The 72089-nt window shown below is 39.6% G+C and overlaps 2 protein-coding genes and 2 long non-coding RNA genes across 6 annotated transcripts; all 4 read left to right on the plus strand.

Moving 5' to 3' along the window:
* Positions 1-2192: 2192 nt before the first annotated feature.
* On the plus strand, positions 2193-4177 carry LOC139189539 (uncharacterized mitochondrial protein AtMg00810-like). The gene is made up of 3 exons (XM_070808508.1): positions 2193-2999; positions 3893-4015; positions 4091-4177. Exons 1-3 carry the CDS (start codon positions 2193-2195, stop codon positions 4175-4177), a joined length of 1017 nt encoding a protein of 338 aa, XP_070664609.1.
* Positions 4178-15446: 11269 nt separating this feature from the next.
* Positions 15447-17940, plus strand: LOC139189588 (uncharacterized). The gene is made up of 3 exons (XR_011573362.1): positions 15447-15550; positions 15636-15729; positions 17721-17940. It is a non-coding gene; the product is annotated as an uncharacterized lncRNA (long non-coding RNA).
* A 17499-nt stretch (positions 17941-35439) lies between these two features.
* LOC139189198 (uncharacterized) lies at positions 35440-37015 on the plus strand. The gene is made up of 3 exons (XR_011572849.1): positions 35440-35649; positions 35824-35907; positions 36770-37015. It is a non-coding gene; the product is annotated as an uncharacterized lncRNA (long non-coding RNA).
* A 12482-nt stretch (positions 37016-49497) lies between these two features.
* LOC103448646 (beta-glucosidase 18-like) lies at positions 49498-53427 on the plus strand. 3 transcript variants are annotated; one of them, XM_029089004.2, is made up of 13 exons: positions 49498-49607; positions 49952-50219; positions 50316-50382; positions 50467-50534; positions 50621-50696; positions 50827-50901; positions 50991-51078; positions 51261-51513; positions 51605-51720; positions 52035-52287; positions 52411-52513; positions 52596-52689; positions 52984-53427. In XM_029089004.2, the coding sequence occupies exons 2-13, from the start codon at positions 50058-50060 to the stop codon at positions 53246-53248; spliced, it is 1620 nt and encodes a 539-aa protein (XP_028944837.1). In that variant the 5' UTR covers positions 49498-49607; positions 49952-50057; the 3' UTR covers positions 53249-53427. The 3 variants fall into 3 exon arrangements, with proteins under 3 accessions (XP_028944837.1, XP_008386133.2, XP_070663752.1); XM_008387911.4 differs by having other exon boundaries at positions 50476-50534; XM_070807651.1 differs by lacking the exon at positions 50467-50534 and having other exon boundaries at positions 49504-49607.
* The last annotated feature ends 18662 nt before the right edge of the window (positions 53428-72089 follow it).

The following is a 72089-nucleotide window of genomic DNA, read 5'->3' on the forward strand; positions in this document are numbered from 1 at the left end:
GAAGAAAGCTTCGACAACGAGAGAAGCCAGTACGGAAGAAGTCATGGTCGAGGTCGCGGACGTGGACATGAACGTGGATGTGGTTGGAACTTCAACAACCATAGTAACTACGCAAGAGGAGAAAGCTCAACAAAAGGTCGTGGAAGAGGATGCTCAACTTGAGGTATGAAAAATCTCAAGTTCAATGTTACAATTGTCAAAAATTTAGGCATTATGGTTGGTAATGTAGAGCTCCAAGCAACAGGCCTGATGAGAAAGTCAATTATGTGAAAGAAAAGAAAGAAGATAATGGTGTTGTGTTACTAGCATGCAAGAACAATGATGGAAACCAAGACTATACATGGTACCTTGACACCGGCGCCAGCATCCACAAGTGCAGAAGAAGAAGAAGCATGTTTATAGAGCTCTATGAATCGGTGAGTGGCAACGTTTCTTTTGGAGATGAGTCCAAAATACCCGTCAAAGAAAAAGGTAATATCCTAATTCCCCTGAAAAATGGCGGTCACCAATTAATTTCAAATGTCTACTACGTGCCCAATATGAAAAGTAACATTTTGAGTTTGGGTCAACTCTTAGAAAAAGGTTATGATATTCACATGAAAAATTATAGTCTTTTTCTTAGAGATGACAAAGGAAGATTAATTGCCAAGGTAAAAATGTCAAATAATAGGATGTTTCCTATGAATATTCAAAATGATGTTGCAAAGTGCCTCAAAACATGTTACAAAGACAATCCTGACTTTGACATCTTCGTTTTGGGCATCTTAACATTGGGGGACTAGAGTTATTATCCAAGAAGAAGATGGTGAGAGGCTTACCGTGCATCAGCCACCCTGATCAAGTTTGCGAAAGATGTTTACTTGGGAAACAGTTCAGGAAAAGCTTTCCAAAAGAGTCGACCACAAGAGCCCAGAAGCCACTCGAGCTTATTCACACCGATGTGTACGGTCTAATAAAACCAAGCTCTTTGGGTAAAAATAATTATTTCCTTCTCTTCATTGATGATTTTTCAAGGAAAACCTGGGTATATTTCTTGAAGTAGAAATCAGAGGCCTTTGGAGCATTAAAGAAGTTCAAAGCCGCTGTAGAAAAAGAAAGTGGTTGCAAGATCAAAGCCTTGAGATCTGATCGAGGAGGAGAATTCACTTCGAAGAAATTTCAAGAATTCTGTGAAGCCAATGGAATTCGTCGACCTTTGACAGTTCTAAGATCCCCTCAACAAAATGGTTTGGCGGAAAGAAAAAATCGAACTATCCTCGACATGGCTCGAAGCATGCTCAAAAGCAAGAGGTTGCCTAAGGAGTTGTGGGCAGAAGCAGTAACATGTGCTGTCTACCTATCAAATCGGTCTCCAACAAGAAGTGTGTGGGGAAAGACTCCGCAAAAAGCATGGAGTGGAAGAAAACCAGGTATTTCCCATCTAAGAGTTTTTGGAAGCATAGCCCATGTACATGTACCAGATGAGAGGAGAACCAAACTCGATGACAAAAGTGAGAAGTTCATCTTCATCGGCTATGACTCAAATTCAAAAGGCTATAAGTTGTATAATCCAAACAATGAGAAGACGGTGATCAATCGAGACGTGACGTTCGATGAAGAAGGAGAATGAGATTTTGGCTCTCATGCAAGTGATCTTCACTTATTTCCTCAGTTTGAAGAAGAGAATGGACAAGGGATGATGGAGCAAGCAAGAGAGGTTCAACAAGAATCCACTATTCCACATGCTTCACCAACATCAACCAATCATGGTAATTCAACAACATTAACATCGTCAAGTGGGAGTTTAAATGAAAGAGAAATACCACGCACAAGAAGTCTATGAGATCTCTATGAGGTAGCTGAAAGACTTGATAATCCTACACTTTTCTGTCTCTTTGCTGATTGTGAACCAGTTGACTTTCAAGAAGTAGTGCAAGGTACTAAGTGGAGGAAAGTAATGATGAAGAAATTGAAGCAATCCTGAAGAATAATACATGGGAACTCGCTATTCTTCCAAAAGGACACAAAGCCATCGGAGTCAAGTGGGTGTACAAGACAAAGAAAAATGCCAATGGAGAGATCGAAAGATACAAGGTGAGACTAGTGGCGAAGGGCTATAGTCAAAGAGCCAGAATCGACTATGATGAGGTATTTGCACCCGTTGCTCGATTGGAAACTATATGATTACTAATTTCTTTGGTAGCTCAAAACAAATGGATGTGATGTCCGCTTTCCTAAATAGAGTCCTTGAAGAAGAAGTTTACATTCAGCAACCGTCAAGCTATGAAATCAAAGGGAATGAAGACAAAGTTCTGAAGCTAAAGAAAGCCCTCTATGGGTTAAAACAAGCGCCACGAGCATGGAATAATCGCATTGACAAGTACTTCCAAGAAAACAACTTCACCAAGTGCCCTCATGAACATGCTCTCCACATCAAAGTCAAAGATGGAGATATTCTAATTGTGTGCTTATATGTGGATGATTTAATCTTCACTGGAAGTAATCCAAGAATGTTTGAAGAGTTCATGAGAGTGATGACTAAAGAATTCGAGATGACCGACATTGGGTTGATGGCATACTACATAGGCATTGAAGTTAAGTATAACGAAGAAGGCATTTTCATCTCCCAAGAAAGCTACACAAAGGAGATACTGAAAAAGTTCAAAATGGAAAACTGTAAGCCCATAAGCACGCCAATGGAGTGCGGAGTCAAACTAACCAAGCATGACGAAGGAGAAAGTGTAGATCCAACATTTTTCAAGAGTTTAGGTGGAAGCTTGCGCTACTTGACATGCACAAAACCAGACATTCTGTATGCCGTCGGATTAGTCAGTCGCTACATGGAGAATCCCACAACTACACACTTGAAGACCGCCAAAAGAATTCTTCGATATCTTAAAGGAGATTCCGACGATAGAAAAAGCACTACTAGATTTGTGTTCTTCATGGGAGACACTGCATTCATATGGATGTCAAAGAAGCAACCGATTGTCACTCTCTCTACCTGCGAACCTGAATACGTAGCTGCTACCTCATGTGTCTGTCATGCAATCTAGCTGAGAAACTTGATAAAAGAATTAAGTATGCCATAAGAAAAGCCAACAGAGATCTATGTCGACAATAAGTCTGCAATAGCTCTAGCAAAGAATCCAGTATTCCATGACAGGAGCAAACACATAAATACCCGCTATCATTACATAAAAGAGTGTATTGCAAGAAAGGATGTGCAAGTGGAATACGTGAAGTCTCAAGACCAAATTGCAAACATATTCACTAAGCCACTCAAACAAGAAGACTTTATTAGACTGAGGAACTCAATCGGCGTCACAAGACAAGATTATGGGGGGGGGGATGTTGAATTGTAATCTTGTCTTGGCCCAAGACAATTGATCCGGCCCATACACAAAAAAAGATCCATGCACATGCTAGAGAATTCTAGCAAAGTTCAAGTTGGTGAAAGAGTCTAGAAGAATGGTGAGGATTCCACCAACATACAAGATTAATGTAGATAATTCTAGTTTAGGAAGGTAGTGGAATTATTTAGATATCTCTAGCATGATGCTTCCATGCTTCTCCAAGGTTCCATCCATGCTTATAAAAGGAAGGCATCCACACCATTTGTAACAACCAAGAGAGCAAGTAGTGAGAAGTGAGAGTGCCAAGTGAAAAGTGAGAAGAACACTACTACAAAATAGGGCTTTCATGACACTTGGTAAAATTTTTAATGACGTTTTTTTATTAAAAATGTTATTAAAGTAATATTATGACGCAACTAAAAAAAATGGGAGGAAGAATTTTTTTTTTGTTCAATAAAATATGCGGAAGATTTTAAAGGGAAAAGTGGAAGATTTATCCCTTAAATCTCTCACGTAGCTATAGATTATTTCTTTTTAATGCTACTACGCTTGAGAAGCGCGTTGTTTATCAACTGCACAAGGTTGGGAAGTTCGATGAGATCCTTACCAAGATTGACAGGAGGTCTGGCAAGGAGATTGAGAAGGAGACAAAGTTCTTGAAGAACGGAGATGCAGTTATGGTGAAGATGTACCAAGCCCATGGTTGTGGAGACCTTTTCTGATTAGGTCGCTTTGCTGTTCGTGGCATGCGCCAGATTGTTGCAATTGGTGTTATCAAGAGTGTTAAGAAGAAGGATCCCAGTGGTGCCGAGGTCACCAAGTCTGCTGCCAAGAAGAAGTGAACCATTGTCAGTACTCAAATTTTCACTCACACAAACTTATGCTTTTATGATACAAACTCTTATCTTAGTTGTGTGGTTTTAAGTGGTTTAGTCAGTTTAGTTTGTAGTTGTTTCAATTCTGGTCTGATGTCTTCATTCTCGAGTGTCCGCTCCCAGAATTGGGTTCTGGACAGAAGGTGGTGACGCATCTGGTTTATGCTTAAGAGAGTAGGTTTATCTTCATGATTCATATTTAATAGACTGATATTTGTAGGATTCGTAAAGCAAGCAGAGGCAATCTTATGGATTAGTATTTAAGAGAGTAGGTTTGTTTAGAGGATTTCTATATGCTTTTGAAAATTGTTCCTGGATTTTTTTTATATGAATCATGACATGTTGTTTAGAATCAAAATTTTGTTCAGTGATGATGACAAACATCACTCCAAGGGTACAATCTCCCTCCCTCTCTCTGCATACGTGTTGCTTTTTTCTGTCACTTATCTTCATTTTGGTCATAGGAATAATTTTGTATCTTGCTCATTCAGTCTATAATCTTACAAATTTTATGTTAATTTTTTTTAGTTCAATTATTGAGATGATAAGTTGTAGCACCACAAGTTTGATCTCAGCTAGTATGTTAGAGACTTGCCCTCCACCCAGACCTCATAAAAATTGCATTAGGTTTAGGCTTTGCTTTCAAGTCTTGGATAAATATGTTTTTATTCTATTTTTATTTAACCACTAGTTTAAACTGCAAATTGAACCACTAATTTACGGTTTCTATTTAGTTGTGCACAAATCAAGAAGAACGAGGACAAGGGAGACGGGAAGATCCACAATGATCAACAAAGAGTTTTCCTTTTTGTTTTTCTGTTGTCTTATGGTAAGGATCCTCTCAATCAATTTATTTATTTTTTGCAGGAGCAGTTTGAAGGATAAAAGCTACATACACTCAACAGGAAATTGATGCATTAAGAATACAGTGGGCTGAGTATGTTGATGAATTCATCCCAATAGATGAAACACTAGATTAGCTAGTTTGTGAAATTTTAAATTAAGTGAACTTATAGTTTTATTTTAGTAGGAAAGCTCTACACATTATATTGTCTTTTGTAATACTTTGGTGGTGGGTGAATTACAAATTTATGAAGCAATATTATTTTATTTGAGGTAAATATCTTACTTCTTGGATGAATTATGTAAGTCTTGTTTTCAAATTAAAAATACATTACATATGTCATTAAACATATTTCAGGACATGCATTGAATGGTTTATGACAAGCTTTGTGTGTCGTTGCTAATATTCAATGATGCTGTTGTGCTATAGACATGACGCTATACAGATGTCATGTTTAGTATATCATGATGCTCATTCCTCTGTTTATGACACATATTCTGTGTCTCAAATTGAAATAGATGACATGCTTTTTTAATTCAATGACACTTGTTAGGTGTCTCTAAAAGCTATACATGACACTGTGCGTATGTCATAATTAGTATACCATGACACTCAATCATCTGTTTATGACACTTATTCTGCATCTTAAATGGTAATAGATAACAGAAGTTCTTAATTCAATGACACTTGTTAGGTGTCCTTAAAAGTAATACATGACACTCTTTCAACGTCATAAAAAATATCTTTAATGACACCCACAAAGATGACGCTAAACCCTTGCGTCATTAAACTTTTAACATGACCCATAAACTGCATCATGTATGTAAAAATTTGTAGTAGTGGAAGCAACAAAGCTTCTAAGAGTGTTTGAGTGTTTCCTCTTGTACTAAGTTTGTGAGTGAATAAAAATCTGTGTAATACTTTGAGTATTCTTTCTTTCTCTTGCCTATCAATTCCACTGCATTGCATTCTTCTTTGTGAGATAAACATCTCCAAAGTAGTGAAGTCTTTTTAAGCCCCAACAATATGCTGGTTGATTTTACTTACATACAAGGAGTATACCCACCTGCTCGTTGCACGCCCCCTTTTGGGAATTGTTCAAGTGGCAATTCTGATGTAGAGCTTCTCATTGCAATGCACAACATTTTAATAGCTCATGCCATGGCGGTTGACAATATCAGAGGCTTTTTCAGGTATGTAAGTATTGCATACAACATGTTCATACTCTTGGCCTTAATTAGCTAGCTGTGGAGCCAAAAATGTTCACTAGGCGACACGTGGACTTTTGGACAAAAGAGGACAAAAATACCCTCGAGGCATACCGGGATTCCTACGCGCAATCAGTAGGAAATTATCTTTCAACCAAGTTAAAAGTGCTCAAAATAGGTAACGATTTAAAGCCTATTTCATCAAATCCTTTCTATAAGGTAATTCCCAAAACTTAATTTATTTTATATGTTTTATATTCCATTATTTAGCTAATCAATTAGCTAAATAATATAATCCTTTCATGTTTCCTAAAAAATTGATTAATTAAGGGATTAATTACCCAATCAATCCCTTAATTATCAATTTGAAACATCCACTCAAACCTAAAAAATACTATAGGGCCGGCTATCCCATTCAAAACCTAATCCATTACCTTTTTTCTACTTTTTCCCATCATTTCTTCCCTTTTATTAGCCAATCAATACCATAAATACTAAAATATTTCCTTTCATATTTAATTAGCCAATTAATTGGCTAATTAAACCTAAAATTCCCACCTAGTAGCCGGCCACATTTCCTCCCTTTTGCTCCTTACCTTTTTGACTTTCTCCATCTTATTACCCAAATAAAGCTAATCATTCAATTTGATAACCCCCCATTTATTTCTATCATATTTTATTAGCCAATAAAGTGGCTAATTAAACCACAAATTCACTAAAAGCATGGACAAAGTGGCCGGCCATTTCTTTGGAAAAATGGACCAACTTAGTCTTATAAATATTCACCCATTTCTACCAAACACTAATTCCAACACTTTGGCAAAAATCCCAAAATTCTCTAAACACTCTTTCTCTCTAAATTCTAACTTTGGCATCGGAGGTTCTTCGGCCAAAGCCCCCCCCCCATTCATCGTGGGCGCGTGAGGCTATTGGCCTTAACCTAAGGTGTTAATTGTTTTGTAGGTGCAAAATTGTCCAAGATCAAGGAGGAAGAAATTTGCATCCACAAATTGGTGCTTTCATTGAGAGTTGAAATCCATACTCGTAGAAGACTCTCGCACAAAAAGGTTTTTTCTTTATTTTCTAGTCCATTTGAATATTTTTCATACGTTCTTATTATTAGAATTTTTTTACTTGCAAAGGTTATTTGATAAAACGTATAAGCAAAATATAATGGCTAGAAATTTAGAAAATTTCATAAGTGAAAATTCTAATATACAAGAAATGGGATTGCGGAGATCCGTGAGGCAAAATACGACAATAATGGGAGCGGCATCACCACCATGAGTTTCCACCATGGGAACCACCGTGGTGGCTACCTCGGTAGCCACCCGCGGCGAGGTCCATGGTGCCTTCACCACGGCCACCATGGGAACCACCGCGGTGGCTACTTCGGTAGCCACTCGTGGCGAGGTCCATGGAGCCTTCACCACGGCCACCATGGGAACCACCGCGGTGGCTACTTCGGTAGCCACTCGTGGCGAGGTCCATGGAGCCTTCACCACGGCTCGGAGATCCATGAGGCAAAATGCGACAATAAGGGGAGCGGCATCATCACCACAAGCTTCTACCATGGGAACCACCGTGGTGGCTACCTCGGTAGCCACCCGCAGCGAGGTCCATGGTCCATTCACCACGGCCACCATGGGAACCACCGCGGTGGCTACTTCGGTAGCCACTCGTGGCGAGGTCCATGGAGCCTTCACCACGGCCCGAGCCGTGCCATCCAAGGCTCACGGTACCAAGACCACGATCCAAGCCGTGCCATCCAAGTTTACGTGGACCCAAGCCCAAGCCTCGCATTCACATGCACCGCGCATCGAGCAGCCCACTCCCGTGGCCCAGCCTGCTTTCGTCGAGCAGCCCACTCCGGTGGCCCAGCCTGCTCCTGCCAAGCAGCCTGCTCTCGTGACCCAACCTGCTCCTGACGAGCAACCCACTCCCGTAGCCCAGCCTGCTCCTGCCAAGCAGCCTGCTCTCGTGACCCAGCCTGCTCCCAACGAGCAGCCCACTCCCGTGGTCCAGCCTGCTTCCGTCAAGCAGCCCACTCCCGTGGCCCAACCTGCTCCTGCCAAGCAGCCTGCTCTCGTGACCCAGCCTGCTCCCGACGAGCAGTCCACTCCCGTGGTCCAGCCTGCTTCCGTCGAGCAGCCCAATCCTGCCAAGCAGCCTGCTCTCGTGACCCAGCCTGCTCCCGACGAGCAGCTCACTCCCGTGGTCCAGCCTGCTTCCGTCGAGCAACCCACTCTCACGGCCCAACCTGCTCCTGCCGAGCAGCCTGCTCTCGTGACCCAGCCTGCTCCCGACGAGCAGCCCACTCTCACGGCCCATCCTGCTCCAGTGGTTTTCCAAGCAGCCCAAGTCGACCCAAGACTATCTCAACCATCCGGACCTACCATCGAGCTAGGGGCATTCTCACCACATTTTTTCGCGGATTTGACATTTCCCAATTCAAATCTCGCGCCCGAAGTCTACCACATTTCCACTGCCCAAGGAGGCGCATTCCTTCCAATCCAAATGGCGAACAACACTTGTCTCGACAAGTCATAGAGTTGACGAACGCCCTTGCACAACAGACAACTTTGGTGAATCAACTTTTGCAACGCATCGGGATCCAACGTGCCTCGGACGAGGTATCCCGAAGTAGGACAAGGGCAGACGAACCTTTCCAGCAGCGTCCCGGTAAGCAGCCATTCGACCAGCCACGAGCCGAACGTTCAGGCAGTGTACATTCCCAATTGGGCCCCCGAGATAGTGTATACTCCCGTCTTAGCGCGCGGAGGAGCGTGTACTCTCGACTAGGCCCACGGATGAGCATACATTCACGGTTGGGGTCACACTCTGATAGTCAACATGAACAACCTTCCGGACAAAGTGTTCATTCGCGGCTAAGCCCATAAGGAGCATCATCCACCTCACATCAGAGTAGGCAGCACGACGGACGGAGAGAAGTAGTCACTCAATCCAGCTCAAGTTCAACCAACAGCCTGCGAAGAACTCGCTCGCCTGCTAGGAACGCACCACATGCACTGCATCTGCGGCATAGACGAGCCAAACACATGGAAGAGCAGCCTAGACCAGCAAGTCATAGCTGGGGGCAGCCGAGAGCTTCGCTACCCCAACAAAGGCAAATTCAGGAAGAAGTAGAGAGACTCTTGACCAAGCGATTGCGTGATTTCCAACGCAACGAGGTCACCGACGAGGCACTACGACGGAACATGACCAACATAAGCAGGTCACCCTTCACGGATGAGATCGAGCAGGTAGAGCCTCCACGAGAGTTCAGCATGCCACATTTCACATCTTTCAAAGGGGATGAAGACCTGGAGAGACACTTAAAGTACTACCGAAGCGCAATGATCCTTTATCGAAACAACGATGAGCTCATGTGCAAGATATTCGCCACCACTCTACAAGGCGAGGCGCAAGATTGGTTCTACACCCTGCCGCCACAATCCATCCGGAATTTCTACGAACTTTCTTTGGTTTTCACCAAAGAATATTCATCCTATCGCTCGATAAAAAAGAAGTCTGATCATTTGTTCAACGTCAAGAAGAACCCAAAGGAGTCACTTCGCGACTATGTGAGGAGGTTCAAAGTAGAGAAGGCAAAAATAGTCGGATGCAACTACTCGATAGCTAGAGCAGCCTTCCAAAAAGGACTTCCAGCAGACCACCCGCTATTCGGAAAATTGATCATGAAAGAAGATCTAACTCTGGCAGACTCTTTTTCTTTGGCAGAGAAGTATGCACTTTGGGATGAGGCTCGCCAATGCACATTCAAGGACTTGAAGAAGTACCCGACATCACCTCCCTAGAAGCAGGGAGGACTTATTCACATGTTTGACGGTATCTAAAGTAGCAATAAGCTCTACCATCATGCGAGAAGAGGGGGGCCCGACTACCTGTATTCTACAGTTCAAAAGCTCTCCTCGATGTTATTAAAAATTCAAAAGCTAACTTTGGCGATAGTTATTGCAACCTAGAAGCACAAGTTTTACTTTCAAACGCATGCAGTCATCCTAATGACGTACTATTCTACCCAATCCAGACGCGCGACGATAAAGGCGTAGACCCTGGCGGATGTAAAGTTTTCTGACGAACGCAACACTGGAAGGACACACTCGAAAGCAAGTTTTATCCTCGTCACCCTGAAAGATTCTACATAGGAGCAACATGTACCGGTAGTTGAGTACCATTTCTTGCTGCGCATCACACGGCCCTAGCCGACCCTTGCTCAATGATTCAACTCTAGAGTGGCCCAATACCGGTAGTTGAGCATCTCATGTTGCGTATGACTTGGCCCCATCTCGACAGCTCCCTACTGCGCCTTCACGCCGAACCTAGGTGACGCAACAGAGTGGCCCAACGATGCCTCAGAAGTAGCCGAGCACACTCTAGCTGCGCCTACTCCACCCGATGGAGACTTCTGGCATTTGCATGTCGACGGCGCAGAAAAGCCTTCATCATTGCCGGCAGAGAAGGCTCCAAAAAGATGGATCCCATCTGGGAAGGTCCGTACAAGATCAGCAGAGTAGGGGGCAAGAGCAATTACACCCTCACCACCATGAAGCGGCAAAAAGATTGAAAAGAAATGGATGGCCTACAATCTGAAGAAGTACCATGTGTGACCTCCCGCTACATCAAAACCCGAAGACTCAATAAGCTTGACGGGCACCACCTCACAAGCTGAGGACTATCCAGTTGTTATGCAGTTCCTACCTTACAGCTAAAGTTCTCGTTCGTTTCACTCGTTTTTCAATGAGGAATTTAGAAGTAATCACAACTTGGCTTGGCTGCATGCTTACAACAACTAATCACTTCTGCACTTCAAAAGAAGACTGCGCCCTTCTTAGGGACTCATCGCAGGAATTGCGCCCCCCGAGGGACCAACCATGCTCTCCAGTGCGAGAGGGTAAACCAATTCTCCGACACCCATATGGGTCAGCTCTCCAAGACGGAAGGATAAACTTTACACTCCAAATATCCAGACGTGGATGAGCCTGGCTGCCCTAGTATAACTAGATGCACGATGGCTTGCGCCGGGATTCCTAGAAGTAGCCGCAATGGTCTTTTTCAAGGCTTAGCTAATTGAAGGATTTTGGGTCTCTTGGCCTAATCCGTGGGGAACCGGGCCCTAGAGACGGAGAGGGCACATTACGCAGTACATCCGATGGACGGCTGCCCTGGAATCCTAAAGCTGCTACCGAGTGCACTAAGGTAGCCTACGGATTCCGGAAGACTGCCTACGGCTTGCCCTTCGAGCAGTGAAGCCGCACTAGACTTATACAACCGCACATTCTTGTGAAAGGTTAAACAAGCTAGCGCGCATATACGAAGTTTTATCCACTGCCGACATGCTACGTAGTCGATAAGCTTCACCTCTGCCAAGCGCAGAACAACCTACACCAAGTCCTAAAGTGTTGTGATACTTGCTACGCAACCTACGGAATTGAAGAAAGTCAAGGTTAACAGCCTAGTGGTTACGCGGACTTGTCTGCTTCTGTAAGTAAGGCATCCGGCTGCCAACCCTATGGCTAACAACTTTGCAAAGTTCTACACCAACACCTACGGCTGCATAGGCTACGCGAGTTTGTCTGCTTATAAAAAAGTAGCATGCCTGCCACTGGTCTATCAAGTCTAAAGGTTAGGGCATGAACAAAAGAAGTGAAGATGAAGAAAAACGAAGGAAAACATGTTTATAAACAACTAGCAAAGGCCGAATGAGTTCAAGTAAAACAAGAGCTACAAGGAAAAACAAAGAAAATCCTAAAGGCTACCTAAAATACTACACTACAGCAGCTTGGACATCCCACGACTACTCGGTCGCCACACCTTCAACAGCCGTAACGCTCTTAGCAGCGGCATCATCCGGCGCTTCACCCCCGGCTGCCCTAGTCTGGGCACTAACTTCTCCAACTACTTCACCAATGGAAGCCTTAAAAGTAAAAGCAAACAAGTCTTCCGGAGAAATAGAGAAGGTCTTAAAACCTCAAGCCCATCCTTCTCACCCTTCAGCTGCTTATTCTTCTTAAGCAGACTAACATGGACGCGCTACAGCTCATCCACTCTCTTCTTAGCATAAGTAGCGAAACGAAGCTCAGAAATTGCAAGCTTAAGATCTTGAATCTGAGGCGAATCAATCTCAGCAGCAAAGGGAGCAGGCTTTGGCGCCACTTTAGCAGCAGAGTCCACCTTACCACTCTTCATAATAGCAAGTCTCTACAAAGGTGAACCGGACTTGGCTCCCAAAGAACGTCCTGGTACAGACTTCGGCACTGGGGGCATGATAAAACCTTTACGCTGAGTAATCTTATCCACAATTGTACTAGCCATTCTCAACATGGAAGACGCCACATGCTCAGATCTAGCAGCCTTACATTTCTTCCCATTGGAAGAAGTCATGTCAATCACATACCTCTCGGTAGCAAGCGGACCCTCATGAGCAGCAGAAGAAGTCTTCAGTTTTTTCTTAACTGGCATCTCATGAGCAGGCAGGGAAGATCTCTTCTTTCCATCTTCATTCATAGTAAGCTCCACGACAGCGATCAGACGAGCCAATGCATCCGCCTTGATCCTCTTTACCTCCTCTTTCCGGAGCAGCCCACATTTCTTTCAGCAAAGATGACTAAGCAGCCAACGACATTCATGGTACTCAGCAGGGGAGCTTAACCCAGTATTCCAGCAGGCAGGAGGCCTGCATGCCCAACATTCCAGCAGCCCGTGAGACCCGCAATCTCCTTATTTCTCTCAATCGCCAGCCTGGCCCGAGTCAGGTCCAAAAGCCCAAAGGACATGAGCCATGCGGCTCGCCTAGCACTACGCCCCAGCGCCACAATCCGCGACCCTAGTTGCACAAGCTGCCTTTTGGCTCAAGCCAAGCCAAGCTGCCCAAGCAGTAGTCCCTGCCACGACATCTCCTCGGCCCATGCCGAGCCAACTCCTGGCCCCTGCCAGCCGATGTGCCGCACCACCTCGACGGCTGCCCCGCAATAGCACTATCCAAGAATAAGGCAAGAAAAATTAAATTTTTCTTACATCGGTGCGGCACAAAGAAGACGAAGAAAGCAACGAAAGACGGTCCTTTGCACGGGCAAGATGTAGAAGATTGCTAGAGAAGGGGGAACAAATATCCTCTAAGCTATCTCTCTCTTGTAGGGTAGAATAAATCACTCTCCAAAGTTGATTTAATAACCCACTTAAGATGGACTTAAATAGGTTTTGAGAGAAATTTATTTCCCTTTCCTAGAAGGATCTAATTTCCTATTAAAGAGAGAATCAACATCAAAATAGGAAGCAGTCTTAAGTTTCCTAAAGCAAGAAGATCTCTACACCTGCTGCTCTTTTCTGCGAGCAACCCAACAGGTGTGGGGGCATTTGTGGAGCCAAAAATGTTCACTAGGCGACACGTGGACTTTTGGACAAAAGAGGACAAAAATACCCTCGAGGCATACCGGGATTCCTACGCGCAAGCAGTAGGAAATTATCTTTCAACCAAGTTAAAAGTGCTCAAAATAGGTAACGATTTAAAGCCTATTTCATCAAATCCTTTCTATAAGGTAATTCCCAAAACTTAATTTATTTTATATGTTTTATATTCCATTATTTAGCTAATCAATTAGCTAAATAATATAATCCTTTCATGTTTCCTAAAAAATTGATTAATTAAGGGATTAATTACCCAATCAATCCCTTAATTATCAATTTGAAACATCCACTCAAACCTAAAAAATACTATAGGGCCGGCTATCCCATTCAAAACCTAATCCATTACCTTTTTTCTACTTTTTCCCATCATTTCTTCCCTTTTATTAGCCAATCAATACCATAAATACTAAAATATTTCCTTTCATATTTAATTAGCCAATTAATTGGCTAATTAAACCTAAAATTCCCACCTAGTAGCCGGCCACATTTCCTCCCTTTTGCTCCTTACCTTTTTGACTTTCTCCATCTTATTACCCAAATAAAGCTAATCATTCAATTTGATAACCCCCCATTTATTTCTATCATATTTTATTAGCCAATAAAGTGGCTAATTAAACCACAAATTCACTAAAAACATGGACAAAGTGGCCGGCCATTTCTTTGGAAAAATGGACCAACTTAGTCTTATAAATATTCACCCATTTCTACCAAACACTAATTCCAACACTTTGGCAAAAATCCCAAAATTCTCTAAACACTCTTTCTCTCTAAATTCTAACTTTGGCATCGGAGGTTCTTCGGCCAAAGCCCCCCCCCCATTCATCGTGGGCGCGTGAGGCTCTTGGCCTTAACCTAAGGTGTTAATTGTTTTGTAGGGGCAAAATTGTCCAAGATCAAGGAGGAAGAAATTTGCATCCACACTAGCCAAAGTTGAAAAAAAAACATTACTACAAATTGAAACAGCCAAAACAACATGGGTTTGTCGGAATTATTGCACATTGTCACTGGTATGAACCTCTTCGAGACGATGAAAGGGACCTGCATGCTGTTGATAGAGTCTTAGCTTTCAATGCGGCCCGGTAAGTGATTCTTTTTTCGTTTACCAATTTGCTTAATTATCTGATGCAAGAAAATGTACGATATAGTCAGTATCCAATTCTAATTTATGTGCAAGGACTTTCGCCACATTAACATCTGCTGAATCCCCAATTGGTCAGCTTCTTATTTTTGCTCGCATATATAACCGGAAATCTTTCGGCGGTTGACAATTTGACTTTTTCTGTTAATATATTGCATATTAACCATAGTATAATAGTAATGTGTAATAATTAAGAGTATAAAAATAGCATAAATATACTAGAATGGATGACTAAATTCTTCCCAAAAGGGTGTTGGATTCTTTAGTGTATGGAGAATACCCCGCTGAAATGCGCCAATGCCCTCGCTTGGAAATGCCAAGGTTCTTCCCCAAAGAAAAAGAGCTGTTAAGAGGCAGCATAGATTTCATCGGACTCAACCACTATACAACACTATATGCCAAGGACTGTTTCCACTCCCCTTGCCCCTCAGGCGGGGACCATGCCATTAGAGGCTACGTCAACACAACTGGGTATTGGGATGGCGCTGCGATTGGAGAACTGGTATATAAAACATTTACTATTAGTCTAACATGTTATGCTATTAGACCGTCAATTTTCATTCGATTATTGGTCCAAATAGGCACGTTAACATATTCATCTTGTTTTGTCTTTTCTAGACTGGAATCGCTAGGTTTTTTTGTTGCTCCAAGAGGCATGGAGAAGATTATAGACTATATTAAGCAAAGATACAATAACCTGCCCATGTTTGTTACTGAAAATGGTAAGTGAATGGCCACACCTTGGTTGCTTTAATTGATGGAAAGCAGGTCGCGTAAAATCATTTTTTTTTTCTCCAAATATGGCAGGATACTCCTCACCGACACCACAGAATGAACTACAAGACTGGAATCGGATCAAGTTTCACAAAGGCTACCTTGCTTTTTTAGCCAAAGCAATAAGGTGAGCCAACGAGTTACCCGTTGAGTTATCTCCAATGCATGGGAAAATTTGGAGTCAAATGAATTTAACGATCTAAATTTGACTCAATTCCTCTCCAATGTGCAAAAATATTTAATAGTTCAAAAAAAAAAAAATCTAACACACACACACACACACACATATATATATATATCAAACCCACTTAATTTCATTTTTAAATTTCTAACTAAATATTTGTACAATTTTTCTGATATTTTTTTGTTTCTTTTTACTGAAAATATGACTTTAGCCCCTAAAATTTAATTTTCTTCACATAAAACCCGTCATAAGTTTTTTACTCAAATAAAACCCATTAACTAGATTCCATATCCGCAAATTCATGAATTATTTTTTACTTTACACATTTAAAAATTTTCGATGCCCAAAACACCCCTATTTGAATGTTTAATGTACACAATTAGTTCCATATAGATTGTAAGAGAGAATTAATGATTTTACGAAAATAATAAATAATAAATAATAAATTTATTGCCTAAGATATAATAACAATAAAACATGCCTAATATATGTAATAATATTAATACATACTTAGTTATGTCAACAAATTATATTTTACATATAAATGTAGGTAAATTATTTCACACACGTATATATAACCCAAAAAAAAAAAAAACATGCAAAATAATTTACCTACAAAAAATGTTATTTGACTCAGTGCACCTATTATTCGAATTTTAAAATGTTAGATTGCTTAAAAAAAAAGCAAAATAATTTCCCCATTATATGTAAAATACATATAGAACATAATAAAGCAAACCCAATGTATGCAAAATATGTACCTACATAAAAAATTATGTTATTATTTTATTCAATACTATTTTACCTATTCTTTTGTACACATAATAATAAAATGTGCCCAATATATATGATGATACCTACAAAATATATGTTATTTGCTCATCACAAACTTACATATAGGTACATTAATTAGTATAATATGTTTGATCATATATGTAGTACTGTGCATATACATATACATATATAAATATATATATATATATATATATATATATATATATTTGAACGTATAGTAGTACTATATATATATATATATATATTGAGCTTATGGTAGTACTATATATGTAAGATCCCACATCGACCAACGGAGAGGGGGTGATGTGCCTTATATGTGCATGCTCCCTTCCTTATAGCATGAGGCATTTTGGGAACTCATTGGCTTCGGATTCCATTAGAACTCCAAAGTTAAGCGAGTTTGGGCGAGAGCATTCCTGGGATGGGTGATCCACTAGGAAGTTCTCATGTGAGTTCCCAGAAACAAAACCGTAAGGGTGTGGTAGGGGCCTAAAGCAGACAATATCGTGCTACAATGGAGCCGGTCTGGGATGTGACAGAATGGTATCAGAGCCACTCTGCCGTGTGGTGCGAGTGCACCGACAAAGACGTCGGGCCCCTAAGGGGGTGGATTGTAAGATCCCACATCGACCAACGGAGAGGGGATGATGTGTTTTACATGTACATGCTCCCCTTTCTATAGCACGAGACTTTTTGGGAACTCACTTTCATCGAAACTCCGAAGTTAAGCGAGTTCGGGCGAGAGCATCCCTAGGATAGATGATTCATTGGGAAGTTCTCGTGTAAGTTCCCATAAACAAAGGGGCCCAAAGCGGACAATATCGTGCTACGGCGGAGTCGGTCTGGGATGTGACAATATACATTTGAACGTATATATGTATATATATGTGTGTGTGTGTGTGTTAGGGGTAATAATATGCAATAAATTATTTATTCATTGAGTAATAATATATATTGATTTATTTTGAATATTGTGGACAAGTTGTAAATATTTTGTATTAATAGGTCAATTACTTTCCTACATGGCAATCACTTTTAAATTTAGGTTTTATTGGATGTTTATAATTAGGTGAGTTTTTATATAGGAAATAAGAGCTGCAAGAGTCTATATCTAAAGAATCCTTGTTTTTATTTCACAGGAATGGTGCTGATGTACGTGGCTATTTCATTTGGAGCTTGATGGATAATTTTGAATGGCTTAGTGGGTTTGAAACAAAATTTGGTATAGTTTATGTTGATCGTAATAAACGTTGGAGCGAACTCCAAAGCTTTCTGCAAGGCGGTTTAGTAGTTTCATCAGAAACAATACTCACAACGAGGAGGAAATTAGTGCAGCTTCTTCAGGTCACTCCAACAAAAGTACACTATTTAGCCAATTGCAACCGAAAGCTGCTGAAATGTAGTTAATACCAAAATGTGCATACTTTACCTCAATATGCTGCTCACGCTTTGGAGAAATTTTTCTAGGTTCCCGGCACTCCACGTTGTATATGTACAGAGCCAATAAAAACAAACCACGTGGCTTTCTTGTTTTGAAGTTTAATTGCTTCTAACTATTCCGCAATGGTGGGCCCATAAACATTAAAAAGAAAATAAAATAAATTACGAAACTACTCTGTTGTGTAATTAAATTTTATTATTAAAAAATCTGAAGCGGTGGGCGACAAAAAAAAGTCTCCGTCAAATGTTAGCTTCCATTGCCGTCTCTGGTTCTTGTCCTTCGCTCCAATGACATTCCATACCGTCCAAAATCCTAATTAATGAAGTACTGTGGTTTAAGAACAATTGTTACTGGTTTAGTTTAAGATTGAAACCTAATTAATTCTTAAATCCACCAAGTTTTAGTCAAGAACATCCCAAATTCAAATCAAGATTTTTTGTGTGGATCTGAATTATGTTTTTATACTGTAAACACGAAAATTTCCTGAAAGGAAGGAGACAAGAACAATGTGCACAAAATAATATTTTGTATTTGATGATTTTGGATTACAATCTCTCTCAAATTTGATCCTCTGATTCAATCTCCGTAAGGTGTTGATTTGTGGATGTGCGATTGATCAAAAGGGCCGTTGGGCTTGATCTAAGGATGAACGTTCTTCAAGGGCCGTGGGCTTGATCTTGAAGGTGGATTTGAGCGGATCTTCAAGGAACCGTTGGGGCTTGATCTTGAGGATGAGTGTTTCTTCAAAGGCCGTTGAGGCTTGATCTTGAATAACGGTGATGAATGGATCTTCAAGGAGCTTTTGGGCTTGATCTTGAAGAACAGTGATGAACGGATCTTCAAGGGCTTTTGGGGTTTGATCTTGAATTGGTGGAAGTTCTTCAAGAGGGCCGTCGGGGCTTGATCTTGGAAGAACGATGAACGAAGAACGAAGAAGGCTTTCTTGATTCTTCGGGAACCTGGATGCTTGAGAGCTTCGGGGTTTCAGAGCTTCAGAGCTTCAAGGTGTAATATGAATTGGTGAAATGAAATGAATGAAATTGGCTTCTATTTATAGAATTTTCCAAGGCCTAATTTTGAATATAATATTCCAGATGAAATAAGTCGTTTCTGCCAGGTGTTGACACGTGTCTTGTTTGATGACTTTTCCGATGATTCTTGATTTTTTGTTTAGAGACACGCTACGTGTAAAATTTATGTAATACATGAGCGTTGAAACTTTGATTTATCGGTCAACATTTATTTACCGAAATTTCGATGTCTACAAATGCCCCCACTTCAAGGCGCGTCGTATACATGTGCTTGTCATGTGTAGGAGATGTGTTTTGAAGTCCCTTATTGTAGATGTCGATCCAAGGGCCATCAAGGTTTGATCTTGAATTGGGCTGGAGATTTCTTCAAGGGCCGTTGAGGCTTGACCTTGAATTGGGCTGAAAATGTCTTCAAGGGCCGTCGAGGCTTGATCTTGAGGGTTGAAATCGGACCACAAGGAGCTTCATGTGGTAGACGATCTTTGGCTTTGGTAGTGGATGAATCGACACATATTTTGTTGCGCTTGTTGACTTTCCACAGCTTTGATCTTGAACTGGGTTGGAGGATTTTCTAGATTCCTCTAATTGTTGACTTTTCACAGGCTTATTCTTGAACTAGGTTGGAGGATTTTCTGGTTTCCTCCAATTGTTGATTTTCCACAGCTTATTCTTGAACTGGATTTGATTCAAGGGTGGTAGACACTTGATCTTGAATCGGACTTGTGATTTCCTCAAGGGCCGTCGAGGCTTGATCTTGAATTTAGCTGGAAGCTTTCTTCCAGGGCCGTTGAGGCTTGATTCTTGAAGGTTGACTCGAACACATGGCAAGCAGGCACGAGGTGAAGGTGACGACTTGTTGCTTTGTTCAATCTTTCTAATTCACACCTGAGCAGTTTGGTTAACGGTATGATCTTCAAGATTGATGGGCTCTTCTTCCGGTCGGTGACTTGATCTTTAAGGATTTGATTCAAGGGTGGTGAATTGGCACGTGCAGCCCACAACGCCTAGCTAGTCGACCTAAGAATTTGTGGGTCAAAACTAGTCCACTACCCAGAGTGATTGCAACCCTGATGATATGAGATACTTTTGATTTTGAAGAAGTAGCAAATGAATTGGCATGTGCTTTGTTGTGCTTGTCTCTACATGCTTCAATGTATCATTTTCCCTTGTCTGTTCTTCGGGCAGATGTGGTATCTTCTCTGGAAGCATAAGATGTTGAGATAATGGGTACTTCGAGAGTAGTGCTAGGTAAGTAATCAGGGAAGGGTTCCAAGCAGTCGGTTCCTGACTGGGAGTTTGAAACCAAGTGCTGGCTGATTGCTTTTTTTCTCCTTGTCCTGCAGGTAAGAACAAAGACAAAGAAAAGGACAGGGAGAAAGCATGATATGAAATACTCTTGCTTTGGCGATTTGACAGCGTTGCATATCGAGGCTTTGCTCTTCGGCGATGGTGCCGTCAATATGTTGTTGAAGCTTCTCGAGCTCTTGGATTCAACTCAGACTCCTTCTATTAGGTTGGTCAATTGTGCAGGGAAGGGAAGACTTGATTTTGAAGGAAATCAACATGTTGTCTCCACATGCTTCAAGGTATCATTTTCACTTGCCTTATCTGTTCTCCAGGCAAAAGTGGCATCTCCTCGAGTTCCTCAACTCAGACTCCTTCTGCTGAGTTGACTGTGCAGGCTGCATTCTTCTCTGCTTGTTTCTTCTGCACGTTGTTTCCACATGCTGCAAGGTATCATTTTCACTTGCCTTATCTATTCTCCAGGCAGATGTGGCAGCTTCTTTGGAAGTACAGCAGCAGTGGAGGACGAGTACTCGAGAGCAATACCAGGTAAGCAACCAGGCAAAGGTTCCAGGTAGTCGATTCCTTACCCAAGTTTGAGTGGAGGTTCCGACATATTGCTTTATTTATCCTTGTCTTTGTAGGTAATAACAATGACAAAGGAAAGGACAGGGAGAAAGCATGATATGAGATACTTTTGCTTTCTACCCTGGTGATATGAGATACTTTTGCTTTGGTGTTATTTGCTTGCAGAGGTACCCCAAGGAATAAGGAACATTGAGTGACTCGAGAGGCTTCGTTGGGAAAGCATTCTCGGAGATGAAGAAAGGTTCTGTATGTCTACCTTGCTATGGAAGGTGAAGGTAGACAATTATAGGAAGTTCTTTAATACCTGTAGAGGTACTATTCTTTCACTCGTGTCGGCAACCATTGAGTGATTGATCAGTATGGCTTCACATGCTTTTTTTTTTTTTCATAAAAAATCTTCGACAAATTGTCCGTAATTTCCTCCAAGCTGAGTGTGCATGTGACAGGTGTTGACGAGGCTAAAAAACCCTGGCGCCTCTTCGTTATCTGGGATCGGCGCTTTGACAAATTGCCCGTGATTTCCGTAAAGCTGAGTTTGCGTATGATGGGTGCTGACGCGTCTGGAAAAGCAAGATGCCTCTCCGATTTCTGAGCTTGCCTCTTCGATTTTTGAATTGGCTTCTTCGATTTCTAAGCTCCGTCGAGTGCAGAGGTTGCATGTGACAAGTGCGGACAAGTCTGGAAATGAAGATTGGCCCGTGGTTTCCGAGCAAGCCCAACTTTTGAGAAAGCTAGCACCTCTTCGATTTCTGAGTTCGCCTCTTCGATCGCTAAAATCCCGTCGAGTGCTGATTTTTATAGAGGTACGCAGGACGTTTCAAAGCACACTTGAATTTCTGCTTGTAAAAAAACTCCCTTTTTGCACTTCTACGATCTTGACTTGTCCGACCTCTTCTTTCTTTCAACACTTTTGAAAATGTCTGGCCCCTCCGACCGTCATCTTGACTTGAACCTTGGTGAAGAGGCAGTCCCGCCTTCTTCAGACAACATATGGCGCCTATCCTTCATATCCCCTACTGGTCATTTTACCGTTGGGGATTCGGTGATGAAGAATGATATGACCGCTGCGGTAGTGGCTAGGAACCTTGTCACTCCTAAGGATAACAAACTACTTTCCAAATGGTCTGATAAGTTGGCTGTTAAGAATTCTCTGGCTCTTAGTGTGCAGGGTGCAAGATCTGTGTCTAATATGGCCCAACGTCTATTTGCTCGAACCCGTCAAGTTGAATCATTGGCGGCTGAAGTGATGAGTCTCAAACAGGAGATTAGAAAGCTCAACCATGAAAACAGAGAGTTGCACATGCTTGCCAATAGTTACTCGACGAGCATGAAGAGAAAGCTCGACCAGCTGCAAGAATTCGAAGGTCGGATTCAGAGTGACCATCAGATGTTTGTGGCTTCACTCTAGAGGCACCTATTGCCTTCGTCCTCTAGAGTTTTACCGAGTGTTGAGGTTCCAAACAGTCAACCTCCGGTGCTTCTTCTTCCTGGAGCTTCGCCGAGTGGTGAAGCTTCCAACAGTCAACCTCCGACGCCTCTTCTTCTTGGAGCTCCGCCGAGTGATGAGGCACCACCTAATCATCTTTGAATATCCCCTCCTGTAATTTTGATTTGACTTTTTTTTTATAAGGTATGTATAATGCAAATTTATGTAAAATTTCCAAAAAAAAATAAATAAAATGGACTTTATTTCTCTTAATGCATTTTTTTTTTTTTTTTACTGTATACATACATATATTATGTACACACACACACACACACATATATATATATATACACATATATTTTTTTCACGTGGGCTGATCCACCATTCCAAAACCCTTTCCCTTTTTTTTTTGCATGGTGCTAGCCACCAAGGATCCACTTTCTTCTTTATATATATATATATATTTTTTTTCTTCTTTTCCGTCTGCTTTCGGTGCCAAATGCACCATCCATTATATATATATATATTTTAGGGTGGTGGCTGACACCATCATTTTTTTATATTTTTTTTAATTTTTTTCGCTTTTGGTGCCGGGTGCACCATGTCTCCTCTTTTTCCTTTTTTTATATTATAATTTTTTTCATGCACACATACATACGTACGTACATACATTTACATATATATATATATATATATATATAGGGTGCGAGATAGGAGCTTGGAGGATACGAGCTGGCGTGGAGGCCTTGTGCGCTCGAAGGTGTGGCTGCTGAGCTGCAGTTGCATTTGCAGGGGAAGATGAGGGCAGACGAGAGAAGACGAGATCAGGCTGCGGTGAGATGAGGGGCTAGGTGGCGCGCACGGCTGGTGGTGGAGTAAGGGAACGAATTGGCTGACACTTGCCGTGAGCTGAGAAACAGGGAAGAAGGAAGTTAGATGCTTGAGATGGCAGCCCACCATTTGAAATTTCTGGTACAACCCACAAGCTGCTGCTCGGGGAGGGAGGTTTTTTTTTTCTTTCCAAATGCCTGCACACACGCTGGCTCGGGAGTAAAGCCACACCACCATTTCTCTGAACACCATGTCCACACCTTCATGGGACTCGTCGATCAGTTGGTGCCACCCTCGTGGATTCTGATCGTATTGTCTTTGCTCGACGGGCGCCTATACAACTTTTCTACGCACGCCGGGTTGCAAAGGACGCTCTCGCCACCGTGAACTATCAGCACCGGCACCTACATTTCCTCAAATATCCCTGCAACTCCTTGTACTCTTTCAGTAGTTCAAAAGCCATCGATGTGCGAGGCGATTCAGATTGGTGTAGGTGAGATGCTTGATGTCGATGGACCTTCGAAAGATGTCGTAGATCTTGGCTCCGGCCGCTGGCTTTAGAGAGCAAATCAGGTGGGTTCCTGAGATCTGGGCCTGGGTTCCGTTTCTTGTTGGGTGTTTTGAGGAATTCTCTGTTTGCAGATCTTCGCACACATACTGTTCCGATTCGAGTAGGGCCTTGGGTGAAGTTCACGTTCTTGGCCGTGCTCTATTGCTTGGTATTGTCGCCTGCATCAGCATATGATCCATCCTCGTCGAAGTCTGCAACCGCGACTGCTTTTTTTTTTTTTTTTTTTGAGCTACTGATGTTGGCGTAGCTACTTCTTTAATGGAGGGGAGGAAGATCATAATGACGTCGCCTTTTGGATGCCGAGGTTGGAGAAGACGGCGTCGGTCTTCTGAGCAACCAGGTGGGTCTCGGAGAAAAAGTATGATTTGAGCCCACGATTGAGCCGGGTTCTGTCGAGAAGTCGGGGAGGTTTTGGAAGCAGTAAGTGTGGATAAAAGCTTCCATCTTCTGATTTTATTTTGTTTTTTTTTTCTTTTTTTGTTTATTTTGTTTATATATATAGTAATGAAATTGACTTTCTTTAATAAAACATTTATTATTTTTTTTATTTTGATATGATGCTAAGAATCTTTAATTTTGGAGAAGGCAGAGCATGATCCTAGAACCCTCGCGAAGCTTTCAGAGACATGGTATTTGGAGTGAGTAGGACGTGGGCATATCTGTGCTTTCTGCTGCCTAGGGCTTATGCAAGAGACTGCAACGGGGTTTCGCTGTGTAGTGCCTTTTGATCACAGTTTTCCCTCGGTGGTGCGCTGCCGTGTGGTGCTGTGCAAGAAACTGCAGCGGGGCTTCGCTGTGTAATGCCTTTTGGTCACAGTTCTCCCCTTGGTGGTGACGTCGCCGTGCAGTGCAAGAAACTGCTTGCGTAACCACTGCGGGGTTGCGTAGCATTTTGGTTTCTTTGCTACTGTAGTGTGCTTTGAAGGACCGTCTTGTAGCTGCCTCTTTGTCGTGCTTGCTACACCACTATCGTTGCATTATTTGTTGCGCATCATTGCACTGCCCACCGTCCTTGTTGCACTGTTTGTCGTCCTACTGCTTGGAGCTTGTTCCAATGTGTCACTTTTACCATGTGAGGTTGTGTCAAAGGCTGCAGCGAGTTTATGCTGTGTAGTGTCTTTTGGTCACAACTTTTCTTGGTGGTGACGTTGGTGTGCACATTGACCTTGGTGCTTGCCGTGGGCTCTTTGCCGTTGCTGCTTGGAGCTTGTTCCAGTGTGTCACTTTTACCATGTGAGGTTTGTGTCAAAGACTGCATCGAGTTTATGCTGTGTAATGTCTTTTGGTCACAACCTTCCTTGGTGGTGACGTTGGTGTGCACATTGACCTTGGTGTTTGCCGTGGGCTCTTTGCCGTTGCTACTTGGAGCTTGTTCCAGTGTGTCACTTTTACCGTGTGAGGTTGTGTCAAAGACTGCAGCGAGTTTATGCTGTGTAGTGTCTTTTGGTCGCAACTTTCCTTGGTGGTGACGTTGGTGTGCACATTGACCTTGGTGCTTGCCGTGGGCTCTTTGCCGTTGCTGCTTGAAGCTTGTTCCAATGTGTCACTTTTACCGTGTGAGGTTGTGTCAAAGATTGCAGCGAGTTTATGCTGTGTAGTGTCTTTTGGTCACAACTTTCCTTGGTGGTGACGTTGGTGTGCACATTGACCTTGGTGTTTGCCGTTGCTGCTTGGAGCTTGTTCCAGTATGTCACTTTTACCATGTGAGGTTGTGTCAAAGACTGCAGCGAGTTTATGCGGTGTAGTGTCTTTTGGTCCCAACTTTCCTTGGTGGTGACGTTGGTGTGCACATTGACCTTGGTGCTTGCCGTGGGCTCTTTGCCGTTGCTGCTTGGAGCTTGTTCCAATGTGTCACTTTTACGGTGTGAGGTTGTGTCAAAGACTGCAGCGAGTTTATGCTGTGTAGTGTCTTTTGGTCACAACTTTCCTCGGTGGTGACGTTGGTGTGATGCTCACCTTTGTAATACGACTTTGTAACCAAATCATTCCTTTTAAAGAAATAAAGTATTCATATTCTAAACTTGCTTTTTATTCTTCAAAGTGTTTGTGTTTTTTTTGTTGGTGATGTGACTGTACTTGAAGTTTTGAAGTTTCAAGTTGCCTACGTACCCTCGGTTGAGGAGGGATCAAGTCATGACGTAGTTCAAATGAGCGATGAATTTAACAATGATTTTGATAATGATTTCGCCGTACACATTTTATGCTCTTGCGGGCCAGGAGCTTTGGTTCATGCAGTTTAGGCTCGTGCGAACAAAGAGCAGGAGTTGTCGCTTTTTTTTTTAGGGGTAGTAGCGTTTCAAGAATCTGCCATTGATAGGGCCGATCTTCAAGCCGTATTTCACCATAATTAAGTAGGCGCCATTGGTGTAGATTTCTTGTATTACGTATGGTCCATCCCACTTTGACGTGAACTTGCTCTTTGTCTTGTGAGTTGTGATGATAGGTCTACGCAATGAAAGGACGAGATCTCCCATTTGAAAAGAACAAGGGAGAACTTTCTTGTTGAAGGCCTTGGAGAGTCGTGCTTAATAACACTCCAAGTGTTGCTAGGCTTCGAGTCTTTTCTCATCCAGGGCTTCCAACTCTTGAAGGCGCAACTTTGCAATCTCTTCATCAGTCAAGCCTTCTTGTATAGCCATCCTTAGCGAGGGGATTTGACTTTCGAGCGGTAGAACAACTTCTATGCCATATACGAGAGAATAAGGTGTAGCTTGGGTAGGCGTTTTATATGTCGTCCTGTATGCCCAAAGTGCTTCGCCTATTCTTTCATACCAGTCTTTCTTTGTTTTGCCGATTACCTTCTTCAGGAGGTTGCACAATGTCTTGTTGAATGCTTCTGCGAGACCATTGGCCGGAGCATGATACATGGAGGATTTGTGCTGCTTGAACTTGTATTTCTCGCAGAGCTTGTCCATGAGTTGGTTAGAGAACTGTTTTCCATTGTCAGTGACAATGTAGCGAGGCACACCATATTAGTGGATGATATGTTCCTTGATGAAACGGACGATAGTTTCTTTCTTGACTTCCTTCAGGGGTATGACTTCAGCCCACTTGGAGAAGTAATCTGTTGCAGCCAGGATGTAAGCTTCTCCTGCAGATGACTTTGGTGCAATTGGTCCTACGACATCCAATCCCCATGCATCGAATGGCCATGAAGTAGCTGTGGGGTGTAATGGTTTAGGCGGTTGATGTATGAAGTTAGCGTGAAATTGGCAGGCTTGGCACCTTTTGGTGTGTTCTAGGCAGTCATTTACCATGCTTGGCCAGTAGTAACCCATTCTTTTGAGCTGGAAATGAAGCTTTGGTCTGGACTGATCCGCCCCACATATTCCTGAGTGTGCTTCTTCCATGGCTTGATTGGCTTCTTCCTCGTCTAGGCATCTCAAAAGTACTCATTCAAAAGATCACTGGTAGAGTGTCCCTTTGTAATAGAGGAAACGATGTGTTCGTCGACGTACTTCAGACTGATGTTTTGGATCATTTGGAAGTATTCCATGCTCCAAGTAGTTGATCAGAGGCTGTCTCCACTCTTCAATGTTGACCGGAAGTATTGAAATAATGTTTGTATCACTTAGTACCATTTCAGTGACAAGCGGGATTACCCATCTTTGGCAGACCGGCACATTTGCAGCTTCGTCTTCTCCTAATGTCATGCTCGAGGCTAGGTTGGCGAGAGCGTCTGCCATTTGATTCTCTTTTCTTGGCACGTGTTCTAGTGTTACGGCTTCAAACCTTTGTAACAATTGTGTTGCCAGCCGGAAGTATGGGACGAGATCATATTTCCTCATTTCATATTCAGTCAGGAGTTGATTGATTATGAGCTTAAAGTCGCCATATATCTCAAGGGCTGTGATTTCCATGTTGATTGCCATTTAGAGCCCGATGATCAGTGCTTGGTACTCAGCGACATTGTTGGAGCATAATTCGCTTAGTTGGAATGAATAAGGTAGTATTTTCCTTTGTGGCGACATGAATACTACTCCTACCCCCGCTCGATCTGCTCGTGTAGATCCGTCGAAGAACATCGTCCATGTCGGGAATATGTCGATGTAGAACACCTCCTCGTCAGGCAAGTCGTCTGAGATTTTCCAATCAGCTGGGATTGGATGGTCGGCAAGGAAGTCTGCTAGCGCTTGTCCCTTGACGGCTTTAGCTGGATGTAGATGATCTCGTATTGATTGAGAAGCAATGCTCATTTAGCTAGTCGCCCTGTCAAAACTGGCTTGGATATGACGTATTTGACCGGGTCAGCTTTAGCAACCAAGTGGATGGTGTAAGCATGCATGTAATGTCTGAGCTTCTGGATGGCAAACATCAAAGCAAGGCACATTTTTTCTATTGGGGAGTAGTTCAACTCAACGCACGTTCGACTGAGGTAGTAAAGCGCTCATTCTTTCTGGGATTCGTTTTCCTGTGCCAAGAGTGCTCCAACTGAACTTTCCTGAGCAGCAATGTACAATATAAGCGGTTTCCCTGGTATAGGTGCCCCCAGGACAGGTGGACTTGATAAATATTTCTTTATGCTTTCAAAAGCATTGTTGCATGTTTTGTCCCATACGAACAGAACATCTTTCTTCATGAGTCGACTGAACGGTTGACAACGCCTTGCAAGGTTGGAGATGAAGCGTCTGATGAAGGCTAGCCGTCCTTGTAGACTTTTCAACTCGTGCAGGTTTCTTAGCTCAGGCATACTTTGAATGGCCTTGATCTTTGATTGATCCACTTCAATGCCACGATGCTTGACAATGAAGCCGAGGAACTTTCCAGATGTGACGCCAAATGCACACTTTAACGCGTTCATCTTGAGGTTGTATTTTCGCAACCTTTCGAACACTACTCGCAAATCCTTAAAGTGATCTGATCTTTTCTTTGTCTTGACCACCACATCGTCTATATAGCATTCTACGTTCTTGTGTAGCATGTCATTGAAGATATTCTGCATTGCGCGTTGATATGTAGCTCCAGCATTCTTCAGACCAAAGGGTATCACCTTGTAACAGTAGATACCTTTTGGAGTGCGGAAGGCTGTTAGTTCCTCATCTTCAAGAGCCATAAGAATTTGATTGTATCCAGAAGAGTCATCCATGAATGATTGTGCCTCATAGCCAGTGGTTGCGTCCACCATGATTTCAATGATTGGCAAGGGGAAGTCATCATTTGGGCAAGCATCATTGAGGTCTCGAAAGTCTACACAAACACGTATTTGTCCAAATTTCTTAAGGACTATGACGATGTTGGAGATCCATTTGGGGTATTGCACCTCTCGAATGAAGCCTGCTTCGATCAACTTGTCAATCTCGACCTCAATTTGTGGGATGAGCTCGGATCGATAGCGTCTTTGAGTTTGCTTTATTGGTCGCGTTCCAGGCTTGATTGCAAGATGATGCACAACAATGATAAGGTCGAGGCCGGGCATTTCCTTGTAGGTCCAAGCAAAGACGTCATTGTACTCTAATAGCAGCTGGTAATACTTCTCTATCTCGTCTGCACTTAGTAATGCACTCACGAAGATAGGCTTCGGTTCCCACTTGTGCTTAAGTTGAGTTCTTTGAGATCGTCAACTGTGGCTTCCCCCCATCTTCAAGTTGTGACGGTGCTGCAATGACATCTTCCTCGAGGATTTCATCTTCTTCACCTTCTTGGATTGTGATGTGAAAGACATCTTGGGCCTCTTCTTCGGTGTTGACCTCTCGAGCTTGTTGGCATGAAGATTGTCTAGTGTAGATGATGGTGCGCCTTTTTACTTTCAGTGATCCAACTGTGTTAACCTCCAAAATTGTTTGGCACTTCATTCTTGAAGGAATGGAACTTCGAACGTCATCCTTTTCTGCCAGACGTTTGATCTTTTCTACTTCTGGTGTCGTCTTTCTCCTTCTGGAAGGCTCTTTGGCTTCTTCAAGTTTTTCCATAATTGACTGTCGTGGAGGAAAGTTAGTCGTATTGCTTTGCTTCTTAGGTTTCGACAACCTTTTGAAAACAGAGCTTCGAGATGCTGACGTGTTAAGCCTTTTGAAGACGGAAGTTCTGTTTTGACCGTCAATGAGTTTAGGTGCCGAAACTCTAGGCCTTGAACGATTTATTCTATCAAATACTGACATCTGGGGGGCAGGTTGAGGCTCCTCTTTATCTTGTATAATGCTCACGCTGATGTGTTGAGCGCTAGCATTTTTTGCCTTGCTGGAGATCTTCACCAGTGCATTTGGTGTGAAGCCAAGTCTAGCCTTGTTGTTGTTAACCTCGTAACCATTCTCCTCCAACTTCTTTTGAGTTTTAGTGAGATCACGTTTGTTGTCTTTGACGGTGTTCGAATCCTTCTTTCCCAATTTTGCAGAGGAGGTGAAGTTGTACCTAGCTTTCGACATGAGTTTGTAGGCGTTTGGATCATAACCTTCTTCGGTCCTCTTGGTTGGGAGAATGCTTGGTTCTACCCCTTTTAGCAGACCTTTTATGAAGCCTTGTGATGGTTTTGCAACCTTGGTGTCGCCTAACTGTGTCAAGGGCAAAACTGCATTCATTTTGAGTAACTTTACATTATCCATGTGCCGCTGTGCATCGGTTTCGCTTGCTGCAGTTTCAAACGGGGATTAACCATTCTTTCTGCTCGACATCGGGATGTATACAAAAACGGGTATGTTTGGTCCATTTGAGGGCATCCTACTCCCTCTGGTTGTTGCAGGTTTAGCAAGCTCATCGTCGTTTTTGCTTGAAGATGGCATAGCTTCTTCTTCTTGCTTCTTGGGCACGGCTTGCCACTCCTGCTTTTTAGGTGTTGCTTTGCCCATGGATTTGATCTCTTTTGGAAGAGTTTCGGGCACCATGTCTTCATCCATGTAGAACTTGTCGTCTGTGAAATGTGATTCGGCTTCGGTGAATGGTTTGGTGTCGCCATAGATCACCTTCACTCCTTCTCGGTAAAATTTTAAGCATTGGTGAAGGGTGGACGGTACTACTCCGTTCGCATGGATCCAAGGCCTTCCTAAGAGTAAACCGTAGGAATTTCTTGCATCAATCACTTGAAATATTGTGCTTGACTTGAGTTCACCAATGGTCATCTCCACTCGGATCATGCCAATCGCTCTTTGTCCTCCTTGGTTAAAACCTTGGATTAGTAGACGACTTAGGGATAGTTCATCCACTTTGATGCCGATTGTGGTCATTGTTAACTTTGGCATGATATTTATGGCTAATCCGTCATCCACAAGCATGAGGTCGACTTTGTGCTCCTTTACGTACCCAGAGACGAAGAGATGACGGTTGTGAGGCTTGGATCCTAGCAGCAAGTCTTCGTCGGTGAAGTGGATTGTGTCATCGGCAGCACAGCATGTGGCACACTCGTGTGGCCGAAGCCTCAAGCCTTCATTCTTGCTTTCTTGCATTTCGTGGTCGTTTGGACTTGCTAAAACTGCTGCAAGTGCCCTTCGTATCTTCTTTGGCAATTGTAGCGCTTCCTCGATGCTAAAGTGTGTTGGCAGACCTTCTTCAGGTGTAAGAGTATTTTCTCCCTCAATGGTGACAACTTTGCCTTTTGAGGGTTTTTCCATTTCTACTTCGACCATGTGACATGCAGCGATAGTGCAATGTTGGAAGAAGTCCTCCGGGAAGTACTCGTGCAAGGAGACGGGAATGGGTGGCTTTTGTTCCGCAGGTTCCCCATCATATATTGGTTTAGCAGCTCTTATGTTCTTTTAGGCTTCCTATTGCTGCGGCGGTGGTGCTTTCTCCCTTGTTCCCCCTTTGGCTTTATAGCTTACGGTCTCAGTTTCTTCGTCCTCTTATAGGTCACCAATGTCCATCCTTTGTCATCGTCAGTAGGTGCATCTTGGTTGCTTGCCCCCAATAACGGTGGTGCAGAAGGTGCCGTGTGTTTTGAGTATTGCCGAGCATGGTCAAGCATTTCTTGAAGAGGCACGGGATCAAAGGATCCGAACACGACCGTAATGGTGTGCGTTGCAGCTGTGTCTTCTAGGTCGAGCTCAATCCGCCCTTATTATGCCAACTTCATGATAAGTTCTTTTAGGATGAAACACTTGCCCACATGATGACCCACGATACGATGGTACTTGCAGTATTTGGGATCATTAATGCGATTCATCTCTTCAGGGCGTTTGCATTCGGGTAACTCAATCACCTTTTTCTCCAACAGGTCGTCCAGCATTACGTCCATGTCGGAGTCCGAAAAAGGGTATACCTTCTGCTCTAGTTCCCTCAAGGTGTTTTTGTACCTATCTTGGGTGTGGGAAGGCTCACTTCTTTTTATCTCATTTGCTTTGTTATTGAAGGAGATTTTGACGGGTGCGGACGAGGTCTTGATAAGGGTGGTATTGGTTGTAAAAGCTTTCTTGGCGGGCTTTTTCCCATGATTGTCTGCTCTTGAAGTAAACACTTTATCCCTTTTGAAATCGGTGATTGGCTCCTTCTTTCCATGGTGAGCGATGCTCAGCTCCATGTCGTGGGCACGGGTGGCTAATTCTTCAAAAGTCTGTGGTTTAATACCTTGAATGATGTATTGTAAACCCCATTGCATGCCTTGGATGCACATCTCGATTGAAGAAATCTCAGAAAGCCTGTCCTTACAATCGAGGCTTAGATTACGCCATCGGTTGATGTAGTCCATGACTGGTTCTTCCTTCCATTGCTTCATGCTCGTCAGCTCTAGCATGCTCACAGTGCGGCGGCTACTGTAGAAGCGGTTGAGGAATTCCCTTTCCAACTATTCCCAGCTGTTGATGGACTCAAAGGCGTTTCCTTTTAACAAGCGCACAAACTGCTTAGCAAGGTAATCTCCCTCCGTCCCTGCATTGTTGCAGGTTTCGACGAAATGTGCCACATGTTGCTTCGGGTTTCCCTTTCCGTCAAATTGCATAAACTTCGGCGGTTGATAGCCTATCGGCATCTTTAAGGCGTCGATCTTCTTCGAGTAAGGCTTCGAGTACAACGTGGAGGCATGAGAGCTCCTTTCGTATTGTGCCTTGATGGTGTTAGTGATCATCTATTGCAGTTGCTGGATAGAAAGAGATCCCATGAGTGCCGCTGCTTGGTCTGGCTCCAGCTTCACATCGATTTTCTTCACCGGAGGCTCCTCTTATCCGCCAGCTCCTCCCTTTAGTGGATCATCCTCTGGGTCGGGTTTCTCGCCGTCCTGCGCCTCCAGTCGGTTGACTAGTGCTGCAATTTGCAAGTCTTTTTCTTTCACAGTTCGGGTTAGCCTTGCGATTGCTTCATTCATTTGAGCCAGCTGCTCATCGATTGAAGTTGCTCCAGTGGTCATGAATTGGATGCCTGAACTGCCGCTTGAATCGACATCGGAGAGCATGGATTCAGAGTATTTCCTTGGGCTTTCCCCCCTTGGTGCCCTTAGTGAGGCTAAGGTGATCACAGGCTCGTGCCTTGGGTGCTCTTGTTCCCTTGGCAGAGTTGATGCAGAGGTGAAAGAGGTGGCGAAAATAGCTCTTGCCTTGCTTCGAGTCGTGATGCCCAAAGTGACACCACTTGCGACGAGGACGCTCTTGTTCTTTGTGCCGATTGTGGGAACAGCTTGAGCCTTCCTTGATGCCATTGAGTTTGGAAGTGTTCTTAAATTTCTTGAACGGAGAAAGAGATAAGAGGTAAAGATGGTCCCACTGGGCGTGCCAAATTTGTGAACACGAAAATTTCCTGAAAGGAAGAAGACAAGAACAACGTGCACAAAATAATATTTTGTATTTGATGATTTTGGGTTACAATCTCTCTCAAATTTGATCCTCTGATTCAATCTCCGTAAGGTGTTGATTTGTGGATGTGCGATTGATCAAAAGGGCCGTTGGGCTTGATCTAAGGATGAACGTTCTTCAAGGGCCGTGGGCTTGATCTTGAAGGTGGATTTGAGCGGATCTTCAAGGAGCCGTTGGGGCTTGATCTTGAGGATGAGCGTTTCTTCAAGGGTCGTTGATGCTTGATCTTGAATAACGGTGATGAACAGATCTTCAAGGGGCTTTTGGGCTTGATCTTGAAGAACAGTGATGAACGGATCTTCAAGGGCTTTTGGCGTTTGATCTTGAATTGGTGGAAATTCTTCAAGGGGGCCGTCGGGGATTGATCTTGAAGGTGGATGATTGTTGATCCAAGGGCCGTTGGGGCTTGATCTTGGAAGAACGATGAACGAAGAACGAAGAAGGCTTTCTTGATTCTTCGATAACTTGGATGCTTGAGAGTTTCGGAGTTTCAGAGCTTCAGAGCTTCAGAGCTTCAAGGTGTAATATGAATTGGTGAAATGAAATGAATGAAATTGGCTTCTATTTATAGAATTTTCCAAGGCCTAATTTTGAATATAATATTCCAGATGAAATAAGTCGTTTCTGCTAGGTGTTGACACGTGTCCTGTTTGATGACTTTTCCGATGATTCTCGATTTTTTGTTTAGACACACACTACATGTAAAATTTATGTAATACATGAGCGTTGAAACTTTGATTTATTGGTCAACATTTATTTACCGAAATTTCGATGTCTGCATATATAAAGCACAAGGGACAAGATAGACAAGAAAGGGAGATGAAAGAAAATCGATGAAACTGAAATCGGAGTGAAAATGTAATCGGAGAAATTAAAGCACAAGGAACAATCAGTACCAGACCGCCATGCATCTACCTCCTCAATCCAGAGCCTTTCATGAATTGTGAAATTTTTGAAAAACCCCCCCAAAATAAAAAAACTAGGAATACCCGTACGAGAATAAAAAATTACACACAAAAAAGCTATAGAGAACTGTATATTTAAAGATGGAGAGGACCCATCGCAGATCCATTTTTTCCCTCTTTCAGACCATAAAGAAGAAGATAGAATTCAAAAGCTTTGGCCAAAAGAGAAAACAAATGACAGAGTTTTTATTTTTTATTTTTTAATGTTTATGGGCCCACCGTTCGGAATATTTAGGAAGCAATTAAACTTAGGGCTGGAAAAAAATACCGAAAATCCTAAACCAAACCGAAAAAATCCCAAAACCAAACCGAAAATTCGGTACTGGAATCGGTCTCACTTTTCATTTCGTTCGGTAATCCCGAACCGAACCGAAATAAATAAATAAAAAATATATATATTATTTAATTTTAAATATATATTTAGAATTGTAACAACCGTCCGATTTGGTTGAGATTTAATCTCAACCGTTGAATCCAAATAAATCCCTCACTGTCACTCTCTCAGACACTCTCGACCTCTCCTCGACCTTTCCTCGACCTCACTCCTCAGTAGGCCTGGCATTTTGGACCCAACCCGTTAACCCGACCTGACCCGACCCGTTAATATTTGTATTTGGGTGGATGCTTAACGGGTTGGGTCGTTAACGGGTGAACCCGTTAACAACCCGTTAACAACCCGTTAAATAACGGGTCACTTTGGGTCAACCCGTTAGACTCGTTAGGACCCGTTAACACCCGTTATCACCCGTTAGTTGAGGATATTTTAATAATTTTAGTAAAGTCTTAATAACAAAAAATAAACTTTATGCAAAAAAAAATAATAATAATAATTGTTAACGGGTGAGACGGGTGACCCGTTAGCTTAACGGGTTGGATTCGGGTGACCCGTTAGCTTAACGGGTTGGGTTCGGGTGACTCATTAACTTAACAGGTCAGGTTTAACCCGACCCAAACCCAATAAACCTGACCCGTTTACAGGTCTACTCCTCAGTATCCTCACCCTCACTCAGGCACTCTCTGTCTCTACACCTCACCTCGCCCTCCTCGACCTCACACTCACCCTCACTCAGTCACTCTCTCTCTCTCTCGACCTCACCTCTAACCTCACCCTCCTCGCCGATTTCTCTCCTCCTCCCACATCAGACAAGTGACTCACCCCTCACTGTGGAGCCTTCCTTCTCATCCCTCACCTCACTGTGCACCGATTCTCCCCCAAATCAGGTAAATTTTGGAATTAATTTAGGGTTGGAATTCTAGATTAGGGTTTGTGAAATTTGAAAATTTCGTACTTGGAAGATAAAGTATACTATATACTGAGGATTTAGGGGTTGAAATTTAAGTTAGGGCTTGAAATTTAGGGGTTGAAATCTAATTGCATCCGGAATTGGATTCCAGCTTTTGCTTTGCTTCATACTCTCGAAGGGGATATGCATATGCTTCAAGGTCTTGTTCTGGCTGAAGCTTCCTTGACAATTGCAGGCAAGTTCCTACTTATTGATTCTACACGGGAATGCATATGCTTTAATGATTCTACACGGAAATGCATGTTCCTTCATTACCTTATGTTGCTGTTGAAGACTGTTTATCTATTAGTTAGGCTATGAATAACCAAGTTGCATGCAGTAATCACCCTGTTGAGAGCTTTACGGATCTTGCAATTTAACATTTGCATCTGGATGTGGAAAGACATTCTTTTGTGTTTTTCTTGGTAAGTTATGAAACATTAGCATATATCTAGAATTTTTAGTGAAGGCTTAGACCCATAGCCAAGCCTAGAATTGTAATTTACGAGAGAAAAAAAAATCATATGTATTCGAAATAGCAATGACCTATATTGTGCTGTTATCTTGCAGTATCTTATGTCCCTTTGTGACCAGTTTTATAAGCTTGTCTGATGTACAGCCGAATCAGACTTTAATTTAACATTGATATACCCATATATGACAGTTAGAATTTTTTTCAGGTCAACCTTCGTTTTGTTCAATGATGTTCTGCCTGTGTGGTTTCTGTGTTTGGTACTTAGAACTTAGGAATACCTTGTGGCTGACTGCTTACCTCTAGATTCGTCTATTGCTTGTCTAGATTTGTGGATAAATTATAGTCTTTGCGCCTTCTCGTGTCTGTCTGTTATCAGTCTTCGATAATTTCCTTAACTCTAGTCATAGACGTGAGAAATAAAAACGCTAATATCAAACAAAATTCTGGTCAATATAGTTTTAATTTTCAACCCCAGATAAATGCATCGGTGCTTATACATCAATTGCCATCCATGTGTAAGTGCATAATACACTCATTTAAATAACCCCATTACGAGGACTTATCATTTTCTATTCATCTACAGGACTTTGATGAGTGCATCGATTATATTGACGAAGCTACAAGATCTGGTGGTGGTGTGTTGGTTCATTGCTTTGTGGGAAGATCCAAAAGGTGATTTTATCTTCCAGTATAGGTTATTGCTTTCAGGTTGTCTTCTTCGCTGTCTTAATTTAAGTCATCGGTTAAGTGAATCCTTCAAATAAGGTTATGTTGATCTCTTTGATACAACGTGGATAAGAAATAATGTTTTAGCATAAATTTTCTACGATTTTGCATCTCTATTATTAATATTAGAACAGAAAATAAATTTGGGCTTTCAATTGCTGGTTTTAACTGTAGTTAAAGGTCAAGAGTTATGTAGTTTTGGGATTCCCGAATTGTCCCGAAATCTCGAAACTATTTCGGGATTCCTGAAATTTGGGATTCCCGAAAACTTCGGTTTGGGAATCGGGACAAGGGTTTTGGTTCGATATCCCATACCGAACCAGCCCTAATTAAACTTCAAAACAAGAAAGCCACGTGTTTTGTTTCTATTGGCTCGGTACATACACAACGTGAAGTGCCGGGCATTTGGAAAAATTTCTCCACACTTTGCATGTTTCTCTTTTCTATTCAGAGGCATGCATATTGATTATTTCTTTAAATAAATGTTATAATTAAGGGTTGTATTCAATTAAAAATTTATATGATTTTGAAAGAGTTATAAATTTAATGGAGTTCCATAGTCTTCATATGAATTTTAGATGGATTCAATAATAAGGGGAAGATGCCTGATTTTCTAAAGCCTAGAAACCATTGTAAAATCTCTCTAAATTCATTAAAGTCTTACCTATTTTAAAATACTTTAAAATCAAATTCTAATTAAATACTTATGAAGTTATATGAATTACTTTAAAATCCGGAATAGAGTTTTATAAATTATTAAAATCACGATTGAATACCCATGAACTTTTATGAATTCATTTAAAATCTTGATTGAATACATATACATTTGTAAACTCTTTTAAATTCATTTGAACTCATAATTACATAGAAAAATTGACTTAGTGAGTAACTAACTCCTTTTGTTTTTTGTCAAACAATAGATTTAACAAATTAAAAATGTTCAATTAAAAATATTAGATTAGAGAGCTGATTAGGTTTGAACTCACGTCATGATAAAAGAACAACACTTATCTTCACTACTATGTCACAGGGCACTTGCGAGTATCCTCCTCTATTCAATATATACAAATGAATATACTTGAGTATAATTTTACTTTCACTTTACTCTTTCACCTAAAATTGGTCATTTGAATGATTGATGTTACTTCGGCCATTGACGCTAATGTCAATCAAGGAACTTATTGTATTAAATAAAGGTGAAGATTATACTTTAATTAGTTTATGTTATTGGTAGTCATAATAGTCCCTGGTCATGATTAATCATTGAAATAAATAAAATAATAAATAAATAGATAAAACTGAATGTATTAAAGATATTATATGAAGTGGTAATTGAACACAAATTTGAAGGTACAAAATATAATTTATTAAAAAATTTATTAATTGCCCGATCCAGCAATATCGCGTGAATAAGAGGCAATTTAAGTGTCACTAGTTGGTAGTCACGTTATCACAAATGTAGATCTACTTTAATATATCATCACTTTAATAAAGATGTTATATGAAGTTGCAATTGAACTTAAACTTAAGATGTTAAAATATAATTTACCCAATTTTACATTTATTTAAAAAAGTACCCTTATAAATCCACATAGTGCTATTTAATTAGTATACCCCACACACACACATACATACATATATATACCATTGGTATATGACACCTATATATATTCATATCAACACATAAATTCAATAATTGACCAAATCTTATTGGAAGAATCAAATTTGTGTGCATTAGTAATTACGGAAGTTATTAATTGATTTTGAAATTGAGAGACCAAAATAAGAAGTTATGTTAATTTTAAAAGTCATATGTGATAAAATCCTTCTAATTCTAGTTCCATTACCTCATTCTCCCTTGTCACTTAAAGCATCTCTAAAGAACTAGACAAATATCTTTTTTTCTTTTTCTTTTTTTTTTGATAAAATACGATATGGTTTAATTAAATGCTAGGAATGGACTAATCAGTACAAGGAATTGGGAGATCCTCCTCAATTAAGTCACAAATCAATGAGGGGGTTTCATCAAACCAAGTACAATTACCACCGTAGAGGGCAAAATGAGCTAGCTTATAGGCAACAGAGTTAGCTTGAGGGCGAACATGGGACACGATAACTTCAGTGACCAAGTGCAATAAGGATTAGGCATCTTTGATGATAGGTTCAGTAGTAGACACATTCAAAGAATACTCCTTTAAAGCAAAAATAGTTTGAAGTGAATCACTTTCCAACGAAATATTTTGTAAATCCCTTTGATCGCCATCAAAAGACATTCACTAATTGCGAGTGCTTCAATGTGAATAGGAGAGAAAATGTCTCCAAATTTCCTACTTGCAGCAGCCACATAAGTTCTATTTCAATCCTGGTTAACAACCCCACACCTCCCAAATTTGTCTCCTTACACCAGGCACCATCCACATTAAGTTTGAGCCTTCCAGCTAGAGGACACAACCATTTTAGAATGGGGACATGCCTTCGAGGTAGAGGAGGCTTGAAGTTGAGCCTAAGGAACTCCTACCACAAATCAAAGGCGTGTCTCACCACAGTACTTGGAGAAGGAGAGGTTGCCTCCCCCTCCCCAAAGCTTGAGATTTCTAGCATTCCAAATTGCCCAAAGTATGACCATAATGCACTCAAAATCCGATGATCTAACTTCATTAACTATTGACAGGGCCCATTTATTCAGAGATCTATTATAATGTTGCCCAGTTCTTAGCCCCAATGGAGATGCAAGCCAAGTACACTTCACGAACGGGCATTCGACCATGATATGCTAAACCGTCGCAAATGCCGCCCCACAAAGAATACAAGCAGGATCCAATGTGACATGCCATTTTTGAAGATTATCACTCATGGGAATAATGGTGGAGATAATTCTCCAAGATGCCATTTTCATTTTAGGAGAGACATTGGCCTTCCAAAGAGAATCCAACAACACCGAGAATTGAGAAACAAAGCCCTACAAGGAAACAGAGAGAGCAGAGGGGAGGATCCAATTACAAGTAACATGATAAGCACTTTTAACTATGAACAGATCGCGATTGTCATAATGCCAAATTAATTGGTCATTAGTTCTTCGAATGCTCAACTAAATAGATCGAATTGCATCCATTTCCTCTACTGAAATCGATGAACCAAGAACCTCAAATTTCCATCTAGCATCATTAATAAGCTCATTGACCATATGCACATTACAATGCTGTGGGCAGTATAGGGGAAGACAATTGAAAAATGGATGGTAGAGGTAGCCATCTATCACCCCCACACCCTTACCAAGGTACCATCACCTATTTGCCACCTGGAACCCCGCAAGATAACTTCTCTAGTGGCACACATGCTACGCCACACATAGGACGCATTAGATCGAACACTTGCCTTAAGGAAGGAGAAATAAGGAATTAGGGAAATACTTTGCCTTTAACACCTATTCCACCAGAGAATTGGGCTCCTAGATGATCCTCCACCCCTGTTTGGCTAGAAGTCCAAGATTAAAAGCGTATAAATTACGAAACCCAAGGCCTCCCTCATTTTTGGGCAAGCACAGCTTATCCCAAGCCACTCAATGGATTTTACTGGAGTTCTCAGACTCATTCCACCAACAAGAAGCAATTAATTGGTTTAGTTTGTCATAAAAATACTTGGGCAATAAATAACATCTCATAGAATAAAGTGGGATCGATTATGCCACCATTTTGAATAGTAATTCCTTCCCCGATGCACTGATTGTTTTACCTTTCTACCCCCTGCAGTTTCTTCCATACCCTTTCTTTGATGTGGCTAAAATATGCTCCTCTGTTTTGACCAACGAAGGTAGAGAGCACCAAGTACTTCTTATGTTGATCCACTCTTATAACCCCAAGCACTAAAGCTAGAAACTCCTAATCAGATTGCTTAATATTTCTATTAAAATATATCGCGCTCTTTTGGAAGTTCACTTATTGCCTTGAGACTCCTTTGAAACACCCTAGAATCTCCTTAACTGTCTCATAGTCCTACCATGTAGCATGAGGAAAGACGAAACTATTATCGGTGAAAAGTAGATGATGAATGGAAGGAGCTCTCTGGCTAGCACCCCCTCGATCCTTGGAAGCAATAAGCGCAGAGAGTCCCTCAGCATAAAGAAGGAACATGTAGGGGAAATGCGATCTCCTTGCCTTAGATCCCTCTTCGGGTGAACATAACTACACAGATATCCATTTACCAAGAAAGAGTAAGATACCGTTGTGACACACATCATGATTAAATTGACCCAAGACCTCTCAAATTCCAGTGCATGTCGCTTCTTCATTTCATGGTTTAGAATTCCACCCGATATATATGTTGTTTTGTATTAGCTTAATTAATTTGCTTCCTCATTAATCTTGCTTTTTGTTTGCTTGTTTCTCTTAATAATATGCTTATTAGCAACTTAAGTATACTTATGCTCAATGGTGAATGTTTCATGCAATTAAGGCTTATAAAATATCAACATTTAGACCGTGTTTTAGAGGTTACTTGGATGATGAATCATGTGAACGAGTTTGTATCAAAATAACATTCTGTTCCTTAGAACAACATCAAGCGCATGATTTATAACGTGTTATAGCCTATTTTGCTGAAGGTGCAGAGATAAATAGTAGACCTGTAAACGGGTCGGGTTTATTGGGTTTGGGTTGAGTTGAACCCGACCCATTAAGTTAACGGGTCATCCGAACCTGACCCGTTAAGCTAATGGGTCACCCGTTAACAATTATTATTATTATTTTTTGCATAGAGTTTATATTTTGTTGTTAAGACTTTATTGAAATTACTAAAATATCTTCAATTAGTGGGTGTTAACGGGTCTAACGGGTTGACCCAAAGTGATCCGTTATTTAACGGGTTCACCAGTTAGCGACCCGACCCTTAAGCATCCACCCAAATACTAATATTAACAGGTCGGGTCGGGTCCAAAATGTCAGGTCTAATAGAGAGAAAAGAGAGAGTTGGATCATTTATGTGATAATGTTTCCCATCACTTTTGCCATTATTTATTGTAAACCTAGTAGACTTACTAGCCTTGCAAGTAATACAAGTGTAACTAGCTGTCCCTAATTTTACGATTTTATTAGTTTTAAAATAGTGAATTGACGAAACTACCCATAAAGGCGAAGATGTTGACTTTCGTTGACCAGCGTATTGTGAGACGTATGAAACATTATTTTAGCGTATCCTCGTAGTGCTCGTCACTATGAACACGTATGCGTAAGCGAAATCAAATTTGGAGTTACAATAGAGATTTTAAGGACTTACGAACATGAAGGGCGATTTAGTAATTTCATGTGAGATATTTTGTGGCTTGTTTTGTGAGCCACGTGGGGCCCACACCCCATACGCCTCCCTTAGTCTGTGTCCTTCTCTTTTATGGAAAAAACTTTTTCTCTCTCTCATTTCTCATCTATCTCACTTCACTCTTTCCCTTAAACTCTTTCTGTGCTCTCTGTGCAACGCAGAGCAGCTGAGCTCCATCACCACTCACTGCCTTCACTGGCGAGCTTCGCAGCCATAACTCTCTATCTTTGGACTCTCTCTTTCTCAATCACTCCTTGCTTTCTCTGCACAAAAGCACCGAGCCACCACAACCTCCACTCCGGTGAACTACCCAAACACAATAAAAAAATGATAAAAAATAAAAAGGGCCTAAACCTGGAACCGGCCCAAACCAATGACCTATCAACCCAAGATTCAGCCCAATTCATTTCGTAAATGGATTTTGAATATTCTTTGTGTTGACCTTTTTGAAATTTTCTTGAAAACCCTTCTAGGCTAATTTTGACGCCCGAGTCCATTTTTGACATCCATTTAGTGAAATTTCAAAGTTTTAACTTAGTTGACCTCCGAGGCGGTTCGATTGACTTTTTAGGGTTGACCGTTGACATTTTACAAAATTTGCTCGGGACCATTCTTAGCGTATCTCGACACTCTGATTCCAAATCCGCACTTTGTTTTTCCAAATTTAATCATTTTAGTTGAGTTTTATTAATGGGTCCCAATATTATGCTTAGGTGTAATTACTATCAGAGACTCCGACTTCCTAGTTGGAACGAATGTGACATCACAAGTAACTATGAGTAGGTCTTTTCTTTTATGTAGTATATGTGTGTGTGTGTGTGTGTGTATATATTTGTTAGTTTCCATTTATATATTTCATAAAGACTACGATACACCTAGATTAGCTTAACGTTTATAAGATTTAGCACATTGATAGAAATTATGAAATTATGCTACGTCCTAAAAAATGTACAAGCATGCGTATTATTATTAATGCCTTAATTATATGGGTAAATTACATTTTACTCCCTCAGGTTTGGGGTTGATTGCAACCTCATACAAAATCTTTAAAACATTTCAATTTCATATATTTACTTATCATTTTATTTCAATTTCATACATTTACTTATCATTTTATTTCAATTTCATACATACATTAGAAAATCCATTAAATAAACCGTTAATTGATGACATGACAAATATGAAATCCACATTTGTGTTGATGTGACTGCCAATTTTGTGCCACGTGGCAATTATTATTATTTTTGTTATGTATTTACAAGATAATAATTTACCCTATAAAAAAAAAAATGTAAAACCCATCTTCCCAGACCCCTTCCTCATTCCCTGCAACCCAAACTCCCCCCATCCCATCCCAACTCCACCCTACCCCAGCGATCCTCAGATCTGGACCTCGACAACCTCCTTTCCCAGTGCTCCGACCTCGACAAGCAGCTCCCCACCCTCCGTAAGTCCTCCCAGGTTCCTGACATCGTAAAGGCCAACTCCGACTACATCATCTCCAACGTCACCTCCACTTGCGACATCGCCGACAACGTCAGTGCTAAGGTCAACGAGCTCGATCTCACCCAGTCTTGCGTCAGGTCCATGCTTTTCCACCTCGACGCCATTGTCGAGCGAGGCAACTGTATCGATGATGTTATGCAGATCTAAGGATCATTGGGGTAGGGGTGGGGTGGGATGAAGGGGTTTGGGTTGCGAGGAAAGGGAAGGGGAATGGGTTGGTTACAGGGTTGCGAGGGATGGGGGTTTAGGTTGTGGGGAAGGGGAAGGGGTCAGGGAAGATGGGTTTTAGGGTTTTTTTTTTTCTTAATAGGGTAAATTATTATCTTTTAAATGCATAAATTTTTTTTTTTGCCACATGGCACAAAGTTGGCAGCCATATCAGCACAAATGTTGATCTTATATTTGCCACGTCTTCACTTAACAGTTTTCTAATGGATGTATGAAATTGAAATAAAATGATAAGTAAATGTATGAAATTGAAATGTTTTAAAATGTTGTATGAGGTTGCAATCGACCCCAAACCTAATGAGATAAAATGTAATTTACCCTAATTATATTTATGACCATGAATAGTATTATGGTGACGTGAATTATTGATTTACCGTTGTACGATTCTATTTACGCTATATGTTCATCGTGTGCTACATTGGTGTTAGTACTTGCCCAGGTCAGGGCCAGTCTTTCATGTGTATGTTCACATTGCAACGTACACTCGCTTTGGATCTATTGTAGGTGCCAGTCATGTCCTAGATTACTATAGGCAATTAGGATTCGTATGTGATGCACATAGCGCCAGTTTTCACGTGATTGTAATATTAAAGCGTAAATCATTATTACACCCAGTCATGTTCATGTCAGAATACATCTGCATGAACTCGTGTGTCATCATATGTCGATGAGCACTCGATGTCATATGTTTATTTCTATGAAATATTGTGATGATTGGAAGTTATATGATTATTTACGAATTTTGTGACGTATTGAATTCTTGAGATATTGCAGGCTAGGGTAAGTATTTTCATACTATACGTAGTATGTATATTTTGGAAACTATAATTATATTTTGGAAACTATACTTGTTTTACAGCGATGGCTTATAATATTTTCGAAAAGGTTTTTATAAAACTTTATTTTTAGGCTCAGTAACCCTTGTTTTTCACCCTTCCAGGTTTTAATGCTGAGCTTTTATGTCTACGTGGATTCTTGGCAAATCGTGGTATAGGTGGTTGCCTTCGATGGTACAATTCTCATCCTACTTTATTGTACTTTACTTATGCTCTGACATCACGTGTGAAATGGGTTCATTCCTGCTTGCAAACACACTTTTATATTTAGGAACTTTTAAGTTTAAATTTATTCACATTTTCCACATCACTACACTTTATAGCTTCGTCACCATTCTGGTGTTGGCCAACACACCTCGATTCGGAGTCCAGGTGGGCATTCCGGGTCAAGGTTTGTAAGTTTGGTATCATAGCGTAAGTTTAGGCAGTATTGATTCATCACATGCGTGATGTAAGCATTCTTGGTTCTTTAACCTAAGTGTCGAATATTTCAACCTCGTCAAATATGAAAACGTGTTAGCATTCCCTAAGTTTTGGACATTTTAGACGACTTATCGATGTTCTAAAAGAACATTTCGATGACAACCTCTAGATTTTAAACAAGAACCTTACTGCCAAGGAAAATCCCAATTCAGGGACGAGTTTGTGGCCCTGAAGCAAGACTATTGTGTTGGTAATTGTGTACCACCAAAGACTTTACTAATCAATCCCATCACTATTCTCCAGTCATCATTACCAAACCTTTTGAAATAGGAAACCAAAATTTGTTTTGATTCTTGGCAGCACTTGTTCGTATACCACCTATTAGAATTCTTGTAAAAAAAAAATAAAAAAGGGTTTGTGCGACGTAGGTGTTGCCGTCGCGCAAAGACCTTTTGTGCAACGTAGGAGCTGTCGTCATGCAAAGACCTTTTGAGCGACGCAGGTTCTTCCGTCTCGCAAAGTCTTTTTGCGCGACGCAGGTTGTCTCTTCGTCGCGCAAACCCTGCTTTCACCGCCTTTGTGTGACGGTTGGAGTGCAACGAAGATTTTGTTGGGCTAATTTTCAGGCAACGTTTTTTGTACTAGTGAAATATTTATTTTTGGTAGTGGTATTTATCATGCGCACACACGAATACATACGTATATAGGGAAGGATTCGACATCAAAGATTTTTTGACACATATATTGACACACAGGTTTGTAGAGTCCACTTTGTAATATATTTCATCCAACCATCTATCTTTTATGTCTTACCTCAAATATCATATCTTCCAAAAATCATCCAAATTCGAAGCCATATGACCATTGGATTAAATTCAGTGTTTCTTTTTAGAGTCGTAGTCGTCCATTTTCTTCACTTCAAATAAATGTTTTAAGACCAAATCCACCCTTGGACCAAACCAAATGCCACCTAAAGCCAAGACCTAAGCCTAAATTGGGTTTGGACCTAAATGAAAACCCAAATTTCAGTTCAGATTTGGTTGACCTAAATCTTGTGTAGGCCTTTTTTTTTCTTTAAATGTGGCTGAATATAAGAGTTAGTGGCTGACAGCTGAGCCACGATAGGGATCCCAAATATCCAACAGTAATTGTGGCCTTTTCAATTTCTGAATCGCTAGTTATCAACAATCCAGATCAAACCCTTCGAAATTTATCTATCGGTCCATATTTATTTTTGTCAAATCCAACAGTAAAAAAATGATCCAAACGACTAGAATTTAAATTCAACGGTCAAATAATAAAATACATGTTTGTATGTGCATTGAAGTTTGGTTGATTGGTGTGTGTGTTGAAGTTTGGTTGGTTGGTGTGATTTGCTCGGTTTTGGAAATTTTGTCAGAATTTAAGTTTTGTTAGGTTGAAACATTCATAAAAATTAAAATTAAGATAACATACCTCAAAGTTACACAAAAAAAAAAAAAAAAAAAAAAAAGCCTTTACCATAAAAGAAAAGGTTAAAACTTAAAACCATTCTACAACAATTACTATATTTTAGTTAAGTCTAGAGGGTTGGGAAACATTCAATGTTCACAAAGCTAAATTCTGTCTTTTAGTGAAGGGTTAACTACACTAACACCTATTCAAGTTTATCGTGTTTTTACAAAACAGTCTCACATTTGAAACATAATACTAACACTTTTTGAGGTTCTAATTCACTTTCACATAACCCATTTAGGGGTGACATCACCTTAAAATATTTTTATAAAGACAAATTTGCCTTCACTACCGCATTTACTCCACAAATATATCACATACCTCTTGTGCTGCACCTTAGCTTTCCCCACCTCGATAACGGACTCCACCAACTTAACTGCATTGTCTAACCTCCTCTTCGGATACAAAATGACCTTCTCTCTGTGGGTGATAGACATTCTGGGTGATAGACATTCTCTCTAAGAATAAGAGTTGTTTCTCTCCGTGAGTAAGAGCAACAACAAAGCCCAGATTTTCCTATAACCGCCGACCCTAATTTTGATTTGGGTTGGTGGCAGCCCGTTCTTCTTCATCTCTGCTTCCTCTTTCTTTTCTTTATGGTGTTTTCCCTGCTTTCCTTTTTTTTTTCCCTTAGCCTTTCCACTTCAGTAATCACTGATCTTCCGGCCTTCAGATCCTTTCATCCACTAATCCATCTACATGTCCTTCATCTGGCTTCCACCGATTCCATCTTCGTTCTGATATGTGATCACTTTTGACTACAAATTGTTGTAGTCCTTAACTCGGAAGGTGCGTAGAGTTCTGGTGTTCACACCGGCTCGGGTGACTACACCACTTCCTTCTCTCCATCTGCCTTTTTGGCAGTGTTGCTTGTGGTAATCCACATGCATTTTTGGTTTCTCTTACTTGGTGATTGCAATCGGTGTGGTGTTACTTGACGAAAGACGAAGTCTATTATCTTTTCGTAATTGCGGTGCTGGTTCTTGGCTTTAGTTGGTGGTGGTGATTCGTACTCGTTGTGGGGTGTTAATGACACTCTCATTGGCCGCGTTGGAAGAAAGCTGAATGGATTTACTTCGATGTTTTTTCTGTTTTGGGCTTTTAGGTTACTCTAGGGTCCATTCTTAACATGATTCACTTCCTCTCTAGCCGTTGCAACTCTGACAAGAAACTACTCCTTCATCTTGGTTATTCAATCAATTAGCCTCTTCACAAACTTGGCCTCACTTTTAACGAAATACTTTCAATACTATTCACTTTTAACGAAAAATACATTTTTACTCTAAAAAGTCATTTATGATACTATTCATTTACAACAACATTTTGTCCTTTTAATTAAAACTCAAAGTTTTCAATTTATTTTTATTTTCTTTCAAAAATATGAAAAGGCAATTCCAAGAATCTTCCTCACCAAATGCAAGTTCTTGTTGGAATCCTTGAATTTTTTTATGACGGTGTCCTTCCCAACGCCATTGTGACCACTGATGATGATGATTAGTGGTTGGGCCAGAGGGTCTCACATTTGTCCTTCTCTCTTCTTTGTGTCTGATATTTTAGTTCTCTCTCCTCTCTCTCTTCTTCCTTGTCGCATGCGATTGTTTTCAGGAAGAGGACTTAAAGATTTTGAATTTTTTTTCTATGATATTTATAGTGGTGAATCCTGATGTATGAGTAATGAAAAATCAAGTGGTTTAGGATTTGAATAAATCAAATACTAATTTTCTTCAAATAAAGTGGTATGCCTTCAAAGAAGGCCTGAGATCATGGAAAATAAAATGGGGTTTTTTATTTTTTATTTTTTATTTTAATTCTTGAAAATGGCCATTGAAGCTCTAAGAATTTGTCCGCTTGTCAGCAACCAATAATTAATTGATTCTTTCTTTGGGAAGCTTTTGAGGCCAAATTCAAGTTTTCATATGCTAAAATTTACCTCTAATTTGAGTACCAAAAACTGATTTGGGGATTAAACTTGAATCAAAATGAGGGAATCACATAAGAGGGATGAAGAAGACACAACTTTGACAGAAAAGAGAACTCAGAATCAGAAACGAAGAAGAGAGAAAGACGAAGAGAGAAGGACGGATGCGAGAAGAAAACTACAATTGATTCATAACCACATGATTTACTACGAACCGCTAGGATTAGCTAGTCCATAGGCTCCGCACGTAAGAGTACAGAGAAGATCCGAGTTCATGGTAGAGGAAGATGAAGACGAGATTTCTTCAATTTTCTTTTTATTTCTTTTTAATTGTTTGATGTAAGATTTAATTTTAATTTGGATTTGAATTTTATTTATTTATAAATGATTTTTTATTTTTAAAGTAATTAATAATGAGGGCAAAGTGGTCCTAAGGGGGTTATAAGAAAGTGAACTAAAATCTCAAGGGATGTCAATGTTATATTTCAAACATGAAGACGTTTTGCGACAACATGATAAATCTAACGGGCATTAGCGTAATAATCTTTTTAGAGGACGAAATATTTAGGTTTGGGTCTAAGGATTAGAGTTGATCTATCAGTTTTGGATTTTTCTAGCTTTTTACAATGATAATTTATAGATAATGAATTAAAATATAAACGATTCAGATTCTTAAAAAACAGCCATGAAATTAGAGCCACAAAATTTATGTCTAAATGTTACTCATGGCACACACATATACACGCATGTTACTTATGACACACAAATATACACGCACGTTCCTCATTGTATCTGCCTAAACACGTGCACAACCACCACCAATCCACCAGACTAGAAGGCTAAAAACTTTGTCATCCTAAACAATAACTTTATGCAAAGATAACCATCACTCATTTCTCTGCCTTTGACCCTTCGAAAATCCTTCTCCCCTAAATATTCCTTGTCTTAAAACATCAGTGCGGATAGCAACAGCTTTGACGGTAAGTAATCTTTTATTATCATTATTATTTTTATTTTTATTTTTTATTTATATAGCAATATAAATTCATATAAAGAGCAAAAGAACACTTCTTTAAAGCTGATTATTTTATTATGAAAGAAAAATTTACATGAAATCAGTTAATTCTTATACAAAATATGCGTTAAATTTTATAATATATTATCACATGTATATTTCTCTCCTTATAACAATATATTATTTAGGAAGGGAAAGAAGACGCTTGTTTCCCTTGCCACCACGAATAATTGAAAATAGTTTTTTATATTTTTTACCAAACAATAATTGAAAATAGTTTATTCACCTCACTTTTCTCCCACTATGCAGCCACCTTGTCCTGCTGAATACTTCCAGGCTTCCTAATGTACCAACTTGATCTGATACACCACCCTCAACCAGACTACCAAAAGCAATTTGAAACCCAAAAAACAAAATGAAATTTACTGGAGGCTTGTTCTATTTCTTTTCGCTCTCGGTTATCTTATTGTCTACCGCTTTAGTTGCAGCTCAGAGTTTCAAACCAGATGAAGAAGAAATCCAGAAATCTCAGTTCCCAGATGGCTTCTTGTTTGGAGCAAGCACTTCATCTTATCAGGTACCCCTCTTCTTCTTGTAGTTATTTTTTCTCTTTGCTCTACAACTATATATCTGAATGTTAAATTCGCTATTCAATTTCAATGTGATAATTAAGATTGAAGGTGCTTATCATGAAGATGGAAAGAGCCTAAGCAACTGGGATGTTTATGCTCACATTCCAGGTAATTAAACAAGAAAATTAGAGGGTAATTAGTTGCTACTCTTAATTTTGATATTCACCAAAGTAATGTCTTTATATGTATAAAGCACTTCAGGAAAAATAGAGGATAATGAGACTGGAGATGTTGCAGATGACCATTACCATCGCTACTTGGTATTCACCATACGTAATCAAACACAAAAACGTAATTATAAGCAGATTTATGACTTTTCGAAACTTATGTATGTACGTATGTATAGGAGGACATTGAGTGGATACATTCTCTGGGGATGAATGCATATCGGTTCTCCATTTCATGGGCTAGAATTCTACCTGGTATGTTGTTTTTATATTGTCTTTGTCTTAATTTGGATTATTCTGGTTAGTCTTGTGCTTCATACTTTTATTTGGTTGTATTAATCTGGGTTGCTTTATTACAAATGATTTGATCTTGAGCCAATTATAGACGGCAAACTCGGCAAAGTCAATCAAAGAGGGATCATATTTTATAATAAACTTATTGATCATCTTGTGAGCAAAGGTACCTAGCTAATTTTATCTTAAATATAAATTCCAATAAAATAAAATGAAATAGACACTAATGATTTGGAATTTGGATACACATTGCAGGAATAGAGCCATTTGTGACACTTCACCACAATGACATGCCCTATATACTAGATGCAAGAGATAGGGGTTGGCTTAGTCCACTCTTACGGTACGAAAATAAAACTATATATACACCATGCTTACTGACCATCTCATTTTAGTTCCATTTATACAACTGATTTAGTATGGTTATTAGTAAATGTAGTCCAAATGGCAGCACTCATTTGTGTCACTACTGTGACAATTAAGCTTATACTAGTTATTAAGGTTTTATTAATTTCATTGTTGTAGGGAAGAATTTGCACATTTTGCCTCCATATGCTTCAAGAGCTTTGGGGACAGGGTGAAGCACTGGATTACCTTCAATGAAGCCAATATGCTGGTTGATTTTACTTACATACAAGGAGTATACCCACCTGCTCGTTGCACGCCCCCTTTTGGGAATTGTTCAAGTGGCAATTCTGATGTAGAGCCTCTCATTGCAATGCACAACATTTTAATAGCTCATGCCATGGCGGTTGACATATATCGGAGGCTTTTTCAGGTATGTAAGTATTGCATATAACATGTTTATACTCTTGGCCTTAATTAGCTAGCCAAAGTTGAAAAAAAAACATTACTACAAATTGAAACAGCCAAAACAACATGGGTTTGTCGGAATTATTGCACATTGTCACTGGTATGAACCTCTTCGAGACGATGAAAGGGACCTGCATGCTGTTGATAGAGTCTTAGCTTTCAATGCGGCCTGGTAAGTGATTCTTTTTTCGTTTATCAATTTGCTTAATTATCTGATGCAAGTGAATGTACGATATAGTCAGTATTCAATTCTAATTTATGTGCAAGGACTTTCGCCACAATAACATCTGCTGAATCCCCCAATTGGTCAGCTTCTTATTTTTGCTCGCATATATAATTGGAAGTCTTTCTGCGGTTGACAATTTGACATTTTCTGTTAATATATTGCATATTAACCATAGTATAATAGTAATGTGTAATAATTAAGAGTATAAAAATAGCATAAATATACTAGAATGGATGACTAAATTTTTTCTTCCCAAAAAGGGTGTTGGATCCTTTAGTGTATGGAGAATACCCCGCTGAAATGCGCCAATGCCCTCGCTTGGAAATGCCAAGGTTCTCCCCCAAAGAAAAAGAGCTGTTAAGAGGCAGCATAGATTTCATCGGACTCAACCACTATACAACACTATATGCCAAGGACTGTTTCCACTCCCCTTGCCCCTCAGGCGGAGACCATGCCATTAGAGGTTACGTCAACACAACTGGGTATCGGGATGGCACTGCGATTGGAGAACTGGTACATAAAACATTTAGTATTAATTAGTAATCTAACATGTTATGCTATTTCACGGTCAATTTTCGTTTGATTATTGGTCCAAATTGGTACATTAACAAGCTCATCTTGTTTTGTCTTTCCTAGACTGGAGTTGCTAGGTTTTTTGTTGTTCCAAGAGGCATGGAGAAGATTATAGACTATCTTAAGCAAAGATACAATAACCTGCCCATGTTTGTTACTGAAAATGGTAAGTGAATGGCCACACCTTGGTTGCTTTAATTGATGGATAGCTGGCCGCGTAGAATCATTTTTTTCTCCAAATGTGGCAGGATACTCCTCACCGACACCACAGAATGAGCTACAAGACTGGAATCGGATCAAGTTTCACAAAGGCTACCTAGCTTTTTTAGCCAAAGCAATAAGGTGAGCCAATGAGTTACCCTCCGATAACAATGATACGGCGTTGAGTTATCTCGAATGCATGGGAAAATTTGGAGTCAAATGAATTTAACAATCTGAATTTGACTCAATTCCTCTCTAATGCGCAAAAATATTTAATAGTTAAAAAAAAATCCAACATATATATATATATATATATATATATATATATATATATGAAATCAAACACACTTAATTTCATTTTTCTTTTGTCCATCTAAAATTTCTAACAAACTATCTGTACAATTTTCCCATTTTTTGTTTGTTTTTATTTCACAGGAATGGTGCTGATGTACGTGGCTATTTCATTTGGAGCTTGATGGATAATTTTGAATGGCTTAGTGGGTATGAAACAAAATTTGGTATAGTTTATGTTGATCGTAATAAAACGCTGGGGCGAACTCCAAAGCCTTCTGCAAGGTGGTTTAGTAGTTTCATCAGAAACAATAGTCACAATGAGGAAGAAATTAGTGCAGCTTCTTCAGGTCACTCCAACAAAAATACACTATTTAGCCAATTGCAACCGAAGGTTGCTGAAATGTAGTTAATACCAAAATGTGCATACTTTACCTCAATTTGCTGCTCACGCTTTGCATGTTTCTCTGTTCTATTCGGAGGCATGCATATTGATTATTTCTTTAAATAAATGTTATAATAAAGGGTTGTATTCAATTAAGAATTTATATGATTTCGAAAGAGATATAAATTTAATGGAGTTCCATATATAGTCTCCATATGAATTATAGATGGATTCAATAATAAGGCGAAGATGCCTGATTTTCTAAAGCCTAGAAACCATTGTAATATCTCTCTAAATTCCTTAAAGTCCTACATATTTTAAAATACTTTAAAATCAAATTCTAATTAAATACATATGGAGTTATGTGAATTACTTTAAAATCTGGAATGAATACACTCAGATTTTTATAGAGTTTTATAAACTATTTTAAAATCACGATTCAATACCCATGAACTTCTGTGAATTCATTTAAAATCTTGATTGAATACATATAGATTTGTAAACTCTTTTAAATACATTTAAACTCCTAATTAGGTAGAAAAATCGACTTAGTGAGTAACTAACTTCATTTTTTTTTTTGTCAAACAATAGATTTGACAAATTAAAAATGTAAGATTAGATAGCTAATTAGGTTTGAACTCACGTTGTGGTGCAATGACAATGCTCATCTCCACTACTATGTTAAAGGGCACTTGCGAGTAACCTCCTCCCTTCAATGGAAAGTGATCCTCTCCAGATCCCTTTCCACCTAATCCATCTAGTCTGGGATTCATGCAGTTGGAATTTGATCCAACGACTATAGTTATTATTACTTTTAAAGGGACATCCTGTTTGAAGCCGTTTGATCAAATTTCAACGGCCCGGATCCTTTTCCCCCTTCAATATATACAAATGAATATACTTGAGTATAGTTTTACTATCACTTTGCCTTTTCACCTAAAATGGGTCATTTGAAAGATTGATGTTACTTCGGCCATTGACGCTAATTTCAATCAAGGAGTCTATTGTATTAAATCAAGGCGAAGATTATACATTAATTAGTTTATGTTATTGACAGTCACAATAGTCCCTGGTCATGATTAATCATTGAAATAAATAAAATAATAAATAAATAGATAAAACTGAATGTTTTAAAAATATTGTATGAAGTGGTAATTGAACACAAATTTGAAAGTACAAAATATATTTTATTCAAAAATTTATTAATTGTTTGGCCATGTGTCACAAGTTGGTAATCATGTTATCACAAATGTAGAATCTACTTTAGCATATCATCATTTTAATAAAGATGTTATATGAGATTGTAATTGAATTCAAACTTAAGATGTTAAAATGTTAAATCCACATAGTGCTATTTAATTAGTATATCACACACACACACACACACACACATATATATGCCATGTGTATATGACAGCTATATATATATGCCATATCAACACATAAACTGAATAATTGACCAAATCTTATTGGAAGAATCAAATTTGTGTCCATTAGTAAATAAGGACGTTATTAATTGGTTTTGAAATTGAAAGACCAAAATAAGGAGCTATGTTAATATTAAAAGTCATATGTGATAAAACCCTTCTAATTCTAGTTTCATTACCTCATTCTCCCTTGTCACTTAAAGCATCTCTAAAGAACTAGACAAATATCTTTTTTTTGTTTTTTTGTTTTTTTTGATAAAATACAATATGGTTTCATTAAATGCCAGGAATAGACTAATCAGTACAAGGAATTGGGAGATCATCCTTAATTAAATCACAAATCAATGAGGTTTCATCAAACCAAGTACAATTACCACCGTGGAGGGCAAAACGAGCAAGCCTATGGGCAACAGAGTCAGCTTGACGGCGAACATGGGACACAGTAGCTTCAGTGACCAAGTGCAATAAGGATTTGGCATCTTTGATGATAGGTCCAGTAGTAGACACATTCAAAGAAGACTCATTTAAAACAAAAATGATCTGAAGTGAATCACTTTCCAACGAAATATTTTGTAAATCCCTTTTGATCGCCATCAAAAGACATTATCTAATTGTGAGTGCTTTAATGTGAATAAGAGAGAAAATGTCTCCAAATCTCCTACTTGTAGCAGCCACACAAGTTCCATTTCAATCCCGGTTAACAACCCCACACCTCCCAGATTTGTCTCCTTACACCAGGCACCATCCACGTAAGTTTAAGCCTTCCAGGTGAAGAACATGACCATTTCAAAATGGGGACATGCCTTTGGGGCAGAGGAGGCTTGAAGTTGAGCCTAAGGAACTCCTGCCACCAATCAAAGGCGCGTCACACAACAACACTTGGAGAAGGAGAGGTTGCATCCCCCCAAAGCTTGAGATTTCTAGCATTCCAGATTGCCCAAAGTATGACCAGAATGCACTCAAAATCTGACGATCTAACTTCATTAACCATTGCTAGGGCCTACTTATTCAGAGATCTACTATAATGCTACCCATTTTTTAGCCCCAACGGAGATGCGAGCCAAGTACACCTCATGAATGGGCACTCGACCATGATATGCTAAACCATCTCAAATGCCGCCCCACAGAGAATAGAAGTAGGATCCAACGGGACATGCGGTTTATGAAGAGTATTGCTCATGGTAATAATGGTGGAGATAATTCTCCAAGCCGTCATTTTCACTTTGGGAGAGACATTGGCCTTCCAAAGAGAATCCCACAACATCGAGAATTGAGAAACTGAGCCCGCGAGGAAGCGAAGAAAGCAGAGGGGAGGATCCAATTACGAGCAACATGATAAGCACTTTTAACTGTGAATAGACCCCGGTTGTCATAATGCCAAATTAATCGGTCATTAGTTCTTCGAATGCTCAACGAAATGGATCGAATTGCATCCTTCTCCTTTACTAAAATTGATGAACCAAGAACCTCCAATTTCCATCTAGCATCATCAATAAGCTTACTGACCATATGCACATTACAATGCTGCAGACGGTTTAGGGGAAAACAATGGAAAAGTGGATTGTAGAGGTAGCCATCTATCACCCCACACCCTTACCAAGGTATCATCACCTATTTGCCACCTGGAACCCCGCAAGATAACTTCTTTAGCAGCACACATGCTACGCTATGCATAGGATGCATTAGATCGAACACTCGCCTTAAGGAAGGATGAAGGAGGAATGAGGGAAATATTTTGCCTTTAACACCGATGCCACCAGAGAAGTGGGCTCCTGGATGACCCTTCACCCCTGTTTGGCCAGAAGTCCAAGATTAAAAGTGTATAAGTTACGAAACCCAAGGCCTCTCTCGTTTTTGGGCAAGCACAACTTATTCCAAGCCATTCAATGGATTTTCCTAGAGTTCTCAGACTCATTCTACCAATAAGAAGCAACTAATTGGTTTAGTTTGTCATGGAAATACTTGGGCAATAAATAACAACTCATAGAATAAAGTAGGATTGACTGTGCCATTACTTTGACTAGTAATTCCTTCCCCACTACATTGATTGTTTTACCTTTCCACCCCTGCAGTTTCTTCCATACCCTTTCTTTGATGTGGATAAAATATGCTCCTTTGTTTCCACCGACGAAGGTAGGGAGCCCCAAGTACTTCTCATGTCAATCCACTCTTACAACCCCAAGCACCAAAGCTAGAAACTCCTGATCAGAACTCTTAATATTTCTACTAAAATAGATCGCACTCTTTTGGAAGTTCACTTGTTGCCTCGAGACTCATTCGAAACACCCTAGAATCTCTTTCACTATCTCACAGTCTTGTCATGTAGCACGAGCAAAGATGAAACTGTCATCGACGAAAAGTAGGTGATGAATGGAAGGAACTCCATGGCAAACATAAACCCCTTGGATAACACCCCCTGGGTACTTGGAAGCAATAAGAGCAGAGAGTCCCTCGGCGCAAAGAAGGAACATGTAGGGGAAATGAGGTCTCCTTGCCTTTCCAAACTGTAGGAAAAAAAGAGTAAATTAAGATCAAGTAAGTATAGTTCGGGATACTCTCTCTGAGTTTGACATAATTTCAAAAAGAACCAACAATGTTACAACTCAAAAAGTTCCGCATACCAATTCCTTAAACAAACTTCTGAAACATCATCTTTGACAAAAAAAATGGATTTTCTTGACTTCAATCTTTTGAGGCTCTTGCTGCTGATGAAAGAAAAAGAATTTTGGCACAATATGCTTGGTGTTGTCTCATTTGATGTATCCCTTCTTAAGTTGTTCGAGACATGCCGCGTTATCATCATAAATCATTGTATGGACGTCAATGATGAAAGAAAGTTCGCAAGTGCTTCGAATGTGTTCCACAACCGCTCTTAGCCAAAAGCATTCTTGAGTAGCTTCATGTAGGGGGAGAATCTCAGCATGGTTTAAAGAAGTGGCAACTAATGTTAGTTTGGTTGACCTCCAAGATATTGATGTATCTCTAACAATTAAAAAAAAAAGTAACTCGTTTGAGAGCACCCCATGTGCGGGGTAGGTAAGTACCATGTGCCAGCATAACAAACAAGATGGGAATCGACTCGAGAATCGAGAAGGGCTGCGGCACATCTCAAGGATTCGTAGGGATAGAACAAACCCAAATTCGTCGTACCTTTAAGGTATCAGAATATGTCTTTAACACCTGTCCAATGTCTACATGGGGGCGCATTGTTGTATCGCCAAAAAATTGATAACGAAGGATATGTCAGGTCTAGTGCAATAAGCTAAGTACAATAAAGAGCCAATCACGCTTAGATATGGAACTTCGGGTTCCAAAATATTTTCTTCATCCTCCTCAGGACAGCAGGGATCTCGTTTAGCATCTAGCGATTGAACGACCATAGAAGCACTTAAAGGCTTCACTTTATCTTCATTAAAACAACCCAACACCTTATGGGTGTAATTGGACTGCTGTACTAAGATTCCATCCGAATAATGCTCGATCCCCAAGTCGAGACAATATCAAGATTTCCCAAGATCTTTCATCTCAAATTCTGATTTCAGGTGAGTAGTAGTTTTCTCAAGCTCTATAGGAACCCTGATGAGATTCATGTCGTCGACATAAACTGCAACGATCGCAAACCCTAAATGTGACTTCTTAATAAACACACATGGGCATAGTTCATTGTTCACATATCCTTAACTGATCAAATACTCACTCAAACTATTATACCACATTTGCTTGGATTGCTTTAATCCGTAGAGTGAACACCTAAATCGATATAGATGGTGTTTTGTGGTCTAGAACTATTTGATATAGTCAATGTAAGTCCTTTAGAAACTTTCATGCAGATTTCTGTATCAAGATCCCATATAGAGATACGCGATTACCAAGTCCATAAGCTGCACATCTAGTTTTTCGAAAACTACCCAAACTGATAAGGTAGCGGAATGTAATCATATCCATTACGAGAGAATATGTTTTGTCATAATCAATCCCAAAGCGTTGAGAGAAGTCTTGTGTCACAAGATGTGCTTTATATCATACTATTTCATTCCTCTCATTACACTTCCTTACAAAAATCCTCTTGTGGCCAATGGGCTTCACATGTGGTGGTGTAGAACTACAGGCCCCAACACCTTGCGTTTCACAAGAGAATCGAGTTTGATGTGGATTGCTTGTTTCCAGTTTTACCAATTAGTTCTACTTCGACATTCATTAATGAAACAAGGTTTAATGTCATTATTCAACATGATCTCAATAGCTACTGCATATGTTAATGCATCATCGATTATCATCTCATGTGTATTCCAAACATCATCTAAGCTAGCATAATGGATGGAAATCTCTCAATTCTTGGAAGGTGGATTGTCTCTTCCAAGACGCTTCCATAGTCTAGAATTTCCTCATGCCGTTGGATAAAATGAGTAGGCGATGATCAGATTCACGATAGGCTCACTGGCCTGTGCTGTGGTTTTCTTTTTTCGAGGTTGTGAATCCTTTGAAACAATGGGTTTGCCACACTTCTGGGTAAGAGGAAATGATTGGCTAGCAGCTAAAATATGAGGATCGGCCATAATGGCGTCCTAACTTTCTGGGAGGAAGGTCTATCGTGCATTTGGTACATCCATCTTTGCAAGGCAATCCGCAATTTGTGGGATTAGATTATAATTTGATTCAATTTTTTTAACAAACAATATTATCTACACTAAGAGGGTGGGGAAGTGGGTTAGACCTCATAATGGGCGAGCCATAATAATGTGTTTCAAATTTGCCTTTCGTGTGAATCGAACCTAAGCCCTCTTATTTACAAGTGGAAAGGAATACCACTAGACCATGAGACTAAGTGGCGAGAATCGAAACTAAGACCTTTCACTTACAAATTAAGGTTATTTTGTCTTGTTTTGTACTTGATTTGATTTGTTCGATGGATGTCTCATATGTCGACATGTGTCATTATATGTTGACTCAACCGGCTTTAATGTGTAACATGTTATGTGTGCAATTTGGTGGGACCATGATGTGTGCCATGTAAGCTGTTTGTGAGTAAAACAATTTATTTGTTGGCGAACATTTATTATACTGAAATTTCGATGTCTACAAGTACAAATTTGCCACAAAGACAATATAGGCGGCAATTCTAGCACTAGAAGCACACACAACACCACCACTAAAAGCCAGACCACATTAAACCACCGCTGAAACATCAAGACAACAACAAGCTCGTTGTATTGACACAACGCCGCTAAACATGACAACACAAAACAAATACCACCTAAACCTAACATGGAAATGAAGTTATGGTGTTATGGTCTACCTTGTTATATGGATATGAAGTTATGATATGCAAGGATGAGTTATAAACTTTTTTTTTTTTTTCTAATTAAGTTTGCTTCACTGTAATTTTAACAAGTTAGTTTCGCGGTGCGAGTGTTACCCCGTTGCGTCGTGTTTTCGATTCATTCATGTCATTTATTGGCCAAATGAAAGCATTTCAAGAATGTCTGTTATGTGTTCTCCTCTAACACTGAGGCTAGTTATAAGGGTTTCATGTGGAATGTATACCAAACAAATAGAGATGCAATAAAAAATAATCCTAATTACACATGGACCATACAATAAGAAATAAATTGCATCCTAAACCAGATAGGACATAACCAGTTTGTCGAGGGAGTTGTAAAACACCTTAGTTGAGAATTCTTTTATAAGAACATCAACATGCTGATCTTTAATCTTCACAAATCAAATCACAGCTATCTTATTATTTAAATTATATTTGATAAAATGTCGATCAATTACACCATATATATATATATATTTTTTTTTCTAATTGTGTTGTACCGGGTCATTGGAAATTATACTAGAATCCTCGCCCTATTTGACTCACGCGACCTCAAAATCCAAGATCACACTCCCTTTTTCTTGAATTGATGGTTTGTTTGTTTCGCAAAACAACTGGGTTAGTCAATTTCCTCGTCACCGCAGCCCCGAACAAAGGAAATCGTGCGACTTTACGAGCTAGTCATTTGCCTCGGACTCGGATCATCTCCGGACCTTTCTGTCTGGATCTGAACCCTTAAATGCATATCCTATGGTTATAATTAATTTTATTGTTTTAATGGGTTTCTCTTCTCTCTCTTTTCTTGTTCTCTCATCTCTTCTTCTATCTTTTTCTTCGGACATTTCACTCCGTCTTGTTGCCTGCTCTCTCTCTCACAGATGAACAATTGAAGCAACAAAATTGGTTCTGGGATGTCGAAAGAGTGAGATGGGAAGGAGAAGACAAAATATTAATTTCAATTATTGCTCAAAACCACGCCTCCCAATTGTTGGTCTCAACCAGAAATCAAATAACTCAACAAATTAGACACCCCAAGTTCTGATCTTTATCACCGACCTTCAACCCAAACCCCTGAATTCTTTTCTTCACCCAACCCAAAAAAACCCAGGAGCACAAGTAGAGAAAATGATAGAGGCAGAGTGAAAGAAAAGAGAACAACACCTAGAAAGAAAAGAGAGAGAAAATCAAGACAGAAGGAGAAAGGCGAGAAAACCATTAATAAGAAAAATTAATAAAAAAAAAAACCCAGAAGGAGAGAGTATTGCACGCAAAAGGAGAGAAGACAAGAAAAAATAGATAAAGGAAAGCACTGCAGGCAGGAGGGAGAATAGAGAAAAACACAGAACGAGAGAGGAAGGAGAGCGCTAGCACGCAGACAGAAGAGAGAAAAAGAGAGGAGGGAGAAGAAACAATTAAAAAGCAATTTAATGAGTAACCGTAAGGTTGCATCGAACAGCCAAGATCAATTGGTCCGTCAGATCCTGATAGAAAGTTCGGGAGATGATCCGAGTCCATTTTCCTTGTCTTGGAGCAAAATTTTTCTTTGGGATTTTGATTTTCAATTTCTCTGTCTAGGATTTATACACTTAATATAGGGTGTGTCATCGATACGTGGTATTTGTCCTACATTGATCATTTACATTCCTCTCTTCCCCTCTAGCCACTACATAAAGAGGACATTGGAGAAAAGAGAAAATACACCAACAAAAACAATTCTCTTAGCTCTAAAGAGGATAGAAAATGCTCTCCACTCTCAGTAATATTTCTCTCTTAATTACCCTTTAGGAGGCTACTAAGAACTATGACAATTTGATCCTTGTGCATTGGTACAAAGTACGTAAGCAATCTAACGAGGCTAGATGCAATTGAATCATCCCTTGGATGACGCTCTCCTTTGTGGTTCGTGCAACGGTTTGTAGAAACAAGACAAGAATCTAAAATTCGATAATTCCACAAGGTATATCCTATATTGAATTCCTTATATTATTTGTACTAATTTCCAACACTCTGTAACCTAGGTATGATTTGCTTTAGAAAGTCATGAATTTTTCAATCATCTTTAGAACGCTAAAAGTGATGTTGGTGGTTGTGATTTGTGTGAGAGAAAAGTGATCGATGTGGCTGGCAGATTTTAGGTTGTTTATAAAATTAAATTAAAAAAGGTAAAATAAATAGTAGTATGTGACTTAATCCGACTCTACACTAAACACTTCATTTTATACTACTTATAAACAAAGTCAGGCTAACATAATCCTTAAAACTAGTCCAATTTAAAATAGTCTGATACAATTAATACACTTTAGTGTTTAACTTCAAACGCGAAAACGCTTTTTTCGACAAAAGTAATGCACATACATTATGAGAGGTACATTAATAAAACTACACCTCAGCAATTGAATCTAGTCACCACCTTATTTTGGAGGTAGATTCTCTGCCCTCCCACTTTCCGTGCCCTCCTGTTTTGTGTGGTTACGGTTAAACCATGTCAACATTTTATATATATATTTTTTATAGAGATAATAAGACAAAAATACATATTAATATAACTTGTTGACATGGTTTAATCGTGACCACACAAACAAGAGGAAACGAGAAGTGGGAGCGCAGAAAATCTGCCTCCCTTTTTTTAACTTCTCCATGTGATAAGGTCTCCACCTAGTACCTACAAAAGTGAAGTAATCGAAAGCGATACACCTATGAATATGAGTTAACATATGTTCATTCCCCTAGGCTCAATCTACATCATGTATTATCTTTGTACATTTAACCTCTCGATATCATATTTATCACATGAGCTCCGAATATCCTAAAATATGAGTGAACATCCGTTCATCCCAACTCAATTTTTATAATTTAATTTTTAATTTCCACTTTATTAAATATGCACAGTTTTCCGCGACGAATTTTCTGCTTTTGGCAGCCTAACTGCTGGTCGCAAATCTATTTATTTATTTTTTTTCCTTGTAGTGCATGGAAGCATGCAAGTATTATTTAGGGGATTTTGGATCTAGGTCTAAAAATATAGGTGGTTTTTGGGACTGAGTCCAATTTCCCAATTACATGTTTTGATATCAATTTAGCCCCTTCAAATAAAATATTTAATTTTTTTTTATTTTTGCATCATTTATTCAGTTTTTAAATTTTGAATATAAATACTCAAACTAAAATATTATCTAGTACCTACTTACTATATAAATGAAGAAAAATGATGTCTACCTACAAAACCAATATAATCTAGTAACTAGGAAGAAAAATGCTTTACACCTACAAAACATATATACTCTACCTGCAAAACAAAAACAAACTACCTGTATAGGAAGAAAAATGCTGGAACCACCATGGCGGAACATTAGAAATAGAAATATGATATAATATACCTCCATTAAAGGAACAAATTTGGAGGGAGGAACACAAAAATATCACCCATGAAAGAAGAGAGAAGAGGAGGGTCGATTCCATGATCTAACAGAGGGAATTGTTTAGAAGAAGGAAAAAATGAGGGATGAAACGGACTGGGGTTGAGGTGATTATATTGCTATGACTAATCCTACAATTAAGGGATTAGTTAAACCACAAATAATCCCATAATTAAGAAATCTTGTGCATTTAATACAATTTATAAGCCTAAGGGGTAAATATGGTACAAATTATAAATAAGCTTAAGTGGAATCTCAGTTTTTTTTTTTTGTTTTTTTTGTTTTTGAAAAATGATAATATCTACACTAAAGGAGAGGGGTAGACTTAACCTCACAATGGACTAGTAATAATGTGGACTAATCCTAGTAATTAATGGCTCACAAAATTTCTGTAGTTTTATAAACTTAATAGAGGAACTAGTTAAGCATTTCAAATTTGTACATGAAGTTCAAAATCTCAGTGACATTATTTTGGGATCGAACCACTAACATATCTACCAAACAAAACAAAACAAAAAAAAAGAAAACAAAAGCAGCACAACCCTTGCTCTCCCACCATTTGGGCAGATCCACTTCATCCACCCTGATATCTTAATTATGGGATCACACTCAATACCATACACACGAATATACATACATACAAATATATATGTGTGTATAGTGTGTACCAGGATCTGTGAGGAAGAAGAACAAGTTTGTGCATGCAGACGTGGGTGATTCAATGCCTAAGATATCTGGACGGTGAAATATTGAGGATGAGTCGTGATAGAATTGTGTATGACAGTACGAGCAGTGTCAGTATGTGAGGAAAATAAATATATATCCAACCACATGCTCCAAGAGTGACACAATAATATTGCTGCTATTTACATATGTAGATGAAAAGAGGAAGAAAGTTCAAGGAAGAAAGAGATGAGTGGAGCTTAGAGCCTTCTAGTGTAGGAAAGGCCCCTATGACAATTGACAATTGAATTCCCTTCACTAAATAGTAACTCTTTAATGAACAGTAATTACATTTTGCATCTCCACCCCTAAATTGAATAGTCATGGCAATAAGTAATAAAATATTAGTATTTTGTATTTTATAAAATAATAAAAAATAATTTTATTTGTAATTTCGGATAGGATTTTTAACTGGTCTAGTTACGCCACGTGTTATTATCCAAAAGTACAATTTTTTATGATAGATAGAATAGTTGAGGATAGACATTCGATAAGATTTTTAACTAATCCCGTCGCGACATGTGTCACAATCTATTCTATCGATAAGATTTTTAATGAATCATGGCGTGCCACGTGGCATTATCTACAACCTAATCTTTTTTTTTTCTCCATATAACCCACCATCCATCTTAAGAAATCACACACCAAAATCAAAATCTCTCAAAATCTCTATCCTTAATCATAGTTTCTCCTTCCTTCTTACAATGTCTTCTTCAAGGATGTTGTGAGAAATCGTTGAGCAAGAGAAAGAATTGCTTAAGCAAGGGGAAGAAATATGCAATATCTAGGAGGGAGAAAATGAGATGGAAGAGGATGAGGATGATGAGCGTAGAATGAGAGATGACGAAGCAAGAAGCCAAAGAGCCTCACATTCCCGTCGAGTCATCCAAGCTGTGGTTGAGATCTCCAGGCCCATCCGTTCCACAAACATTGATAGAAGCAAGCAACGACGAGGTTAGGATCTCTTGGACGATTATTTTGTCCTTAACAGTGCATTCCCTGATACGTACTTTAGACATCGTTTTAAAGTGCAATGACATTTGTTCAACAAAATCATGATTGCTGTTTGCAACTATGATTCTTACTTTGTGCAAAAGAATAATGCTTTTGGTGTCATAGGTCTCCTGCTTGAGCAAAAAGTCACTGCTGCCTTGTGGATGCTTGCATATAGAGCATTTGCAGACCAAGAGAATGAGATAATGAGGATGAGGAAATCAACCATTCTTGAGTCCCTGATGAGGTTTTGCTACGCAATTGAATCTATCTACACTAAATAGTACCTCCGGAGACCTACGACAATGAACTTGCAAAGGCTTCTGAAGAAGGGTGAGATGCGAGGTTTTCCTGGCATGATTGGAAGCATTGACTGTATACATTGGACCTGGAAAAACTGTCTAAGTGCATGGCAAAGAGCTTATGGGGACAGAAAATGAGCAAAAAGTATCATTTTGAAGGCGATGGCATCATTTGTTACATGGATTTGGCATGCTTTTTTCGGTGTTCTAAGAGCTCAAAATGACCTCAATGTACTTACCCAATCTCCAGTGTTCGATGAGGTGCTACAAGGAAAAGCATCAAAAGTCACATATTAGGTCAATGAACATAAGTATAACGGAGCATACTACCTAGTAGACAACATTTACCTAAGGTGGACATCGTTTGTCAAAACAATGCCATGACCGCGAAGTGAAAGGAAAAACACTTCGCAAGCTGTCAATAGGGGTGTAGGAAGGATGTGAAGCATTGTTTTGGTATCCTCCAAGCTCGTTGGCGATTGTCAGAGGTGCTACCAAATTGTTTGAGTTAGAGTCACTTTGATCCATCATGATGAAGTGTATCATTCTTCACAACATGATTGTGGAAGATGAGTATATTATGATGCCATTGATGAATTTGAGCTAGACACGATGAACAATTCCAAAACACAAATATATTGTGCTCATGACGCCACCGAAGAACCCGTGCAACACGAGCCATTAGAAAGGGATGGATGTTACAATGAAAGGCTCATTCAACGATATACTTTACTCTAATCCTTATACTATCAGAAAGCCCGGCAAAGTGACTTGATAAAGCATTTGTGGGGATTGAAACAAGCTCAAGAAACTTAAAAACAAGCTTGTGGTGGAAGACGAATGCTCTTAGTTTGTTTGGTGTGTTTTTTAAGTTCATTTAGTGTATTTTTTGTATTTGGTGTGTTTATGTAATTTTATTTGGTGTGTTTTTTAAGTTCATTTAGTGTGGGTTTTTTTTTTTATTTGGTGTGTTCATGTAATTTTATTTGGTGTGTTTATGTTCTTTGAATAAAGATTCTCATAGTTTAAATAAAGTACCAAATTAAATAAAGATACTCTTAGTTTAAATAAAGTACTAAATTAAATAAATACGAAATTACATAAAGCACTCAATTCAATAAATACAAAATTACATAAAGTACCAAATTAAATAAATACAAAATTACAACCCAAAGTGATTGGAAAATTATGGGCTCCGATTATACAACAAATTTCCTAGTCCCTCATGAATGGAAAATCATCACCTAATCAATTTGTGGGGTTATGACCATCTCCACTTGCTCTCTCTTCTCTTGCACGTCTCATTCACACCACGTCTGCTTTCTCCGAATTCAAAAAATATTTAGAATTCAGAGACATTGCATCTACAGGCTCCTTCATAATGTCACGATCTTGTTGAGCCCTTCTTTCTTCTTTAAGCTCTTCCTTTTCTTGCCTAAGTAGCTCTCTTTCTCTCTAATTAGCTTGAAATAATATCTCAGCAGCTGCAACTTTTGCCTCATCTTTAGCCTTATCAACCTCAAATTTAGCCATTTTTCGTACCAAAGTCAATTCACCTTGGCGAGCAGGTTCTTCCCTATATTCTGCGTAATCATTCTTTGAAGCACTCCTTTTTCTCTTTGAAGCCTTCTTACCTTGAGTCCTAAGTGGATAACTGGTCAACCTCGACACTTGTTCAGGGGTCGCTTCTAGCACTTGTTATGTATCGCTTTCATGAACATGCGAGTCGTGATCTGGCATAGAGTATAGAGGGGTGCTGTTCATGACAACCTTGGACCGACAGGCACAACTCTGAATTTGAGACAATCTTTGGCAATATTCCAACATTCCCACCGATTGAATGATTTGTTTTTGTTTTTGGCATTATACCAAGCTTGTGCTTGAAGTGTTTACAAAATGCAGGAGAAGAAAAAAATTAGAATCAAAGTAACTAATGTAAATTCGGGTACAATACAAACAAATAAATAATATATTGTTACCTAATCCGCGTAATTTTCCCCACTTCGAATATTAGTACTAGCTTGAGCCAAGGCATTTCTCCAATGAGTAAACGATTGGCTGGGTATTCTCCAACGACTTAAGAGCGATTGTTTTGTTCTTTTGCCACCAATTTTCTCAAGAAAAAAGGAATGAATATTGCTCCTGATTTCTCCCAATTGCATCTCATTACCTATAATCGGATCATGAGTAACTTCAACCCAACTAGAACACAACGTAACATGTTAAATAAGCGTCTAATTTGTACCTGCATCATTAGCCATTTTTTTGGAAACAAAAGTATATAGAAACTTAGAGAGAAATATTGGCATGTGGTTGAAAGTATTTGAGAAAATATGTAACTGTGGTGTAAGGTGGAAGATAATGATAAGGAATTTATAGAAAATTTGGAATGCAACCCTCCAGATTGTGCCATGTGGCATAACAGTAACATATCATTTTTTTTCTTTTTAAAATTTTTAAAGCCGAAAAACGTGGATCGTTGATCTGGAATTGAACGACTCAGATTGTGCCACATCATCTAGCATTAGGGGAGTTTTGATTTTTTTGTTTTTTTTTACTGTTGGAAATCAAAGGGTCCAGAAAAAAAAGGGTCGTTGAAATCTCGGGCCCCACCGCTTGAAATCTTGAGGGGTGCCACGTGGCACCCAGTAATGGTAATATATCAGAATGTAAACCACGGGCCCCACCACTTGAAATATTGTCGATGACGAGCCCCCATGTGCCTAATGTCAGCCTTGCATCACACAGCCCTCAAGCACTCGGGCATTGGACTCGCGCTTGCCCTCTCCCACTGTCTCCCTCTTAGCCCAATTGCCCGAATGGGCTGGAGCTAGTTAGGGAGGCAATTGATTTGGATTTGCTCCCTATCCACCGGGTGGATTTGCTCTTAGGAGGGGGGAATGGACATGTGTGATAGGTGAATGAATGTGGATGCCAACCCCCACTTTTAATTTTTATTTATTTTCAATCAAAAAGCTTATAGTACATGAGTCCTTAACCTGTTGCTTAAAAAAAATTGAAATTTTACTTTAATAACTAATTGAACAATATAAAAAGTTTTTATAAGTTAGTGAAATTTTCTCAATTCTTTTACCAAAGAATTTTCTTAACTCCAATAATATACGAATAACAGTACTCTGAACATCTTGACCAACACCACATCTAATTCATTACACACACACACTCACTATTGTGCTATTTATATAATTTAATAAACATTGAGGAACTTTCTAAGGCCACTTTCTTGTAAACGAAACGCACTTTACATTTAGCAATTTGGAACTAAGCACATCTTATACAATCATAATTGCACAAATACATTTATGTTTCAGTTGTATCCATTAAACTCTGATTTTTGCACTTTATTTTATTTTAGGGTAAAATTACAAAAAAAACTACCTCAACTATTAGATCGTTAACAATTTCATACCTCATCTTTAAAAAGTTTCAATGTCATACCTTTGCTTACAAATTTGTTGCAATGTTCTACCTCCGTTATGTTGTCTATCAATTCCTCAGTTATGTAATAACGTGGCTTATGCTGGGTCCCACCCTCTCCACATATGAACTTCCATGTTGGTATCTAATACACGTGGATCATCTAAAATGATGACATGTGTATATTACAAAAAAATATTAATTTTTTTTTTTAAATTTTCCTCGTCAATTGTGCAATTCGAATTGAAGCCTAAAGCCCCAACCGTGCAATTCCATTCCATTTCAGTTTCGTTCTAATTCCCAAATCAAAGAACCCTAACCATAATTTCATATCACTCGTCCCAAATCGCGATTAATAGTTCATTCAGCGAAAACCCTAAGTTCGCCTTGTTGTCTCCTACCTTCCTTTTGTTCATTTTTGTTGAAAACCCTAAGTTCTTCTAGTTTTTGAAGGATTTGACAGTATTTCGAAGGATTCTGCAGGATCCCGAGCAAACGATGCCTACCTACTGTAAGTACATATTTCAGTTCATTTTGTGCTTTGTTGCTTCCCTTTTTTTATTCCCATTATTCTAGGTTTGTTGATTCCAAAATCTTTGTTGGCGATTTATGGGTTTCATTGATTGTTTATTCAAAATACTTACTGATATGTTGTAGAATAGGGGTCATATGGGTGCTTTATTTATTGTTGTCGAGAAAAAAGTTGTTTGGGTGATGGAGGTCTAGCGAGTCGAATGGGTGCTTTATGCATTGTTGTCGGGGAAAAGGTAGTTTGGGTCCTAGTGGTCCTAGGGGTTCTTTGGATAATTGTTTAAAAAAAAGTTCAAATTCGGGTGCTTTTGTTTTGTTTTTTCTAATGTTGGATAATGGAGGGTCTTTTTGGTGTTTTGTTTGTTGGAGATGGGTGGGTTGTTTTCAAATTTATTCAAAATGCTTATTGATTTGTTGGATAATTGGGTCCTTTTAGGTCCTCTTGTGCTTTTGTCTGTGATATGCTTTGTGCTTTGCTTTGTTATTGGTTGTTGAATTTGTTGAATTGCAATTGTTTACATTTGGGGTGGGTGTGGTCTTAAGGTTTGTTGGCTACACTAACTAGGGTCATTTTGGTGTTCTTTTTGTTGGTGAAGAAAATGTAGTGTTTTCTTTGTTTATTCAAAATGCTTATTGATTTGTTAGATAATGGGGTCCTTTTGGGTCCTCTTGTGCTTTTATCTGTGATGTGCTTTGTGCTTTGCTTTGTTATTGGCTGTTGAATATGTTGAATTGCAATTGTTTACATTTAGGGTGGGTATGGTCCTAAGGTTTGTTGGCTGCACTAACTAGGTTCCTTTTTGTGCTTTTTTTGTTGGTGAAGAAGATGTAGTGTTTTCTTTGTTTAGGGTTTAGGGCTTGGAGCTTTTTTTGTTGGTGAAGAAGATGTAATGTTTTCTTTGTTTAAGGTTTAGGGTTTAGGGCTTAGGGTCCTTTTGTGTTAGGGCTTAAGGCTTAAGGATTGGGGTCCTCTTGTGCTTTTCTCTGTGATGTGCTTTGTGCTTTGCTTTGTTTACATTTGGCGTGGGCTATGGTCTTAGGGTTTGTTAGCTGCACTAACTAGGGTTTTAACTCTTTTTATGGAGTTTATGGAGTGCACCAGTCTAAGCAAAGTGGTTATTGAGGAATTAAGTGATGAGGAAAGGGATGTTAAGGCAATAAATTGTAAACCAATAAAAAGAAAGGGGTTACTAGCTATTGAAGAACCCTTAAATAATAAGGAGGTGTATATTGAAGAAGAGGTGACTGTTATGTGCTCAGATGATGGTTTTCACCAAGAAGAGGTGGGTGGTACAAGTGTTGCTAAGGTTGAAGAAGTACAAGTTGCTCGAGAAGGAGGTTTAGAAGGTGTACAATTTGCTGAACAATGTGGTCTAGAAGATGTACAAGTTCCTCAAGAAGGTGTAAAAGTTGGTAAAGAAGGTGATGGGGAAGACGGTGATACATTCTTTGATGTACCTGTCGATTTTGAAGGAAATCATGAAGAAAGTGATGAAGAAGATACTGAATAAGACAGCGTCTTTGTAGAGAGTGATTATGGGAGTGATGAAGATAACCTAAAATTTGCTAAGTATGATGGGATTCAGCAAGCACATGAGGTGTAATATGATCAAAGAATAGAAAGGCAAGCTGAAGGGGAGAGACAAGAAGAGGAAGGACAAGAAGAGGTTGAAAAATTTGGAGATAGGGAGGTGAATATGGTTCATGAACCAGATCATAATTCTGATGATCTGGAAAGTGTACACTCTGAAGATGAGGAAGGAGGAAAAAAAAGCATTATCCAGAGTCTAATGAGAGAACGAACATGAAGAATCCATAGCTTACTCTAAGGCTTATTTTCAGAGACAGTGTGCAATTCAAAAGAGTTGTCATGATGTATTCCTTAGTGAATGGATATAGGGAAATTCATTTTCATAGTAATGAAAAGTTAAAGATTACTGCAAAGTGTGTAAATGACTGCCCTTGGATGTGTGTTGCTGGCAAGATGCATGGATAAAACAACATCCAAATCAAGACAGTCCTTGATCACCACACATGTGGGAGGGCTTGGGCAAATAAAAACATGATTGCTTTTTTACTCACATATTTGTACTTGGATCAGATAAAGCTCAATCCCTCATGGCATGTCGATTTTTTTTAGCCACTGTGGAATCTGAGTAGAATCATGGGTGTACAAAGATGAAGGCTTATAGAACATTGAATAAAGCTTTCAAGATAATTGAAGGGATACATACAGAGCAATATACAAAACTGTGGGATTTTGCTAAGGAAGTAAGGAAGACTAACCCTAGAAGCACTGTGAAGTTAAGGTTGGATGGAGAAAGGTTTTAAAGGATATATGTTTTCTTGGGGCATGCAAAGAAGGCTTTAAGGTAAGATGTAGACCTTTGATAGGTTTAGATGGGTGCCACTTAAAGGTTTTACATGGAGGGCAGTTGCTATGTGTTGTTGGCATTGATCCAAATGATGAGATATAGGTTATTGCTTATGCAATGGTGGAAATGAAAAATAAAACAGCTTAGATTTGGTTCTTACAACTGTTAGCTGATGATGTGGGTATTGAAAACCAAGATGGGTGAAAATTTACTAATGACAAGCAAAATGGGCCAATTCCAGCATTTCAAAAGGTTCTCCCCAGATGCCACCACAAATTCTGTGTGAGGCGTACACAAACTATAAGAATTTGTTCAAGGGGAAAACTTTGAAGGATGTTCT

This window comes from Malus domestica, chromosome 11 (assembly GCF_042453785.1).
Source record: "Malus domestica chromosome 11, GDT2T_hap1".
NCBI lineage: Eukaryota > Viridiplantae > Streptophyta > Magnoliopsida > Rosales > Rosaceae > Malus > Malus domestica.

Coding starts and splice junctions, on each gene's coding strand:
- LOC103448646 (XM_029089004.2), top strand. CDS start 50,058: ATGAAATTTACTGGAGGCTTGTTCTATTTCTTTTCGCTCTCGGTTATC. Junction 50,697..50,826: donor ATGGGCTAGAATTCTACCTG/GTATGTTGTTTT, acceptor AGCCAATTATAG/ACGGCAAACTCGGCAAAGTC. Junction 52,690..52,983: donor TTTTTAGCCAAAGCAATAAG/GTGAGCCAATGA, acceptor TTTATTTCACAG/GAATGGTGCTGATGTACGTG.
- LOC139189539 (XM_070808508.1), top strand. CDS start 2,193: ATGGATGTGATGTCCGCTTTCCTAAATAGAGTCCTTGAAGAAGAAGTT. Junction 3,000..3,892: donor CTACCTGCGAACCTGAATAC/GTAGCTGCTACC, acceptor ACGCTTGAGAAG/CGCGTTGTTTATCAACTGCA. Junction 4,016..4,090: donor AGAACGGAGATGCAGTTATG/GTGAAGATGTAC, acceptor GGCATGCGCCAG/ATTGTTGCAATTGGTGTTAT.